Source organism: Orcinus orca, chromosome 11 (genome assembly GCF_937001465.1).
Source record: "Orcinus orca chromosome 11, mOrcOrc1.1, whole genome shotgun sequence".
NCBI lineage: Eukaryota > Metazoa > Chordata > Mammalia > Artiodactyla > Delphinidae > Orcinus > Orcinus orca.
The window spans coordinates 41,849,097-41,918,276 of NC_064569.1; the positions used below are offsets into that span (position 1 = coordinate 41,849,097).

Here is a 69,180-nt window from a genome sequence, read left to right on the forward strand (position 1 = left end):
TGCAGTCTAAGTTGCAATCTCTCCCTTCTTATTAAAGCAACAAAACGCAGCAAACACTTCTTTGACCTTGTATGTCCTCTGGAAATCCCCTTTTCTCTCTTTCTCTTCTCTAGTCTAGAAATCTGTATTTTTAATTTGGATTATTTAGCCCATTCATATTTATTGTAATCACAGATGTATTTGAATTTACTTTCACCATGTTATTTTGTGCTTTCTATTTATGTCACCTTAATACTATCCTTTTTTTCCTCCCGTTTCTTGCCTCCTTTTGGATTGCTTATATTTTCTTTCTTCCCACCTTTATTTATTTATTTATTTTAAAGAATTTATTTATTTATTATTTATTTTTGGCTGTGTTGGGTATTCGTTGCTGCGCACGGGCTTTCTCTCATTGTGGCAAGTGGGGGCTACTCTTCATTGCGGTGCATGGGCTTCTCATTGCAGTGGCTTCTCTTGTTACAGAGCACAGGATCTAGGTGCGCGGGCTTCGGTAGTTGTGGCACACGGGACTCAGTAGTTGTGGCTCGGGGGCTCTAGAGTGCAGGCTCAGTAGTTGTGGCGCATGGGCTTAGTTGCTCCGCAGCATGTGGGATCTTCCTGGACCAGGGCTCGAACCTATGTCCCCTGCATTGGCAGATGGATTCTTAACCACTACACCACTAGGGAAGCCCAGGATTGCTTATATTTTCTTATTCTATTTTTTTCCTTCTCTTAACCTGGAAGTTATATAGTCTGTTTCCCTTCTAATAGGGAATATCTAACAATTAGTAAAGTAAAGTAGGCATGAATTCATACATAACTTATATATATATATATATATATATATATATATATATATATATATATATATATATACATTTTTTTTTTCTTTTTTGTGGTACGCGGGCCTCTCACTGTTGTGGCCTCTCCCGTTGCGGAGCACAAGCTCCGGACGTGCAGGCTCAGCGGCCACGGCTCACGGGCCTAGCTGCTCCACGGCATGTGGGATCTTCCCGGACCGGGGCATGAACCCGTGTCCCCTGCATCGGCAGGCAGACTCTCAACCACTGTGCCACCAGGGAAGCCCACTTATATATATTTTTAAAGACATTTTCTACGAGTATATAATTCTAGGTTGACCGTTATTTTTCTCTCAGCCCTACTTAATTGTTTTTGGATTTTTGACTACATAGATTATATTTCTTGGAATTTTGTCTGTGAGAATTCCTTGTAGCCTGAGTTGAAGGTGGGTCCTCTAGAGATTATTTGCTCTTCTTTCTTCCAGGTACTACCAGGGGGTACTACCAGCCCAGGCCCACTTGAATCTAAATAGTGTATAGTTTTTCAGACCACCCAGGTAGGGTTAATTTGGAATTAAATTAAATGATGCAGGCCAACTTGTAGTTCGGAATTCTCAGGGAAGATGTTCCCCTTTTCTCACTCAGGACCAAGGTTCAAGTCAGGCAATTTTCCTGGCAGCCTCCTGGAGGAGTGAATTATTTCTAGTTCATCCTTTGACCGAGTGTCGTCTTATCTCTTGTGGGTCTCAGATTTGAGCAGAGGAAGATTTATTAGACTCCCACACCTTGGGCAGTCCTGGACTTTCTCTTCTGTCCTCTGCATCCTGCTCACCTTTAGAACACCAAAGTTCAAGTTCACCTGGTATACAAATGCTCTCAAGGTGAAAGCCAGCTTTGGTTCTCTGCTTTCCTCTCTTTGTTCCTTAGTTTCTGACTTGAGTATTCTTCACTTTCTGGCTAGTTTGCCAAGCATTTTGGGTTGTTTCTTTAGCAGAAATTTTGCTCAGGGAACCTGGTCTGTCATTCTGAAGGAAATTCAAATCTCCCCCTCCCATCACAGCCAAGTTCTTTTAAAGAACAGATGACACTCAGTCTTTTTTTTTTTAATTCATTCTTTCTTTTTCTTTCTTCCTTCCTTCCTTCCTTCCTTCCTTCCTTCCTTCCTTCCTCCCTTTCTTTCTTTCTTTCTTTCTTTCTTTCTTTCTTTCTTATTTTTGGCTGTGTTGGGTCTTCGTTGCTGCATGCAGGCTTTCTCTAGTTGAGGCAAGCGGTGGCTACTCTTTTGTTGCGGTGCACGGGCTTCTCATGGTGGTGGCTTCTCTTGTTTCGAAGCACGGGCTCTAGGTACGCGGGCTTCAGTAGTTGTGGCACGCGGGCTCAGTAGCTGTGGCTCGTGGGCTCTAGAGCACAGGCTCAGTAGTTGTGGCCCATGGGCTTAGTTGCTCCGCGGCATGTGGGATCTTCCTGGACCAGGGCTCGAACCCGTGTCCCCTGCATTGGCAGGTGGATTCTTAACCACTGCGCCACCAGGGAAGTCTGACACTCAGTCTTTCTAAGCTTTCAGCTCTCGTTCACTTGTAGCCCCCTGAAGTTAGGCCTCTACTCCACCTTCCACTGAACCTGCTCAAGTAAAAGTCACCGCTGGGTTTCAAGTTATCAAATCCTAGACTTTCTTTGTTTCCCATTTTACTTGACTCCTTCCTTCTCAACATTAGAAACTACTGATCTCTTGAAACGCTCTCCTGCCTTGGTTTCCATGATTCTGTTTTTTTCCAGGTTCTTTTCCTATTTCTCTGAGTGTTCCTTCTCTGTCTCCTCTTTCCTGTCTGTGTTGCTGTACTTCCAGAACTACTGCACACCCTGAGCTGTCTGCGTAACTATGATATGCTGCTGATTTCCAATCCATAGCTCCATGGCTCCAGGTTCCTACAAGAGGCCCTTCAAACTCAGTATGTCCAACGGGGAGCTCATTTTCTTTTTCCCAAACTTGCTCTTGCTAATCTGCTGAATTAGCCACCAAGCAGACAGTCACCCACATCAGATTATACTGGAAACATAATGGGCTTCTCTGTTTCCTCCTCACTTTTCACATCCAATCAATCTTGTAGCTTCTACCTCTTTAAAATCTCTTGAACCTATTTTTCTTTCCCATCTCCATTGCTGCTGCCTAGGGTCAGGTCCTCCTCCTATTTTGTCTGAGCTACTAGCTCTTAGGTTTCCTCACCACCAAACCATCTGCACAAAGTTCAAGTTCATTTGGTTCAACAAAGTGGTCTTTCTAAAATACAAATATGATCACTTTACCCCCCTGCTTAGAACCCGTCCAGGAATACTGGAGAAAAGGACACTTCCGTGTGGACTTCCACATCTGTCTCTCTCTCCCACATTACTTTTCAGCTCCACCACCAGCCCCCTTCACCCTCCACTCTCCGCGTGTACTGCCATGCCTAAACATCGGGCAATTTTACCTTGGTATCTTTTTTTTTTTTTTGCGTTACGCGGGCCTCTCACTGCCGTGGAGTGTCTTGGTGTGTTGTAAACAAGATGGCAGCTGTGACACTGGGTGGTCTAGTTAGTGGAGCCTGAGGAGTAAGACTTTTTCCCGGAGAAGTAAATCCTGGTAGCTCTGGGGAATCCCATGACAAAGGGACAGAGCAAGGCGGATGAGTAGTTCGTAGATGTGATGTGGGTCCAGTCCTAAGATTCAGGAGGCTTACAGAAGTGGATGCTTTGCTGGGGTCTTCAGGGATGGGAGGAGAGCCAGGCTGTGGGAGGGAGCGCAGGGAGATTGGGCGGTCTGTCTCCGTACTGCTTGGGCGGTCTGTCTCCGTACTGCTTGGGACCTAAAAGGGAAGGTAGATGCATCATCTGGTAAAACTCTGACTTGAGGAGTTGCTGCAAACTCTCAGGAATAGGGTATGAGGAATATAACGCACCCCTCCCCAACCCCATCAAGTCTAATTTCCCACCTTCAGCTGGCTCTTGAAAACCAGTCTCTGGAAAAGCATGAGATGCTGTGATGTTGAAGAAGCACAGGACCAGGAGGCTGTGGCTTCAACACTAAATTAGACATGAGCTTGGGCGAGTGGCTTACCTTCCTTAGGTCTCAGTTGCCTCACCTGTAAATTGAGCACACCCTGACATGCCTCAACCACTTCATAGGATTATAGTAAAGATTAAATCATCATCATCACAATAGCTTTTCTTTTAATATCACTTCCTAGGTGTCAGAGACCGTACCAAATGCTTTAAAGACAGTATCTTCATCCATCCCCACAATATCTCTATGAGGTAGAACTAACATCAGTTCCAATTTACAGATGAGGGAATTGAGGTTTAGGGAGGTAAAATATCTTGTCCACAGTCAAAGGCTAGCAGGTGAGCTGGTATTTGGTCTGTGGACCCAGCGTTCTGATTCCCTGGGCTGTACCTTCAGCTATGTGACTGCCCTTGTCATTTAGGAGTAAAGCAACCACAGGTCCCCTCTGCGACTTTTGGTCTTGCAGCCACAGTGGCAGCACTTAGCAAGGTATAAGGAAGGACAGTTCCTCTCCCTTGGTCTCAGTAATGTGCTCCTGAGGGGTCAGCCTTCCCTTCCCAACTGCGTGTGTTGGTGAATGTCCTGTGTTGAATAGTGTGCCCCCAGTATTCATGTCTACTCAGAACCTGTGCATGTGATTTCATTTGGAAATAGGATCTTCACAGATGCAATCAAGTTAAAATGATTTTAACTCGTACTGGATTAGGGTGGGCTCTAATCTGATGACTGGTGTCTTCATAAGAAGAGAGAAATTTCGACACAGAGATACAGACACAGAGGGAAGACAGCCATGGGAAGACGGAGGCAGAGATTGAAGTTATGCTTCCACAAGCCAAGGAACACTAAGAATTCTGGGAACCACCAGAAACTAGAGACAAGAAAGGATTCTTCCCTAGAGCCTTCAGAGAGAGGATGGGGCTTCTGACACCTTAGTTTCAGATTTCTAGCCTCCAGAATTGGGACAATAAATTTCTGTTCTTTTAAGCCACCCAGTTTGTGGTACTCTGTTAAGGCAGCCCTAGGAAACTAACACAGTAAACTTACACTGTGCCCACCACAGCTGGGAGCCCTTGAGGGTGGGTGGAACAGAGTTTGGGAGACCAGTTAGATAAAATGGAGGGGGGAATGCCCATTTTGGGGGCCTGAGGCAGAACAGTATAAAAATAAGGTGTTTGCTCATCCAGCTACTGACCCTTGTGTACATGGTGCCTCTGCAAGACTTTGCACATGTGTGTGTGTGTGAGTTGTGTCTGGGGAGTGTGTCTACAGTCCAGTTTTTTTCTTTATATGAGGAGGGGTGTTCTTCAGGTTTGTGACAACTTCAAAGGTGGGGATTCCATTTGAGAAGCTCCCCCGTACCCCAACTCCCACCTTTGGTCATCCTCTCCACCCTTACATCTCAGATGATGAAATTGTGCTTAGAGAGGTTAAAAAGCTTGCCTACATTTTCATGCCAGTTAGTAAGAAAAGGAGGTTTCAGATCCAGAACTCTGGGTCCAAAACCCTGTCCTTTTTGTGATCTCAAGCGCTTTTTCAAGCTAAGGAAAGTGAACTCTTTTCAGAAAGATATGGGTGGTTCAGTTTACCTTTTATAAGCATTTTTTTCTAAATTTGAAAGTAACACTAGCTTATTTGTAAAATATTTAGAAAATACTGAAATGTTTACAGAAAAAGTAAAAAATTATTCTGGTGATAATATTGGCAATTTCTTTTCAGTCCTTTTTCCATGCAGATATATAGTGTCAACAAAATTAGAACAGTACCGTAAATAGTTTTGCATTTTGCTTTTAACATCTCATGGACATTTTCTCACGTCATTATTTTTACAAACATAATTTTTAATTACTAAATAATGCTCCATCATATGGATGGGCCATAATTTGTCTTCTATTATTGAGTACTGTTTCCAGCTTTTTTACAATGATGAACATGCAACAGTTAACATTTCTCACAAATATTTGTCCTCATCTCTGTTATTTCTTGAAGACAGGGGATAGGGATATGAATATTCTAAGACATTTTATACGTAATGCCAAATTGTTTACCAAAAGGGTTCTACCTACAGCAGAGTGGGAGTGCTTCACACGGCACCCTCACCAAGACTGAGTACTGTCATTAAAAAGCCCGGTATATTCTGAAAAGGGGCATCCCATGATTCGATCACACAGGTGGCTGTGCGTCCCGCGGATCGCAGGGGAGGCCACTTGGGGCTGGGAGACTAGTTAGGAGACGGTTGCGACGATCGCGATGGGACGTGACGGGAGCCTGAGGCTAAGCAGTAGGGATGAAGGGAACGGGAACACGCACGGCACTCGTAGAACATTCGATGCGGGGGATGGGGGTCTGTGCCGGTAAGATCACGCTGCGCTGCGGGGAGCGCAGGACAGAGCAGAAGTCGCGTGTCCGGCTCGGCCTCCTCCGCGCCGCGCTCTGCACCCACGGGTGAGGTTGGCCGAGGCGCGAACCCCTCCCACCCCTTTAACTGGGACACTCCCCTTTAAGGCGGGCGCCCGCGCGCACCCGGCCCCGCCCTTCGGGGGCGCGCGCGGCGGCCGCGGCGCCGGCTCCGCCGGGAGTGCACGTGCCGGCGCCGGGCGGAGAAGAGGGAGGCGGGAGCCGGGCCGCGGGAGGAGGGGAGGCGCCGGGGGCGCGCGCGCGCGCGCTGGGCGCTGCTGGGCTGCGGCGGCGGCGGCGGCGGCGGCGGCGGCGGCGGCGGCGGTTACTATGGCGGAGTCGGCCGGAGCCTCCTCCTTCTTCCTCCTTGTTGTTCTCCTGCTGGCCGGCAGCGGCGGGTCCGGGCCGCGGGGGATCCAGGGTGAGTCCCGGGGCGGGGGCCAGGATGGAGAGGGCCGGGCGAGGGCGAGGCCTCACGCAGCGGCCCCTGGCTACAGCGCGCCCCCTCCCCACGCACTCAATATGGCCGGGCGGGGGGCGCGGGGGAGTCGCGGTGACCCCCAGTCGGCTTTCCCCTACCCCCGAGGCGCGGCCGTCCAGCCGGGACCGAGCTCACGCCGGGCCCCTGGGGACCCGATCCCTCTTCCCGGCGAAACTGGATTCGGGGAGCTCTCGGGGGTCGCGCTCCCAGCACCCCCATGTTCCATAGAGGGGAGTGCGGGCTTCCTTCCCCAGTATTTGGAGGTCCACGTTTCTGCCCCTCAGCATGTCCAGGGGCGGTGGTCTTCATTCCCTCTCTCCAGATGCTCCTTGGGGGGCGCCTTTTCTCCCGCCAAGATCGTGGGGCTCGGGCGATGGGGTCTTTGCCTCTCCGAGGTATCCTCATGTTGAGAGTCCTTGCGCACCTCAGATGAAAGGGGAAGGGGTCTCAAACCTTTCCTTGAGCTCCTGCGCTCGGGGTGCCTCTTCCTCTCCTTATCCTTCCTCTCTAATGTTCTGGGAAAGCGAGTCACATTTCCCCTTCGCGCAGTCCCTTGAGTTCAGTGGGGCCAGCCCCCCCACCCCTCCAATACACATGCCCCGCGGAAGCTCTGTGGAGGCAATGGGACCAACAGGGCCCTAAACGTTTCGGGAGCTTGGCTTTGGAATCTCTCGAACCCTAGGAAACCTAGTTCCAGAACAGTTAATCTGCATCTAGGTGTATTTGCTTTTCACCTCGCCTCTCCCACCCTACCCCAGGGGGCCCATTCACTTCGTCACTTTGTGGATGCCTTTCAGGTGACATCCTAGAACCTGCCTCCCACCCCCAAGATCATTTAAAGACCCCTGCACTGGAGCGGCTCCCGGCCCTTGGGCAGGATTTATTTACCTTCCAGCACAGCCCCTTCCCTACACACTCCCCCACCTCACACACCCCTTACCTTCCAAACCCCACGGCTTCTGCTCCCTGGTAGCACCCGCACCCTTCCCGCTGCAGAGGTAGCCCCTTTCTGTGGGACACTCAGCTGGGTGTCTTGTTTGTGAGGCTTGGGGGGCTTGAGGAGAGCAGATGAAACCCTAAAATATTTAACTTAAGGGTGTCGTCTCAAATGCGTGTTGGCATTGGGGTAGCAGATGAAGGTTATACTTGGCAGTTATATTGAACTGATTATTGACCCACAGATAGATCTGGGAGAGCTGATCCAGGTCTGTATCGGCTCCCGATGTACAAAGCCTGCTGCTTTGACTTCTCAGCAGCCCCTAACCTTCCAGCAGTGGGAGATCAAATGTATGTCCTGTGGCTCTCTTCTCTCCACTAAAAAGAATGGTTCTTAGGTGGGTTCTGGCTTCCTTCGTAAACCAGACAATCAACAAAAGACCTCATCCCACTTTGGAGTCTCAAAAACAAGTTCATTACCTCCAGCCTTGATATTTGTTCCCAGTGGTGCAGCCTGTGCGGTGGGGTCTTTGTTCACAGGCTAATGCTTCTGCTAAGGCGCCTCATGCGTGTTCCTGGGTCTTCGCCGCTCTGTGGCATAGGTAATGTGTCGTGGGGTCTGATAGACATGGTGAAGGTGTATGTACACAGTCTGACATTGGTGGTAAATTAATGGTTTTCATGAATGTTGTTTACTGGGCCTTATTATGGGCCATGTTCTTGGAGTGTGTAACACGATGTTGTTTCTCTAGTAGGGTAGTAAGTAAGGAGACTCAGCCTTCAGGTTTGTTATTTTACATGTGATGAATAAATCTTTAAATTCCTTCCATAGGAATTTTTATCCTGTTCCTAATATATCCAAGATTTTTAACAGCCGTGTCCCTGTTGGTTTGGTGTAGTGTCTGGTGGGATATTTCTTGTTGTGAGCCTTGAATGTTTAATTGATAATCCAGCTGGTTCTGAATGGGGCAGAGTTCATTTTCTGTAACCTTCCTGAAATGGATGTTGTTGGCGTGAGGATGGGTGGGCATAATAGGAAGTTGCTTTCTTTTTTTGGTAAATTGGAAATTAGGTTGTGTGTCCAGCAAGCATTCTCGAAGGCCTTTAAATTTGGCCAGACACTACAGTTTTTTCCGGGACGCATCTAGTTGCCAATAGTGCATGCTACAGAGACCACGGTTGCAAAAGGCTTCAAGTAAGACATCAGTTCTGGGAAAATAGAGGCTGTGGGATAACAAGAAGTTGATTGCTGTCCTCCCCTGCACTTCCTCTGTTGTGATCCTCGAGGCGGGCTGGAGGAATGGCAGAACCAGCCAGCCCTGATGCCTGGTACTTGGACAGGACATGAGGGCAGCAAGGGGTCGGTGTCTGCGTTAAGTAGTGAACTAATGTCGACTTAGTAAAAGGCCAGTGATAAGAAGCATGAGTTCCAGGTTATAAACAGCATCATTTGATAGGTGGGCCATGTTTTAAGGCCTGCCTTTGGAATTTTCACATTAGTACTTGAAAACGTAAAATTGAATTAGTAGCCGGGGAGCGTGATATTTCTTTCTTAAGACAAAAGCAACAAGGGAGACATTTGAGGTTCTGATAGGAATATTTTTAATTTCTGTGAGTAAACTAAAAATTTAATTTCAGGCCAAGTCTTGTAATTTTGTTGAGTGGACATGAATTCGAACTACGGTGAAAGTGAACTCGCATAGAGAAAAAGAATCTCAGATTCGTTTTGTTAAGAGCTCCGGGAACAGATGTGATTAAAACAATAAAATGGCTACTCTGGTTAAAGGTTAGAGCCAGATGGAGGGAGGAGGCTGGTTTCCAGCCCCTGAACTTTGCTCCCTTACAGGTTGTCCTGAGTGAGGCACTTAACCTTTCTGTGACTGCCTCAGTTTTGCCTCTGTAAAGTAAGGAACTAGTCTGTGCCGCTCTTATTGGGACATTTGCGAGACTGACTTACTGATAGCCAGTTGGCTGGGAGGTATTTTTAGACACAGTTTCTGACTTCAGAGACCAGGCAATGTTGGGTTACTTTTTATCTTATGGGGCAGAGTAATTCTTGGGATTGATAGAAGCATCATATGTCACAGTGTGGTGAATTTCTTCTTCTTTGTGCATTTCTGTGGACCCGTTTCAGATTTCCTCAAGTTAATTTCTGTCTCTTGACAGGCCCTTACATCTTAGGCCGGGCAGCATACCTTTGCTAATCAAAGGCAGTCTGGAGGGAGTGACCTGCTTTAGGCTTTATTGGTTTGGCAACGTTTTAATTCTTACGCAACTCCGGGTATGTTTATGGCACTATGTAAATGTTACATAAGAACATGGAGGCTGAGAGGTGGCCAGAATGGTGCCTGTGAACACAGGAAGGTTAGACTGAGGACTTCATCTGAAAGGACCTTGGGAATCTGCAGTCAGTACAGGAAGAAGCTGCGCTTCATTTTTGTCTAAAAACCTTTTTAGATGATTGTGTCTTTCAGGTGGACTACTGTGTTATAAATAGGTGTATTCTCCACCGGTGAGCTAATTGTAACCTTGCTACCAGAATATGAATCAGGAGGTGATGATGAGGCGCTGCCTCTTCCAGCATGGCCTGCTGAAGCTGCTTGTTGCATTTCGGAGCACGAGTTGAATTGCCTCGCAGTCTGTTCTCATAATAACTCAGGAGTGCGGGGTGTTGAGGTGGAATGGAATTCTCAGTCCACGGTGCTTGAGATCTTCTTTATTTTTGAAGGTTAAATTAGAATACTGGAGTGGCTCTTTTGTTTTAATTTTGAAATCCTTATTGTTTACTGTTCAGTTTTTGCTCAGAGCAGCCGTGAACATTAATTCTGGAATCCCGCCTCTTTGTCTCGAGTTCTTGTGCTATTTGTCTGTTACAGTAGGGTTGATGTAAGAGGGTCTTACCTCATTTTCCTCTCTGTATTCACAAGAAGAAAATCCTGGAGTCCTTTTGCTCATCAGTTCCCCCCGATGCTGGAAGTGCTGCGGGCCTCCGGAGCCCATCAGTTCCGCCTGGCCTAGGAGTGTCCAAACCTTTGAAGGGAATCGGCTCCGGAGCCGCCAGTCCCCGGCAGTCTCGGCTACGTTTCTGTCACTCTGCAGGGGCGGCATCACGGCCAGGTTCGAGTCCAGCTCTCGGGTTTTGCTCTCCTCAGCTTCTCTCACACGTGGTCCAACCTGCGGCTGGGCCTGGAGGCAGCATCTCTGCTCTTGCCTGTTCTCTCTGCTTTGCTGGCTTTTCCGTCGCGGATAAATACCGTTCCAGAGCGTAGCTTTCTTCTTCCTCTGTAGGTCTCGGGAGCTTGGTGCAGCTGTGCAGCTGCCACCCCCAGCAGTCGTACCTGCCCACGGGTGTCTGAGACAGCGCCACTTCAGGCAGCTCTGGTGTTCTTTTCGGGTTTTCTTCCCTCTCCACTTAGTCTGAAGCCTGCATTTGTCTCGCTAAATATTTTGAATTTAACACAATGAAAGTAACTGCCTTTCCCTTTAAAGTATCAATCCCCCTAATATTTACACAATTACATATAGGAGGTTTCTTTATTCATTCGGTTGGGTATGTGCCTGGAATGGTTCTTGGCATGAGGAGGTAACAGGGAACAAGGTGGACAAGAATCCCGAACTCTCATGGAACTGACTATTGCAGTGGCTCAGACCGAAAATAAATGAGTAAACACAGTTATCAGTCATGAGGGCTGTGAAGGAAATAAAGCAGGATGGTGTGCTGGAGTGCGTGGGGTGGGGGGGCTGCCACGTCACATCCCTGTCCGCTTCACTGTTTCATCTGTAAAATGGGGCTAATCCAGTCAGGTCGTGTTATTTGCCGTAACTGTGTTCTGTGAGGCCCACTTGAACACAGGATTCGCAAATACTGGACCACTGCTCCTGGGGGAGACACAGGGTTAGTTCCCTGCAGCTGCTGGTCACACGTTTTCATCAGCTGATTGGTACATAACCTCGTGTTGTTCGTGTTTCTGTTTAAAGGCACCTCATTTAATTTACATTGTTGACTCAATAACATTGAACTCAGGGCCAAGAGCACTGTAATGCGTGCCTGAATGAAGCTTAGTCAGTATATGTATTTTCTTTCTCGTAAGGTACGTCACTGTCTTCTCGAGCTTCAGAACACTAAGCTACTGCTCTTGGGGGCTGTTTTAAACAGTGAAATCACCAAGAAAAAACACAAAAAGCCTGGCACTGAACATACCATGAGAAGGACACATGTTAACAGTATGAGCTGAAACAAGAAGCCAGAGCATTGCCTTGTTCAGCCTCAGTGGGAACGTGTGCATTGGGTGACTCAAAGTTTTCACCACTCTGCGCATGTCTGCAAATGACCATGAAAGCACTGAGAGTATTGATTTGGGGGTTCTAAATAAATTTTAGCAAGTGGGCAGATTCACAGATACGAATCCATGAATAACGAGAATCAACTGTATCTTGTTAAAAGCCATACAATGATTGTGGCAGAGAGAAAATTATATCATGTGGAATTCCCAGGATTCCTGAATGGTTTCACTGAACCAAAAGTTTAATGTATACAGTTAGGAGTCCCGTTTCCAGCCTGTGAATAAACTAAACAGGTATATATATACGTATATCGAATACTGCTATGGTGATCTAAGGGTTCCTGTAACCCTTGAGCACCTACCATATACCTGGCACTGCTGTAGGTGCAGGGATACAACAGTAAACAAAAGGAGACAAATACTTTCCTTGGTGAAGTGTACCTTCTGTGGTGAAATAGACAATAAAGAAATAAAACACAAGGTGATTCTGTCTACCACAGTCCCCCCGCTGCTCTCCTCTCCTCAAGTTTCCTAGCCTTAGGTATATACACACCTTTTCCCAGTTACTCAGTCACACATGAATGCAGGTAGTACAGCTGACCCTTGAGCAACGTGGGTGTGAACTGCATGGGTCTACCTATACTTGGATTTCTTTCAGTAAATACAGACTAGAGTAGTGTACGGTCCAAGGTTGGTTGAATCCGTGGGTGCGGAACCACAGATCCAGAGGGATGATTGTTATGTTATACTTGGGTTTTTGACTCCATGGTGGTCAGTGCCCCTAACCCCTGAGTTGTTCAAGGGTCAACTGTGTTGTGACGGGATTAAAGCAGTGCGCCTCCAGATAGGCAGGCTGTCGTGGTGGGCCTGACCTAATCAAGCTAGCCCTTTGAAAGCAGAGCATTTTCTCAGCTGATTGCAGAAGAGGAAGGCAGAGATGCTCCAGCTGGCTTGGAAGAAAGTAAACATCCATGTATGAACTGCCCATGGGAGCCACGTGAGCAGGAACTGCAGGCTGACTTCAGGAGCTGAGTGGTCCCCGGCCATCAGCGAGGAGGGAAACGGGGGCTTCAGTCCTTCTTCCACAGGGCATTAGAGTTTGGCAGCAACGAGTGAGTTTGGGAGAGGTCCCAGCCCCAGATGAGAAAGCAGGCCCAGCTGACATCAGTCGTGCTGTGCCTGGACTTCTGACCTACAGAAACTGGGAAATAGTAAATAGGTGTTGTTTTTAAAAATCTGTGTGTGGTGAGTCAGATGGTGATGTGAGGAGAAGGAAAACAGGAGAGGGAAACAACAGGACTCTCCCAAGATAGGCTTGAGGCGCCTTGAGACCTGGTACCCTGTCATCCCGTGGATGGACCTTGCGGAAAGAAGTGTGGAAAGAAGTCCTTTGACCACCTGTGGCTTTCACCTACTGCCTGTTACCTTTTCCTAGATATCTGTGAGTGTTTGGAGGAGAGAGGAGATTGTGGGTGCTTTGGAGATAAACTTTTTAGATGGTTTTGATGTTTTGAGTTGAGGAATCTGTGAATTGAAGGATGTTTTTTTTAAATAAGTATTTGTGTTGAACCTGCCTTACCCCAAATCTCTGCATATTGTCTTAGTGTATGTTTGTAGACATTACATTCTACGCTTGTAGTAGAGAAGCTTGAATCACATTCAGTCAACGTTCATTCCTAACATGCAGGGCCAAGCTTAATGTTGAGAGGGATACTGAGGAACGACTCTGTCCTTGCCATTGAGGCGTTTACACACAAATTGACTTCTGCTTGTTAGAAGAACCATAAAACCACAAAGAGCTCTGACCCTTCTCATTCACTAGGATGACAGTAGTGATAAAAGCATCTGATCTCCTGAATGTATACCATCTACTCGAGTGTTACACGGAGCCTTTGTGCTACATCGTGTACTCTGTACAACTGTTCTCTGAGGCACTCTCATCCCCATTTTACAGATGAGAAAACTGGGACATAGGTTAAGCAGTGGGCCTAAAGTCTGTCTGACTCCAAAGCACATGCTCTAAATCCTGTACTCTACTATGTACTGTAATGACTATTAAAGTAGCTTTCTAACCAGTCCCTGCCTCCTGTCTCTCCCTTGTCATCCTTCCTACCACTGGATTTAACTTTGGAAAGTGCACCTTCCGTGTCACTTTTATGTGGCCTCCAGGATCAACTCCAGACCCCTTAGCCTGGCATCACAGTCCACGCAGTCTGGCCTAGTCTCCCTTACTGCCCTTGTCTCTGACTGGAACCATGGCATTGTTGTCACATCTGTTTACTTTGGACCTAACATGCCTTGTGCTTTTCTTGGTCTTGGCCTTCTCTTCTTAGCCTAGTCCAAATCCAGCCATCCTCCAGTGTGGGACCCACTTTGTCTTCCTCCTATCCCCCAGCCAGTGACTCCATCCTCTCTGCTTTTCTCTTTGGTCCGTATCAGTGGTATAGAGGTTCACACTGGTTTATAGTTTTCTGCTTCTCCCACTCTCGCTTCTCTACCCCCTAAAAATTGATGCTAGGAGCTACCTTATTTTTCTTTATATGTCTTCGTCCTATCACAGAGCCTTGCGTATTTTAAGTACTTAATAATTTAATTGAATTCATTCATCTCTTTTCCATCCTCTCAGCAAAATCCTAGGTAAATAATTCTAGTTCTGTCCTGCTGTAATTTTATTGTCTCCTGTATGTACAGTTTTTATCCCAGTCTCTCAGAATGCTGCAAACATTTGTGAGTTACTTGGAACATCCTAATCACACTTCCTACCTCACCTCTTGCATCTCTGTTTATTCTACTCTGTTTATTCTACCACCTGCCCATTTTATTCCAGCCAGATGAACTTGATCTCAGCCTCTTTAGTTTATTCTCCGTCCTGGCTGATTTTGTTTTCTCCTTCATTGTCCCAGTTGCCTGAAACAGTCATTCCTATCCCTCTTCTCCCTCAAAACTGTGATGTACACTGTGGCCTCTCCACACATCCATAGTATAGTAAGTAGGTCAGGAAGCAAAGAGGACTGCCACTGATAAATACCCTCCCCTGCTCTAACGAGCCACGAGCGTGTCTGCTTAAGTACAGCAAAGAAAGAAAACAGAATGGTTGTACCTGTCAATATAAACGTGTCAGTAAAGGAGAAATACCAAGTTACTAGTAGGCAGCCTGAATGTGACAGCTGAGTCTGTACATTTAGGTCCCAGGAACACTGGACGTGCTCTGTCATAGTGATGCCACTCCTTCCAGCTTTACCTTGACGCTCTCCTGGGCAGCAGGTGGGCCCTTGCTAGGTGTTCAGGCATTTACAGTCAGCCATAAGTTAAGTCGCAGTGACAGGTCTCCTTAGCATAAACATCAAACGTCTTTTTTGAGTGAGAACAAAGCTTTCATTCTCTAGACCTGAGGCTTAAGGGTGACTTGTTTAAACAGCTCTCTGGGGTTGGGTTTGTCTCCAAGTAGAATGTCAGAAAGGCAGTTTGTAGAATAGATATAGTGTGGAGCTGGCTTTTCAAACACCTTTCTCTTATGCAAAACCCACTCTGAGACCTTTTCCCAGATTGAAATTAAACACCAAGCTTATCAAATGTCTTATTGTTAAATCTGTGCGTTTTTCCCCCTCGTCATACAAATAGCTTCCTTTATTAAGTCAGTTACATTTTTTTCATAAGTGCTTTTTACCAGTATACTTTTTGGATGTTTTAGATACCACCAACTACACATGTAAAATTTGACTTTATCATGGCTCTTGGGTGCTTAAGAGTTTTTGTTTTGTTTTATTTTAGTGTAGTTTTACAATCTAATTCTGATGATTGTGAAGGCTGGAAATGCAACTTGATTCTTTGTTAGCAATAGCATCTGATTGCTGTATTTTAATGCAGCAGGACTTTTCTGCCTGGTACTGTGTCAGTTCTGCAGCCTCACCCGCTGTCTTCTCCCCAACCCCCCACCCCCTGGAGAAACAAACATTACCTCTACTTTGATAGTTTAGTGCCAGACACCTCCATTTTTAAACCCGATTCAAGATTTTCATAAACATTTTGGCAGTTGTCTAAATCAGTAGTTACTGAACAACTTTTTTCTTTCTTTTTTTAAAAAAATTTATTTATTTTTATATTTAGCCGCGTTGGGTCTTCGTTGCTGCACGCAGGCTTTCTCTGTTTGCAACGAACGGGGGCTACTCTTCGTTGCGGTGCGCGGGCTTCTCATCGCGGTGGCTTCTCTTGTTGCGGAGCACGGGCTCTAGGCTCGCGGGCTTCAGTAGCTGTGGCTCGCGGGCTCTAGAGCGCAGGCTCAGTAGTTGTGGAGCATGGGCTTCGTTGCTCCGCAGCATGTGGGAACTTCCCGGACCAGGGCTTGAACCCGTGTCCCCTGCATTGGCAGGCGGATTCTTAAGCACTGCGCCACCAGGGAAGCCCTTTCTTTTTTCTTTCTGTCTTCTTAAAGCAGTAAAAGTCTTTCAAAAATGAAAATGTAGACAGGTATATAAAACGGATAAAAGCATGTCCACTCTGGCAGAGCCCCTTCCCTCTCAGATTGCTAGGCTGAGATCTGTTGAATGAGACTTATTAATCATGGCGCTATTTGCTGATCACTGTGCTGGATACCAGTGAGAAAATGAAGCAGAGAAGGACACTGGTTCCCTCCTTTAGGAGTTTACAGGTTCCTGGGACATCGGAAGGACACTGTACCTCCATTTTTTTTGGTATGCTCGTGTTAGGTTTTTGTTGTTATTGTTTTGTAATTGAGATTATATTATACATACTATCTTACAGAGATTTATGGTATTTTAAAAATTGCGGTAGAACACATATAACCATTTTTAACCATTTTAAAGTGTATAATTCAGTGGTGTTAAGTACCTTCATAATGGTACACAGACCATCACCACTCTCTAGTTCCAGAACTTTTTCTTTACCCTGAAGGAAACCCAGTAACCCATTAAGCCAGCATTCCCCATCTTCTCCCCCAAGCCCCTAACAACCACTAATAATGCTTTCTGGATATTTAATATAAATGGACCCATACAGCATGTGACTTCTTTCAGTTAACATCATGTTTCAGAGTTCATCCACAGTGTAGTGACTATCAGTAGTTTATTGCCCTTTATAGCTGAGTAATACTCCATCATATGAATATACCACATTTTGTTTATCCTTTCTCTGTTTGGTGGACATTTGGGTTTCCACCTTTTGACGGTTGTGAATAGTGCTGTTATGAACATTCGAGTACAAGTTTTTGTTTAAACACTTGTTTTCAATCTTCTGGATATACACCTGGGAGTGGAATTGCTGGGTTACATGGTAATTCAACGTTTAACTTACTGAGGAACCATCAAACTGTTTTCTATAGTGGCTGCACCGGTTTCTGATCCTACTGTCAGTGTATAGGGTCCCAGTTTCCTCTGAGTCTGCACCAACACTTTCTTATGGCCTTCCTAGTGGGTGTGAAGTGGTTTCGATTTACATTTGAATTTGCAATTCATTTGCATTTGAGATGATGTTGAACATCTTTTCATGTACTTTTTGGTCATTTGTATATCTTTGGAGAAATGTCTGTTCAGGTCCTTTGCCTGTTTTAAAATTATTTTTTGTCATTGTTGAGGTTTTTTTAAATATAAATTTATTTATTTATTTTTGGCTGCATTGGGTCTTTGTTGCTGCATGCGGGCTTTCTCTAGTTGTGGCGAGCGGGGGCTACTCTTCCTTGCGGTGCACGAGCTTCTCATTGTGGTGGCTTCTCTTGTTGCGGAGCACAGGCTCTAGGTGCGTGGGCTTCAGTAGTTGTGGCACGAGGGCTCAGTAGTTGTGGCACGAGGGCTCAGTAGTTGTGGCTCGCCGGCTCTAGAGTGCAGGCTTAGTAGTTGTGGTGCACAGGCTTAGTTGCTCTGCCGCATGTGGGATCTTCCCGGACCAGGGCTCAAACGCATGTCCCCTGCATTGGCAGGCAGATTCTTAACCACTGCGCCATGAGGGAAGCCCTGTTGTTTAGTTTTAAGAGTTCTTTACATATTCAGGGTGCAAGACCATTACTAGATACATGATTTGCAAATATTTTCTCCCATTCTGTAAGTTCTCTTTTCTTCACTCTTTTGATATTGTCCTTTGAGGCACAAAAATTTTTTAATTTGGTGAAGGCCAATTCATCTATTTTTCTTTTGTTGCTTGCGTTTTGGGTGTGATATCTAGGAGACTGTTGCCAAATCCAAGGTCATGAAGATATACCCCTATTTTCATTTTAAAAGTTTTAGAAGTTTTCAAATATAAGTTTTAGCTCTTACATTTAGGTCTTCGACTTACTTTGAGTTAATTTTTGTATATGGTGTGACGTAACGGTCCCACTTTATTCTTATGCATGTGGATTTCTGGTTGTCCAGCACCGTTTGTTGAAGACTAGTCTTGCCACCCCCAAAATGTTGTAGACACTCTTGTGGAAAATCAGTTGATGATAGATGTATAGATTTGTTTCTGGACTCTCAATTCTATTCCATTGATTTATAGTCTGTACTTCGGGGAGTAGCATACTGTTTTGATAACTGTAGCTTTGTAGTAAGTTTTAAATCAGGATGTGTGAGCCCTCCAACTTTGTTCTCTTTCTCTTTTTTTTTCCTCCCAAGATCATCTTGGCTATTCAGGATCACAGAGTTGTGTAGAATTGTAGTCTTTGTTCTATCCCAAGTAAGCTGTAGGGAGTTTGGATAGGGTCCATGGAAGAATAATTAAAATAATCATGGGTTGTAATAGGCTGTTCTTATCAGTTTGGCCTGCCTGATAGATGCTGTCATCTGGTAAGATGAGGGCTCAGAGGCAGCTTATGATCAAGTTGTAAAATCATGAAGAGGAAGGGTGGCACGGGCTATTTGGGCACCACATTTTAGCTCCTGTAGAACTAGAAGGTTGCCCAGTGAAGCTTGGAAGAGGCAGGTTTAGTGTCCCTAAATGGGACCCTGTTCCACGCTAAATTGATGAAACTTACCATCCCCAAGGAGCATATACATAAGCTAAAAATCATAGAAACTGTAGCTTTAAAACATTCGTGGACCTTCATCTACCAGCACAAAGGTGGGTGTTTTGCAGCATGCCTCTTACCTTTTGAGGTCGGTGCCCCCACCCTGCTCCTCCCACATCCTGTCCCCCGGTGATGTGGATTGAGTGGCTGTGAGTTTAGTCCTAGATGGTGGTTCTTGGGAATTTCCAGTGAGCAACAGCCTTACTGTATCCTCCTAGAGTATGCCGTGGGCAGGAGAGAGGGGCCTGCGGTGGGGGTGCCTTTGCTCAGGCCCCGTGTGTTAGTGCCTACATAACATGCAGTGAGACAGAGTCTGCCCAGGTCAGGACTTGTCAGCCTTCCTCCAAACACATCCTGTCTCACAAATCAAATTTGCTTTGACATCCTACCACAGACCGCCTTCTAATCATACTTTGGCACCATGTTCAAATCCTGCCAAAATGTCTTTAGTTCAGGTTTGACTCGCTTGTTAGTAACAAAATGCTGTGCTAGTGAGAATTTCACTCTGACCACTTTTTAATTGCTTTTCTGTAGATTGATTTTGTTACTCTTCTGCCATCGGCTTTCCTAATTGTGTTGTTTCTACTACGTAACTCTTTGGTGATGGAACACTGGGAGTTTTAGGTATGGGTTGTTTATGTACACATGTGTAGTAGGCGGATTTCACTTGATGAGTCACTATGAAACAGATTATAAAGGGCTGTTATCATTAGTCCAGATTTAACTTTTCAAAGAAATCACAATTAGGTTTGTGATGTAGTGTACTAGTGGAGTTTTAGTAAATTCAGATGTTTTGTAATCTTATTGTCACTTACTTTGTTTCAATGAAAAATGAATATTAACAGAAGACAGTTTAAAGACTAGTCTGTCTTTATAAAGTTCAGGAAAAGGTATATGGAATTAAAGCAGAACTTCCCAGTGTTGAATCAGTGATCCAGACAATGTGAATTTAAAAACAAGCTAGATTCAGATTTCAAGTGGAGGATTTTAGAGGTCATCTGGTTCAACCCCTTCTTTCTGGTTAATGGTGAGGAAAATGAGGTTCAGGAAGGTTAAATGAATTGCCCAAAACCACGCGACCAGTTACTGGCAGAGCTGAGACTCAAACAGCAGTTCCTTGCTGTGGTCTTGCTGTCACTTCCTAATTAGTGGTTAGAGAGACACATTGTACATGGATGTGTTTACTTGAGTTTTACATTGAAGGGAGGGATTAAAATTCATTGAGCATCTATTTGCTGAGCACTTTTTAAATCTCTTATTTCATGTAATTCTTACATAGTCCTGTGAACTAATTAACAGTCCCACTTTACAGATTAGGCAGCTGGGGTGCAGGAAGGTTACTAACTTGCTCAAGGCCATGTGACTAACACTAGAGCTGGTATTTGAGCACTGGGTCTGTGTGGCCTGTTCCTGCCATGATGCTCTGCTGTGGCTCTAGTGAGAGTAACTGAAACCTCTGCAGGGGTGTGGGCAGTAGTGATGGTTATTGCAAAAATAGCTTTTTCAGACTTCTCACTCTGTAAAAGCAGAGATGTACACAGATGTGAGCAGTCTTCTCAGCGTACCCACGGCACTTAGCAGATGTGGGCTGATCTTCATACCATCTCTGTAACATAAATGGTATTTTCTGGCTGGGCGGCCGAAGCCCAGATAGAGTCAGGGGCTTATTGCCCAATCCCTTATCACAAAGCCGCATGGCCCTGCTCCCAGTTCCGTCCTTCGTCCCGTCTAGCATAGATTTCACCACTTTTGTTCTTTCCTGTCTTACACCAAGATTGTTTAAGTACTTCCCAAAAATAATGAGCCACGTGTGGGTGTGCTCGTTCTCCAGAATGAATCACTGTGAAAGAGGCCACGAACCAAGGAAAGGAGAGTGCGTGTCTGGGAGCAGAGGCTCTGGTTCCCTGCCTGCTAATTGACGGACTCTGAAGTGAGCTGCTTTTCCAAAGGCGGCTGCGGGTCTGGCCCGCGTGTCCCACTGTGCTCAGAATAGCCCTCTGGGAGTTGTTCGCTTTCCCTTCTTGCTTCCCAAAATAGACCTGAGGCTGTTCTCATCGCCGGACGTCGGGGCGCGTGTACTGAGAGGTGTGCGCGCCACGGGGACCCCTTTTGTGCCTGAATGTCCCCATTGACACCAAGAGGAATGGGCGTTTGCGCTCGTGGATGAGTAGTCAGGACTCCAGGGTGAGTCAAAGAGGTTTGGGCTGAGTGTTCTCAGAGTCGCAGAAGTAAACTTCAGTTAGCAAGAAGAAGGAAATTTAGGAGGAGTTTACTTTTAAAATTCCTTTTATGTTTGGGATCCTAGTCTAAAGGGTACCTGCTTTAAACTTCCTGCCTTTAAAATAGAACACTACCCGAGCCCTTCAGCAGGTAGCTGCGTGTTTTGGAATTTCTCCCAGAAGAAAGGGTTCTGATCAGACGCGGTGAGAAAAATCCCACAGGCGGTGCAGTGGAGATCCACACTGTCCACTTACCTGTCTGTGCTCGCCCTGCTTTGTTTCCTCGCTGGGGATGGCAAGGATCGTGTCACTTACAGAAAGCCTGGGGAAGGAGGGGGCTGGACCCTGAGATATTTGGAATCTGTCTTTGGACTTGAAAAGCCAGGAGATGCCTTCCAGTGTTTTAGAGGAAGAGACAAAGATAGACTGTTTACAGCCGAAAGGGGTGAGTTACGACAGGCTGGTTTTTCACGGGACTGGTCATAAATGTCTCTTCTCCAGGGGCCATAGTTTGAATATGTTCCCTCTTGGGATCCAGATAGTGTTGGCTTAGTGTCCAGTCGGGGCCTCGGGTGGGCCCTGCCACCTGCATCCCCGCTGGGTGAATGCTTTGTTCAGCACTGTGAGTCCCAACCTCAGTATCCTAGTGGCCCAAGCCACCCTCCTGCCCATCCCAAGGGGTCAGGGCTGGGTTAGGCTCATGGGAGACAGTGCTGGGGAGAACCAACGGCTGCTGTCTGCGCTATTCTTGTTAGACGGATAAATAAAGGATTTCAGATTCCAGGGCTGCCGAGCTGGCTTTCAGAGGCACCAAATTCATTTACAGTAATTTCCTGTCAACAGTGCACACTTACGGATAATACACACCCAGCCAAACTCACTAGTTCCAGAGATGATTGTGTGCACTACCTATTTGAAAGAAAAAAAAATTTATACATACATATATATATATATATATATATATATATATATATATATATATAGTGCTTTTAAAAGAGATATCCAGGGCTTCCCTGGTGGCACAGTGGTTAAGAATCCACCTGCCAATGCAGGGGACACGGGTTCAAGCCGTGGTGTGGGAAGATCCCACATGCTGCAGAGCAACTAGACCCGTGCACCACAACTACTGAGCCTGCACTCTAGAGCCCGCGAACCACAACTACTGAGCCTGCGCTCTAGAGCCCGTGCTCCTCAACAAGAGAAGCCACCGCAATGAGAAGCCTGCACACCGCAACAAAGAGTAGCCCCCGCTTGCCACAACTAGAGAAAGCCCACGCACAGCAACGAAGACCCAATGCAGCCAAAAATAAATAAATAAAATTTTAAAAAAATAATAAATAAAAAAATAAAGTGATATCAGTTGTCTTTCCGAATGGGTTAGATTTATTGAGCACTTTCTGTACGTTAGCTCATTTAATCCTCACAGTGACTGTATGAGGTAGGCACTAATATTATCTTCTTTGGAGGGTGTTCTTTTTGCCCCCTCTTGAGAGGGGCACCTGCTGGGGACTAAAGGATGGAGGAGGTTGTTGGACTAGTCGGGAAGCTTTTCAAAGGAAGTGACGTTTAAGCTGAATCTTAAAGAACTTGTAAGCATTAGCTAGGAAAAGAAGCATTGCAGCAAAAGCATGTGTGAGAGCACGCACACTGCATTCAGGAAACTGTGGGCGTTCCTGGTGCAGAGAAAGGAGATGGGGTTGATGATGACTCCAGGGAGCCCGGGTGGTGTCAGCTGGAGTGCGTGGGGAGAGGGGTCCTCTAGTCTCCCAAGGGAAGGTGCCTTCCTCCCATCCTCAGGCTTTCCTAGCCACAAAACAATTTTTTTAAATAAGTCAAAGTCTAAAAGTTAAAAAGGCAGTTTCTCTGTTTCTTGTAGGCATAAACTAGAGCACTTAGAGGACAATGGTGGGACCCAGAAAGCCTTGTTGTGAGCAGAATAAACAGGTGCAAAGGTTGGGCCCCCACTGACGATGTCATCTTTCTGGCCCCATCTCTATAAAAGCGCCTTATTTTGGAACATCAAGTATGCTGGGGGATTGTATTCTAAGTCTGGAAAAGGACCTGGGATAAGACCTCGCCATTGATGTCAGTGTCCGCTCCCAAATGTCCCGCAGCTCTGCTCTGTGCGTGCACCAGCTGCTTACAGGCCAACTACACGTGTGAGACAGATGGGGCCTGCATGGTTTCCATTTTCAACCTGGACGGGATGGAGCACCATGTGCGCACCTGCATCCCCAAAGTGGAGCTGGTCCCCGCCGGGAAGCCCTTCTACTGCCTGAGCTCCGAGGACCTGCGCAACACGCACTGCTGCTACACTGACTTCTGCAACAAGATCGACCTGAGGGTGCCCAGCGGTGAGTGGACACCCTTGTTGGACTATTGGCTCATCGTGGAGGTAGGGCACCCCTGTCATTTTCATCCTTCTCTACTGTGCCCCCACCCCTTTGTTGGAGGATAGGTAAAGGTGCCTTTTTGATGCTCCCGGAGGTGACATGGGATGGCATTCCTCCCAGGTCCGGTCTGTAGCTCCGAGGATGGGGGAAACAGATTGTCGAGTGAGCCGCAGAGGTGAAAGCTGCGACTTGGGTCGTGGCTGAGCAGCCATGGGCGGCTGGTGAGATGTGGAAGGGCCAGGCAGGGGTCCCCACAGGAGGGCCTGGGGCTGATCTCGAAGGAGGCGGCCCCTAAGCCATCTGAAGGAAGCTTCTGGCGTGATGGTGATGGCAAAATGGGAAGAGGAGCTAGAGCTGGAAAGGACGGCCATCAAGGCTGAGGAGTGTTAGACACCAGCCTTCGCAGGTCCGCCACTTAGGAGGTATGACTGGGGAGGCGAGAGGAGGAAGAGAGAGACCAGGCCGAGCTTCAGGAGGCCGTCACAAGTGGGGGAGCAGAACATGGCACGTGCCTGGGGCGTGGAGGTGGGAAGAGCACCATGACATGCTGTGAAATTACAGAGCGGGTTGTGGGTTTGACTGTTGCAAAGGGTACCTTAACTAGAGTGGTTTGTATCTGAGAGCATCCAGGCAGATACGGAGCCCAGTAAGACCAGAGAGATCAAGGGCACCTTGAACACAGGGAGAGGAAAAGGGCGTTTCCACCTGGAGGGAGGAGCCGGGGAAAAATGAGGCCATGGCGTTCCCTCATTTTTACTCTGTTCTTTCCCTCTCCTCTCTCACCTGACCCAGGTCACCTCAAGGAGCCTGAGCACCCCTCCATGTGGGGCCCTGTGGAGCTGGTGGGCATTATTGCCGGCCCAGTGTTCCTCCTGTTTCTCATCATCATCATTGTTTTCCTTGTCATTAACTATCATCAGCGCGTCTATCACAACCGCCAGAGGCTGGACGTGGAGGACCCCTCGTGTGAGATGTGTCTCTCCAAGGACAAGACGCTCCAGGATCTCGTCTACGACCTCTCCACGTCGGGGTCTGGCTCAGGTACCGCTTCTTCAGGCCTCGTGTCTGCTGTTGGCCTCCATCACTGCCTCCCAGCAGGATGGAGTGTTCAGGAAGAAGGCTGGCCATTTGCGTTCATAATTCCCCTTCTTTGGGAGTCTGACACGTAATAAGATAAGATGATGGGGTTCACAGAAAATCTTTCATTCTCTGGAATTCCAAAGGTCAGGTGCAAAGCTCTCCATTCCAGGATCCCTGCCTCTCCAAGTCTTGTAACCGTACAGCTATTAAAATTCACCTGGTTCCACCTGAGCAGTGGAGTACTCAGTTTCAGGGCCCCTTTTGAGAAACAGGAGTGTGCCGGGTTCCTGTGAGGTGGTGGCAGCTAATCATTGATCTGCGCGCGACCGCAGGGGGAGTTTAAGGACACCGAGTAGAGCCGAGAGCCCGGCTTGGGTGAGTCGTTGACTTGTGCCAGTTGCCCAAGGGTTTTTGGTGGCGGTTGAAATAAAGGCAGCTGGGGCCTCCAGCATGGCGTCAGCACCACTTCCAGAGCTGCCTGTGAGTGACCAAGCCTTTCTTAGGTGGACCTTGACTTGAGACTAGAATTTAGGGTAAAGAGAGTTGGGTTGTCTCAGTCGCAGGGTAGAGCTCAGCTAGCTAGTAGATGTGGCTATGACTGCAAAAGAGTCTTTTTGTGAAGACAGACGATTATTTTAGTGACGGTGGTATTCTTTTCCTATAGAAAAAAATCATCCACAAAGGTCACTGTTGCCATTCTAACTAAGACAGACAGGATCATATCTGTGAGAGCTTTGTGCGTGTTTATGTATGTTTTCTCGCCATGTGACAAGGCTCTTCTGTAGGGAAATTATGCTGCCATCAGTCATGGCCAGACATCCCTTCTTGAGCACAGGAATACTTTGAGCTCTGACATCTCCTGAGTTTCTGTGGTTTTGCCTTTATTAAGCTCTGCAGTAGAGAGTGCCAAGATGATGGATATATTTAAAGCTGCATATTTTTGGAAGAGAGAAAATATATGGCTTGTTCTTTGCTGAAGGAGGGTAGGGCAGTGGTTAGAACTGACTGACTCTGTGACCTGACTTGCTGTTGGAGGAGGGTTGCTCGGGGTTTCTGGAGTCTTTTGTAAGATCAGGATTAGCTGAGGTTAGGGCAGGTCCAGGGCAGTTGCCCAGTCATCTGGAGTAAAATAGTTAATAACTGTTCCTCTCTGGATGGTTTAGTCCATTCTTAATTCAGAATATGCAAAGCTTCCAAGGTGCTGGGGTTTTAATTCTGTGGACTTAAAGTACTAAGTCCTTGCTGTTTTTTTTTTTTTTTTTTTTTTTTGGCGGTACGCGGGCCTCTCACTGTTGAGGCCTCTCCTGTTGCGGAGCACAGGCTCCGGACGCGCAGGCTCAGCGGCCATGGCTCACGGGCCCAGCCGCTCCGCGGCATGTGGGATCTTCCCGGACCGGGGCACGAACCCGCGTCCCCTGCATCGGCAGGCGGACTCCCAACCACTGCGCCACCAGGGAAGCCCAGTCATTGCTGTTTGTGTGACGTTCAGTTCACACTAACAAGTATGCGTTGAATACCCTCTGGGTGATACAGGGCGAACAAAATGAGAAAGAGGCCGAGCCAGGATGGGAGAGAAGAGATTGTGGAGAAGGGTCTCACAGAGGAGGTCGTGTCTAAAGGGGTCACGAGTCGGACGTTTTGAGAGTGGTAAGAGGGCAGGGAACATTCCAGGACAAGGGAAAACCCTTGAGCAAAAGGACAGAAAGGCATGAACGCTCACTGGGTGTTTAGGGAATGGTCAAGAGGCCAGCACGCCGTCCCCAGGCCAGGGTGGGAAAGCCTCGGGCTGCTGTGCTTTACGCCCCCTGTTGGGGAGGGCAGGGCAAGGCGGGTGAGCTGGGAGGCGCAGAGGCCCACTGGAAATCTTTCAAAGGAGGGCTGGGACAAGGGCCAGCGAGGGGGGACCTGGAGAGGAGCGGGCTGCATTGGGAAGCATTTGGTGGCTCTGTACTGTGGGAGTTAAAAGCATAAACCTTAGAGTCGGTCTTAGATGCTTTGCCATTTACAGCTTGTAGGAATTCGAATGAGTTACTTAACCTTCCCTTTTGATGCTTAGTTTTCTCATTTGTAAAATGGGCATAATAACACCACCTACCGTATAGGTGGTTGTGAGGAAATGAGATCATTTATGCAGGTGCCTCCTGCATAGTATTAAACATACAGTACACAACTTAGGGGTTAACGACACGTTATTTGTTTGGTCAGGGAGAGGGAGAGAGTTAAGGGTCACGATGGTGGGGGTGATTGGAGAGACAGGGAGACACTTACTGCATGGGTCAAATGAGGCGATAAACGAGTCCTATAAAGGCAGTAAATGTAATCTTAGAATAAGCCTGGGTAGCCACCCCCCCCCCCACCCCCACCCCACCCCCCCACCCCCACCCCCGTCCTGCATGTGGAGCTCCCAGTGAGCAGAACTTTGATCTCCCTGGAGAGAGGTGGGAACCTGGTGGGCCCTGACCACACGTCGGCTCTCATGGGCCACGCAGCACTGCCCTCCAGTGGCCAATGAGTGGAGCAGCAGAGGCGGCCCCCAGCACTCAAAGCTCCGCTTTCCTCTTCCACATAAAGCAGCTGTAGGTGGATTGGCCCCCCGGAGGCTGGCTGAAGAGTTAGTAAATCCGGTCAGACATTTACATTCAGATCTGTCGTCCGTCCGTACTAACTGGGAGGAGAAATCGCTTAGAAGAGGAGGAGCTAATCGTATACATTGCCCCGTCCTCGCTCACTCACTGTCAGCGCTGCACAGCTTAGACTTCCGGAGGATTACCTGGACGGTTGTAGGGGCAGCCGAGCTCCGTGGTCATTGGACCAGTGTAGAACGGAGGCACTGTGATAAGGGCTTTTCCAGTGTGGCAGTGAGAGTGGGCGTTGCAAAGTTCAGCAAATGCACAAATGTCTGCTTTCTTTCCATTCTTTGGTCCGTAGGGTTACCCCTTTTTGTCCAGCGCACAGTGGCCCGAACCATCGTTTTACAGGAGATTATTGGCAAGGGCCGGTTTGGAGAAGTGTGGCGCGGCCGCTGGAGGGGTGGTGACGTGGCTGTGAAAATATTCTCTTCTCGTGAAGAGCGGTCTTGGTTCCGGGAAGCAGAGATATACCAGACAGTCATGCTGCGCCATGAAAACATCCTTGGGTTTATTGCTGCTGACAATAAAGGTAAAGGGCTGGGTTTGGATACGGGGTGTCCCAAAGCCAACAGTAGTCCCAGATGGAGGAGTGACTGTGGAAACTGAACGGTTGTGGGACAGCACAGCTTTGTTTGCCTTTATAGTTATTACCCATAGCAAGGGGATCTGAGTAAGGCGATGGTTTTCAAACTTCTCTTCTATGAAAAGCTTGTACAGAAATCCAGGTTATTAAGCAAGTAAATAAGCAGTTATTAAGCAGATAAGTAAACCCTCATCCTACCTGCTCACTTTCCCTTCTGTGATACTCCCAAACCCACCCCTAGGGTAGTCCCTGCAGGGGCTTCAGTAAATTTACCTTCATTCCGGTTGGAACGAAGAAGGGTGGCTTCAACCCCTGCCAGGAAAGGCTGGCCCTGGAAAGGCATGCGATCCACACTGAGTGACAGACCAGCATCATACACACTATTGCAGTGGAGCGGGTGCAGCAGAGACACGGCCTGCCTCCCCCCGGGTGCTCCCCGTGGCCTTCAAGCTCAGCTTTGGGTCCGCTTGTACCTGAGGTTCCTTATTTCCTCCTCCCTCTCTCTGCTGATTTCGCTGTAGTTTTTGAGTCTCTCTCGTGTGCCCAGGCATGTGCTCATTTTTAAGGACCTCGCTGACTAGCAAAGAGACAAACTAATGATTGTTTATAGGAAGTAATCAAACAACAGCTGTTCTGGTGAGCGCAAATTGGGGGTGAGATGGGGATCACAGATATCACACCTGAGCTTGATTGAGGCGAAGGTGGCAGGGAGTTGGTCAGAAAGAAAAACGAATGAAAAGAGCACTCCAGGCACATGTGCAAAGGGGAAGTGTCTTTGGGAACCTGCAGGTAACTTGGGATGTTCCAGCCAAAGACATGGGTGGAGAGGTGGCAGAGGCCAGATTAGGAAGGGCCTTTTTGAGAGGATTGTATTTTATTATAGAGAGTGGGTAGTAATCGAAATTGCATTCATTTATTCGGTAATATTCACTGGCTGCTGTCTGGTCCTGGAATCATCACATATAAGAACAAGACACAGTCCCTGACCTTACAGTGCCCAGGAAGAGGGGACAGCCGACACCTGGGCAGGTAGCGCACTTGAAGTCAGAAAGACCGTGGGTGAAGGCATTTGCATTTTAGAAGAGTGTCTCCGGCGGTCAGGACACAGTTTGCTCCGTGGTCCAGTAATTTTTAGAAGTTGGTGCTGGCAGAGGCTACGGAAGATGCTAAGTGTTTGTTTTTCCTTCCTAAAACAACAGCAGGGCGCTCATTCCTCACGTTGCCGTGGCGGTTTGTAGTGGCCTCAGCTGCCCCCAGGCTGAAGAGACTTGACCTCTCACGCAAGGGAGGAAGGGGAAGAGAGAATTCCTTACTCCCTCTGAGTAAGCTGTGCCTTTGTAAAACAGCATTACCTTTTGATTATTCATTTAAATCCGACATATATTTTAGAGGGTCAGAAGATGTCTTCCCTTCTAACTCATGGGCAGGGTCCTCAAGATGTCAGGGCTAGTTGAGTGTAAAGGGGTGTGTTCGGTGGACCGCTCGTTCGTAATCAGGGAAACAGGCTGGTGCTCTTCCAGGAGCCACTGCCTGTATTGATTCTGGCAGCTTGTGTGAGTAGGATCTGGCTGTTGAAACCCACGCGAGGGCCAGGGGAGGAGGAAGTTCGGATTCCTTTGTTGTTGCCTGTTTAACATGATACGGATAGTATAGCGTCCTGGAGCTGCGGCCAGCTTGGAATTTGCGCGATCTCGATCCCATTTCCCAGTCTTCTTACTGACAGCAGCACAAGCTAATTAGACTACCAGCTTTTGGTTTTTCTTTTTCTCCCTCCCTTCCTCCCACTCCTCCTTCCCGCTGTACACTGCATACCCCTCTCCCCTAGTAGGAAAGTGTGTGCTCGCCACCTCCCATTGCTCTTCTGAGGATGAGATGATAAGATTCCTCTCTGGAATACTTGTAAGTGTGCTCTTCATGCGTTGAAAAGCATTTTTGGCCTGGAACACAATAATACGCAAAGGAGCTCTTTCCTCCTCTCACAGAGAGCTCATGGCCTGGTAAGAGCAGTGGACTTCAAGGACCCGCTGCAGATGAGCCTGGTGCTCGAGCTGGGCTGTGCTCGCAGGGTCTTGGAGCACAGAGGAGGGCCTGTGAAGCCTTCCTCCTTGGCGGGGGTGGGTGCGGCCAGTCATGGTTTTGATGAGCGGGTCTCGTCAGGATCAGAAGCAGTGTTGCAGAAGAAACAGATGATCCTGTTACTTTGCCTAAGCATGTGCTTCCTCCTCGGGGTGCCTCGCATTTCAAATTTGGGTGTAATCAGGGTGCGTGCGGTTCAGAATCCTGCCTACGAGAAGTAAGGGAGCGGGTCTAAGAAAGAAAGACTGTTCTGTCCTTCCTGGAGCCTAAAGCTGTGGACGGTGGTGGATGAGACGGGCACAGAGGGGCCTCAGGAGGTGTAGGGGCGGGGAGCGGGGAGTACAGGGGTCTAACTGGGGCTTGCACACAGACTCTTCCTTTCCTACCTTGACCTTTTTGCTGGTAGTTGTGCCTTTTCTGGACCTGCTCTGTGGCTCTCTGCAGATAACGGCACCTGGACACAGCTGTGGCTCGTCTCCGACTATCACGAGCACGGCTCCCTGTTTGACTATCTAAACCGGTACACGGTGACCATCGAGGGGATGATCAAGCTGGCCTTGTCTGCCGCGAGCGGTCTGGCACACCTGCACATGGAGATTGTGGGCACCCAAGGTGAGTGGGCCTGTCCCATCCCCACCGAGCTCCCAGAACCCCTTCTCCCTGAGGATGCGGGATCTGGGCCTCAGGGCCTGGGGTCTGGTCTAAGCGAGAGGAGCTTGGCCTCACTCCAGCGAGAACAAGAGGTGCCTCTGCCTTCAGAGCTCCTCGGGGGACTCCTGACGGAAGTGTGGGTGGTTTGTCCCCGATGGACTGGCGTGGCTGTCGGTTGGGAGGCTGCCGTTGACTGAGTGGTCATCTCAGATGCCCGCGGATCACTGGTAGAGGAGGGGACTGAGAAAATCGAAGGAGCTGCTGTGCCGAGCGTCAGTTTAGCAGGTTCACACCCTCATCGGTGGGTCAGCTTGATGGGTTCGACACTGGGCTCTGCTAAACTAGGAGGGCCCTCCTGGAGGAAGGCGACCGCGGGCACCCCTGCTTGTGGCCTGACATCAGCTCTTTGGGAGCTCCTGGGCTTGGCAGGCGGCACATTGCTCCTTCGTGCCTGGTCGACCGGGCAGCAGCTCTTGCTGCCCGTGACAGAAAACCAGCCACGAAAGTTTGACCCTGTTGCTGGGCTCTTCAGGGAAAGTAGCAGTCCTTACCTCCCCCGTTTGGATCTCAGAACGTAGCTAGCGCAGCAGCTTCTCTCTGAAGTCCTCAGCAGTTCTGTACAGGAGCTTATTAGTTCGGGGAAGGCGAGCAGGAGTAGTATTAATATAGCAATATTAGCTCATACGCATGCCCTTCTAAGCTCTTGACTTACCTAAGTTAATACAGTACATTTAATCCTTACAACATTCCCCTGGAGTCAGTACTGGGGTTTAGTCTCATTTTATGGATGAGAAGACCAATGCATAGACAGGTGAAGTTGCATTTCCAGGGTTACTGGGTTAGTGGGGAGCAAAACGAGGACTCGAACCCATACGTCTGGCTGCAGAGACTATGCTTTTAACACTTGTACTGTCTGTCTTTAAAGATCCCTGGTTTGTTTGTTTGTTTTTTCTCTGCTAGGGAAGCCTGGAATTGCTCATCGAGACTTAAAGTCAAAGAACATCTTGGTGAAGAAAAATGGCATGTGTGCCATTGCAGACCTGGGCCTGGCTGTCCGTCACGATGCAGTCACGGACACCATTGACATTGCCCCCAACCAGAGGGTGGGAACCAAACGGTAGGAAGGCCCTGGGCCTTCGCGCTTGCCCGACACTGGTACTGAGTAGCCCTTGCCCAACTGCGTGGGAGAAGGCAGTGTGGTCCTTACTCTGACAGCTGGCGGTTGAATTGAACACCCGCTCCCCACACTGGAAAGCCACACAGGTTGCATCGCACAGATACAAGTGCGAGCGGCACAGCTCCGGAGGACCCTATACCCATAGGTGCTGGTGCATTGGGCAGGGGAGGCCATGGAGAAAGAGAACCTGGAGCAAGATTTAGAAGGGAGACAGGCACCAGGCTTGGCTGGGGGAGAGGGAAAATGTTGCAGTCTGAAGGGGTGGTCTGGGCAGGACCCCACAGGAGGCAGGGAGCATGCTTTGCTTAGGGTGTAGAGAGCAGGTTTGCCAAGCTAGAGCAGAGGTAGTCCAGGGTGGAGATGAGGGCCCCGCGTAAGGACTGTGGGCCTCCTCCCCGCGTCACAGAGAAGTGACATAAGAAATAAGGAACGTGGCGTACCCTGGCCTAATGGTTAAGACTCCGAGCACTCACTGCCGAGGGCCTGGGTTCAATCCCTGGATGGGGAACTAAGATCCCACAGGCCGCATGGCATGGCCAAAAACAAAGGAAATAAGGAACAGATTGACTGTGACTCCAGGTCGACTTCACGAGCTGGAAATGCAACTTTTCATAGGATGGAAGAGGAGGGCTGTTTCTCTGCTGAGTATCAGTGAATTTCACTAATTGTGCTGCTGCTTTTTTTCCCCTTCCTTTTGACCTGAATGATTGCAGCCACCCAGGCCCCAAAGTGTGAGGCCTGAGGTGAGCTGATTGGCCTTCTGTGGGCAGTGGGGAGTGGCTCAAGCAGTACTCATGAACTAACTGAGTGGGACTCTGATGACTACCTAGAACTAATTCTCACTTACCTGCACGGGTAAGATAACAAAAGAAGTTCAGACTGAAATTTAAGCTCAACCCATTATTGGCTGCACTGAATAAAGTCCAAGCCCCCAGTAGCAACCAGATATTATGTACTGTTCCTGCTCTGTGGCCTACAGTACACATACCTCTGCCAAGAAATCAAAACACGCTTAAAATAAATCTTGGCGGTTAAAAAATAGAGGTAGAAATAAGAGTAGGCTAGTATTACCAAACCTTGCTAAGGTGTTTAGATTCGAATCCAAAGCATGGGAGTTTGCAATAATAAGAATCCATCACTTCCTCCTCCCCAAGGGGCTGTCTTGGGGTGATTCTGTCCCACATTCAGGGGGCCCTTGAATCAGTACTTTGAGTCGAGAAAGAAGTCATCATTTTCTATGCGTGATCACGTTTCCTTTGCTCTTGCAGATACATGGCCCCCGAAGTACTTGATGAAACCATCAACATGAAGCACTTCGACTCCTTTAAGTGTGCTGATATCTACGCCCTTGGGCTCGTGTACTGGGAGATTGCTCGAAGATGCAACTCTGGAGGTACCTTTCTTCCTGCCTTCTCTGGCTCCTCCCTCGCAGTCCAGAGTCCTGAGGGGCTAGAGTTGTCCTGCCTTCTTTCTCCTAACGGCCTGTCAGATGCCTGGCGCCAGCACCCATCATACTTAGGGTTCTCATCCAAGAGGAGGGAGGGGACCGGGGAGCCGCAGGGACAAGAGTGTGTTTACTCTTTGGACCAGCTTGTTGAATAGTGTTTTATGTAGTGGTGACCGTTCCAGGGACTCATTTGGGCTTTTGGGGGGTTTTTTTGGTAACACATTGTCTTTCTTGGTCTTTCGAGGTTGGGAAAGCCCTGGGTAGGAATAGCACAGGACTAATGCAGGGGTCTCTTTTATACAGGAGGCAGGGTATTCTAACACACTGGCTCTCAAGCCACGTTCCTGGGGAATGTGGGGTTTCACTGATAAAATAATAGTGGTGATTTCTCAATTTGTGGGAGAAAGCTTACTAATGTGTAGAATTTTCTCACAATGAGTCTTTTCTTATGCAATTTTCTCCTAAGTCTTTGGCATTTGCAAGTGTTCAACCACGTCAGAACTCAATGAAAGGTAGTATCAGATTTAGCAGAAGACTTTTTTTTTTTTTTTTTTTGCGGTACTCCGCTCACTGTTGTGGCCTCTCCCGTTGCGGAGCACAGGCTCCGGACGCGCAGGCTCAGCGGCCATGGCTCACGGGCCCAGCCGCTCCGCGGCATGTGGGATCTTCCCGGACCAGGGCACGAACCCACGTCCCCTGCATCAGCAGGCGGACTCTCAACCGCTGCGCCACCAGGGAAGCCCAGCAGAAAACATTTTTTATCATCGGCTTAGTATATCAGAATTTTATGGTGACTTCTAAGTATTCTGCCACATGATCAAGTTCAAGAACCACTAGAACCCTGCCCTTAGCCATTTATCTTTGATGTAAGAGATTCCAGGTCAGTGGAAGTGAATTAAATTAATTAAAAAGAACTGATGAGTGTTCCAGCAGAGCCCTTTTCTGTATTTTACTGCCTTTTTCCATCTGTGATACATTTGGTAAAATCCAAATTATGGAGGAGGCACCCAGGTATTGTACATCTTAAATTTTGATCGTGATATACAGATAAAACAGATCAAGCTAAATCTGGTCGCAGGGGTCTGTGTGGGTACTATTATTGTCACCGTTTTGCAGATGAAGAAGGTGAGTCACAGATTAGGTGATTTGTCCGAGGTCACACCACTGATAAACTAGGATTCAGACTCTGGCAGACTGAGGCCAGAGTTTAAGCTAATTGCTCCTTAGATGATTAACCAAGTCAGACTCTATTTAAAAATCTGTCCCGGGACTTCCCTGGTAGTGCAGTGGGGGACTTCCCTGGTAGTGCAGTGGATAAGACTCTGTGCACCCAATGCAGGGGGGCCCAGGTTCGATCCCTGGTCAGGGAACTAGATCCCACGTGCATGCCGCAACTAAGAGTTCGCATGCCACAACTAAGGAGCCTGCCTGCCGCAACTAAGGAGCCCACGTGCCACAACTAAGGAGCCAGCGAGCTGCAACTAAGGAGCCCGCCAGCTGCAACTAAGACCCAGCGCAACCAAATAAATGAATAAATATTTTTTAGAAATAATAAAATAAATGCTAATCTCAAAAAAATAAATAAATAAAAATAAAAATCTGTCCCATCAGCTCAGAACAGCAGAATTTTTTTCTGGAAAAAGGCATGAGAAAGTTACATTGGATTTTTTTAAATTAACTTTTTATTACGGAAAATATTTCAGTTTGTAGCTCTAGAAGATAAGGACTTCAAAAATATAGTACTATTATCACACTTTAAAAAACAGACAGTAATTCTGTTTTCTTAATATCTTAATTCTTAATATCATATAACATTAGCCAGTGTTGAGATTTCCCCAATTATCTGTGAATTTTTTATAAAAAACAGCTTGTTAAATCAGGGTTTAATTTAAATGTCCATCCACTGCAGTTGATTGATATAACTCCCAAGTCTCATAATCTACAGGTTACCCCTCAATTTTTTTCTTCTGCAGTTTTTTGGGTTTTTTTTTTAAGATTTATTATTTATTTATTTTTATTTTATTTTTGGCTGCGTCGGGTCTTAGTTGCAGCATGCGGGATCTTCGTTGAGGCACACGGGATCTTTTTGTTGCGGCGCGCAGGCTTCTCTCTAGTTGCGGCGTGCAGGTTTTCTCTTTCTAGTTGTGGCGTGCGGGTTCTTTCTCTCTCTGGTTGTGGCACGCAGGCTCCAGGGCGCGTGGGCTCTGTAGTTGAGGCGCAAGAGCTCAGTAGTTGTGGCGCATGGGCTTAGTTGCCCCATGGCATGTGCGATCTTAGTTCCCCGACCAGGAATCGAACCCTCATCCCCTGCATTGTAAGGTGGATTCTTTACCACTGGAACACCAAGTAAGTCCCCTCTCCTGCAGTTTTCAAAATTGGAGAATCCAGGTCCTTTATCCTGTAGGGTTTTCCTGTCTAGATTTTCCAGGTAACCTCTTATGCAGTTCACACGTTCTACTGTTTCTGTGAATTTCCTATGAGAGTTCCATCTAAAGACTAGAATCATTTTTTCCCCCAAAATCCTTCTGTTAAAAGACACAGATAATGGTGGTTACCTCTCTTTTTGTGATGTTAACAGCTGTTGTTGATTATTGTCCAAATCCAAATGTATTAGAGGTTGAAAAATGCCAGTATTCCGATCCTGTCAAACTTCACGTATTAGCTAGATTTTTTTCTTTAAAGAGAAACTTCCCCTGTTGTCTGTTTGGTTACCAAGATGTTTAATCTGAAGAGGAAAGGCAGGATAAATACTTGATTCTTTCCATTTATTTGACGTTTTTCAAAATAATGAGTTTATTCCCTCTCATTCTACAAAGGCGACTGAGGTTTTGGTTTATTTGTTTGTTTTTAGTGTCATCACGAACTGGTGATTTAAAATATTTGTTTCCATTGAAGTCATAGGTCTTACTGTTGCTTAAATGTTCTCATCTTTGGCCCGTTGGGAGCTTTTCAGGTCGGTACCTTTTGACATGGCCTCAGTAGTCTTTGATAGTTTCCTTGCTTTTTGTTACGAAAAAGATATTCCTGGCTAATCCTGTGTGTCTCTTGTCCCATAACTAGCACTGACCAGGCTCTCCAAGGAGCCCTAGTTCCTCTTAGTGGGAAGTGGTATTTACAGATCGCAACATGGGTGTTGTCATTGGCTTTTGAGTAATCTCTTCCTTCTTTTGATAACTCCGGTGGACGTTTTCTTTTCTCCCAGGAGTCCATGAGGAATATCAGCTACCATATTATGACCTAGTGCCCTCTGACCCTTCCATTGAGGAGATGCGGAAGGTCGTATGCGACCAGAAGCTCCGCCCCAACATCCCCAACTGGTGGCAGAGTTACGAGGTGGGAAGCTCCCCTCTCTCCCGTGGCCTTTCTATCTGCCCGATTTCTCTCCCTTAGAAGAGGGTTTGCCAAAAGTGGGGCCAACCCCAGGGCTACCCCCTGAGCGTGTCGGCCATTGCAAACTGTTATGTGCTGTTGTATTATATACTGAGCCCTTGTCCTGGGCACTGGAGGGTCCCCTTTGGAATTGACAGCCTAGAGGAAGAAAAAGGCTTGGTCCCAGGACACAGATAAGAGACAGAACAAAGACTGAGTGGGAGCCGTTAGACCTGCCCAACTAGAAAAATGGCTCTGGAGCCAAGGGGTGAGCTGAGCTTCGTGGAAGAGTTAAGAAGAGGCGTCCACGAAGGGTGTAGAAGAATGAGGGGGTGGGACTCAGTGAGAAGACATGTCTGCGAGGGAAGTGGCCTTTCTAAAAACTCAGAAGCGAGGAGGGTGTAGAGAATTTGGGTTGGGGAGTGATGGCGGATGAAGCGGGGAGGGGGTGGCATTCGATGGCAATAACAGAAACGAGGACAAATGTATGATCTAGATTCCTAAGAAGCATGGAGTTGCGGGGTCTTGGAGTCTTTGGCGGCACAGGGTTTGCTTCGCTAGTGCTCTTGGGCCCCCTTTTCTCTCGTGGCTCTGCTTTAAGGAGTGTGTCCACTGGAGGGCAGGCCTGCGTTGAAGAGCAGAATTACTGCGCTCACACTTTGGTGACGCCTCCGCTTTGCCTGACAGAGCAGCCTTTTCCAAAATGGTCCTTGGAACCCTCAGGGTTTATTCACTTCAGAGGGTGAGGGAAGCAGAAAGAGCTGGTCTTCAGCTGCCCGCACCCCACTCCCTCTTCAGTCGGGGCTGTTTGTGTGTTGGGACTCCGCTGGGGAAAACGGGTCCCACTGCTAAAAGGAACCTGGAAAACAGGCCTGAGGCAGCAGTCTGGGGACTCCGTAGCCCTCCACAGGTGACCTTCCAGGTCCGCCCCTTGGCTGCCCCTGGCCTGTGCCGTCCGGGCCCTGGCCGTGAGCTTCTGCCTCTGACGAGGCTGCCCCTCAGGGGCTGCTGCCTCCTCCTCCGCCACCCTGTCTCTGCACGTGAACGTGGGGTCACAGCCGCGTGCGTGCTCGTGCTGGGGGATGTCCCTGCTGTGCCTGGCTCGAGCGCTGCTTTACAAAAAGCAGTCAGTAAACAGTCATAAACACGGATACTCAAACCTTCCAGAAGTGATTTTCAGATCACAGGCCGTTGCAGGTATTTCTCTCAGGATCACCCAGACACCGGGGAGTGGCTGACCAACCATGCTTGCCGAGAAGGTCCCCCTCCCCAGGCTGTCCCTTAAGGAAGGGGGAGCCCAGGGCAGGGGGTGGGGGGCGGGCAGAGCACGGGTGGGGGAGACGGCAGCCTGGGGACCAGGAAGGCTTCAGTGGGGGCGGGGGCAGGCTCGAGTGACGCCGGGTCTCTGTGCAGGCGCTGCGGGTGATGGGGAAGATGATGCGGGAGTGCTGGTACGCCAACGGCGCGGCCCGCCTGACCGCGCTGCGCATCAAGAAGACCCTCTCCCAGCTCAGCGTGCAGGAGGACGTGAAGATCTAGCTGCCCCTCCCCACACGCTGCTGGGCAGCGGGACCTACAGCCGAGCTGCCGTGTTGAGCGTCCGATGGAGGCCTACCTCTCGTTTCTGCCCAGCCCTCTGTGGCCAGGAGCCTGGCCCGCAAGAGGGACAGAGCCCGGGAGGCTCGCTCGCTCCCACATTGGGTTTGAGACACAGACACCTTTTATATTTACCTCCTAGTGGCACGGAGCCTCTGAGAGCAAACGGTGTGGAGAACTCAGTGCCACAGCCTGGACCAGCTGGAGTGGGAAGTTCTGCAAAGCCCGGCGCACCTGGCGAGAAGCCTGGCATGGTGACGGGCGGCCTGGGAGGGCCCGGGAGGAGCGAGCGTGGCCCCTGCTGAGCGGCACCGAGGGCTTTCCTCTGGGACCAACCCCAGCGCAGCGAGGCAGCCCGGGGAACCAGAAGGATGGCCCCTCTCGGCAGCGCCGGGCCTCGTGCTCCCCTCCGCCCCGTCGGGACACCTGGAGGGACTGCCAGTGCCCGTCTGTCCAGCCGTGTATGCATGTGCCGAGGTGCGTCCCCTGTTGTGCCTGGTCTGTGCCGCGCCCTTACACGTGTGTGTGCGCGTGCGCGTGTGTGCGTGTGTGTGTGCGCGCGCGCACGTGTGTCTGTAGGTGCGCACTTACCTGCTCGAGCTTTCCGTGCATGTGCAGGTCAGGCGTGTGGTCGTCACGCCGGCTCTGCGCGCTGGGGCCTCTGTTCAGTAGTGAGCAGCGTCTGGTTTCCCTGGTGCCCCTCCCGGAGGTCTCCCTCCCCTCCCTTCCAGAAGCCCCCCTCCACGGTGGGTCTCCCTGCCCTGTGTCGCCTGGCCCTCCTCCATTTCAGACTGTGGAACCAAAGCTGGCCCGGTTGTCTTGGCAGGCAAGGCTCTTGGGCCCAGACGTAAGGGAGGCGGGGTGGGATGGGCAGGGAGAGAATCTCGGTGGCAGTCTGGGTGTTGTGGTCAGCGGCCACCGTGGGAAATGAGCCAGCCTAAGGGCAGCGTCCTCGGCAGCGTCGAGGAAGGGCCGAGGAATCTGAAGCCCAGATCTTGGGACTCAGATCGGAATGTCACATCTGTCTTTCATATCCCACATTCTGGAAACAGCAGTGTATATTTTTGGTGGTAGTGGATTTAGGGTGGGGAAGGGAAGGGGGGGCAAGGAGTGGGGAGGGAGTCTGGGGCGGGAGGGAGGCATCTGCATGGGTCTTTTACTGGATTATCTGATCACGGTGGAGGGAAGATGTGAGACTTGCATCCACTTCAGGGGCTTTACTAAAGGGAACAGCCCGAGCTGAACCTGTTGTTTAACCTGAGTGTAGTATTTAACGACGTCTGGAAGCGCGGTTGTGGGTGGTGATTCCGTCAGCATATCTTAGGTATATATTAACTTCGAAGCCATAACTTAACTGGAGTGGTTTGGTTTTCTTTTCTTTCTCTTTTTTTTTTTTTTTTAATTTAATTGGGAGGGTCTGGATTTTAACTTTTTTTAAATATTGTTAAGTTTTTATAAAAGGAAAACCATCTCTATGTGATGATTACCTCTCAATCTATTTGTTTTTAAGGAAATCCCTATAAAAACAACCACACAAAAAATGCTTCAATCAAACGCACACAGCTCAATCACACTGGAAATGTCTGTCCTTGTACCTGAGCCTGCTCCCCCCACCCAGCAGCAAGAGTTCCTCTGCCCTGGGGGTTGGTCTCGCTTGCGTTCTGCCCCCCCTCCCAGTTCCACAAGTGGGTTTTGCACTGGGGCCCTGGCCTTCCGTGTGTTGTCCAGCAGGTTGCAGCTTCTCCTGCAGGCATTCACGCTACAGACATCGCTGAGTGCCTGCTGGATGCCAAGCAGTGCGCCGGGCGCTGGGAAATACAGCTGTGAACAAGACAGGCTTGGGTCCTACTCTTGGAGCGCCGACCATGGGACCCATTCAAGTTAGTGGGTGACTGTTTTGAAACCAGAAGTTTTCGTAGTTGCTTCTGAGCCTTTTGAGCCTGGAGTGATTGCTCTTATATAAGACCACTAAGGAGTGAGGATGCCCACCTGTCCCCCACCAAAGAGGCCGGTGGTGGGCAGTGAGACCCCCCCAGTCGCTGCGTTCATCCGGAGCCCCCTTCCTGCCCCCAGGGGAGGCACAGACTGTGTGCAGCCTCAGAGCATCCCTGCCTCCAGCCCAGCGATTCTCTGCCAAAGCTTGTGGAGGAGGGGAGAGCCCTCCCCACACTTCCATTGGTCTCCCCCGTGCCCTGGCCTTCCTATTTATTTTCCTGCTGTATCGCTTCTTTCCTTGCGTTAAAGGAGATCTTCCCCTAACCCTCTGAGCCAATTTACTGGCTCCTGACTAATTTCCCTCGAATACCAATTGTGTCATTAGGGGGACCTTCTTCCCCACCCCTGCCGATGCCCCATCTGTCCGCCCTGCGGCAGAACTTAGCGGTTTAGAGGAGATGACGGAACTCAGACTCCTCTCCCCCCCGCCGCAGCCAGCCTCTGGGATCTGCCAACACTCCTTGACCCAGGGACTCCCAAGCCACTAGCCCACTCCCCCGGTGGCCCTGCTGTCCTCACCACACACTCCTCCTTCTCCACCTCTGGGGAAGACTGAGCAGTTTTGGGGGGAAGCTCCCAATCGCACCGCCACCACTCTTAACCCGAGAGTTAGGAGTGAGAGAGTTGGGAAGAAACTAAAGCTGTGGTTTTGGCCCCCTGAGGCTAACCCCGATCCATAGGGCTACCTGCACCTCTGGATTCTGGATTCACAGACCAAGTCCAAGCCCGTTCTTAGGTCGCCGTCAAGGCCCCCGAACGGCATTCTCGGTACTTCTGTTTGTTTTTGTACATTTTATTAGAATGGACTGTAAGATAGCCACTTAGACACTTTACCTCTTCAGTATGCAAATGTAAATAAGTTGTAATATAGGAAATCTTTTGTTTTAATATAAGAATGAGCCTGTCCAGTTTCTGCTGTACATTATTAAAGTTTTATTCACAGAGCTTTTCTGGTGCCATCTGTTTTACATCTGTGGACTGGCTGCCCAGCCTTTATCAGAGGAGCTGGGCAGGTGCTTCAGGTAGCGTCCCTCCCGCCACTGGCTGGGGTACGACGTTAACAGCAGCTGCAGCAGGTCATGTCAGAAGAGGACCCTGTCGGAACATCCGGGGTCTTCCTGAGGCTGTTGCCCTGTGTTTCATAGAAGGAGGGCCTGGCGTGTGAGAGGGAGCGGAGGACGAACTCAGCACCTTTTCTTGGGCTTTGCCTGTATTTGTCTTTGTCTTTTAGCATTTTTCTCTTTATATAAAAGAGGGTCTTGATCCTGGTAAGTCACAAACCACCCAGTCTCGAAGGCAGCCTGGGCCCTCCTCAGTTTTAGCTTTCCCCCTCCTGACTTGGAGTATAAATGTGAATTTGGGGTTGGCTAAGCGACTTTGAGATGGGAGTCTTCAGTGGTGACTCCGGGGTTTTCAGCGTGCGGGTGGCTGTGAGGAACAGCCCTAACCCAACATCTCCAGGCTGAGGAACCAAGAGAGCAAGTCTTAGAATCATAGACTCTCAAGTTTAGATGGGACTCCAGAGGTCCAGCACCCATCAGGCATTTGACCTCCCCCACAGCATCCCTGCCGAGTGGCGTGGGCCTCGTGCTGTAACGCTCAGGACCACAACCTCCACCTGCCGGCCATCTGCTCAGTGAACAGCCCTTCCTTACCTAGAACTGGGAAACCTCCCTGCAACTTCTCTCCAGGATGGTTCAGAGCACTTACTCTGTCTTCCATGTAAGGTCCCTTAACATATTTGAAGGCAGCTGTTACGTTACTATGAATCTGGCAAAGCTCAGGGCTTTTTCAGTTAATATTAGCAGATACTTATTAAAAAGTTACTGTGTGGGACTTCCCTGGCGGTCCGGTGGTTAAGACTCCGCGCTTTCACTGCAGGGGGCATGGGTTTGATCCCTGGTTGGGGAACTAAGATTCCGCATGCTGTGCGGCGGAAAAAAAAAAAAAAAAGTTATTCTGTGCTACGCAGTGTGCCAAAATTGGCTTTACGTACATGAACTGCTTTCATCCTCAAAACAATGTATGAGATTGGATTAGGAAACTGAGGGTTAGGGAAAACAAATAAATTGCCCACATAGCTCACAAGGGTGGAGAAGACCTTGGGTCCAGGGTGTCTGGCCAGAGACTGCAGCCTCTCAGCCTCTGCACATCCTGCCTCCATGGCGCCATGCCCTTCCCCCACGCCGGCTGCTCTCCGAGAACCTGGCTCAAGCCTGGGGCCACGGAGAGCACATGACATTCCACCCAGGCATTCACTGGCAGCACAGACTAGAAGGAGAATCCCAGACTCTGCTTGACACCTTCAGGTCACATCCCAGGACTGCATCTTATGTTTGTGTTGAGTAAAATCCAGCCCCCTTCCTCTTTCCTGTATATGAGAAGTTGGTATTTTGAACTCAAGTGCAGGACCTTATATGCCTTACAGGTTTACCCTGTTAAATTTCACCACAGAACCTGTCCATGGCTGCAGCCTGGCAATATTTTAGAATTCTGCTTGTTGCCCAGAGTTTTCCATTTGTCCTCCCATCTGAGACTGTTGGGCCGGAGAAAATCAAGTAACTTACCTCTAGAAGTTGGCTCGAAGTTTGGCATATATCCTAGTAACCCAGAGTGGCTGCTAATTAAACTGTCCTTGCACCCTGGCCCTAATTCTTTTTGGACAAAGATAACAGCAGAATCCCAGGTACCTTGTTGAAGTGGCAGGTATTCCTGTGGCTGCTGCATCTCTGATCTGTCTGTCGGAAGGAAAGGTGAAGTGGCTTGCAGTGGATCTCAGCCTAGTTCAAAAGCCAATCAATGATCAGTCATCTTGCCAAGCATGGACCTAAAGTTCACTAGGCTGTGGATTGCAGGTTCACCCTTACCGTTTTGAAAATCAGAAAGGCAGCAATTCTGGGACCTCTTCACGTGCCCTTGAAGGTTACTAACGTTTCACCTTTGTAAGGCCCACGACCCAGGAGACCTGCGTTCATTTAATGGTGTATCACTAGGGGTTTTGTTTCACACGTTTTAAATTTCTGTCCCCACCCCCTACCCCCGGCCATGTCTTCTGATCTATAGTCTGGAGAACATGCTTGCTAAATACAACCAAAACAAAATGAGGGGTAGAGTAGTAAAGTTCAAGAGACATGCAGGGACATGTGAGGGGTGCATAATGAAGGGAGGGAGAGGGAGGGAGAGCTGTAGATCAAGACAGGAATGGTTTCTTAGGGTTCACCAGAGAAATGAAAACTAATAGGGCTGGATAGATTAGATAGATGATAGATCAATCGATCGATAGATAGATATTTAAAGGAATTGACTCACACAATTGTGGGGCTGTTAAGTCTGAAAGCTACAGGGCAGGCTGACAGGCTAGAGACCCAGGGAAGAATTGATGTTGCAGTCTTGAGTCTGAAGGCAGTCTGGAGGCAAACTTTCTTCTTCCTTAGGGGACCTCAGTCTTTTAAGCCCTTCAACTGATTGGATGAGGCCCGTCCACACTGTGGAGGGTAACCTAACCTGCTTTACTCCAAGTCTACTGATTTAAATGTTGATCACATCTCAATCAGACCTTCACAGGAACATCCAGACTGGTCTGACCAAACCCCTGGCGTCACACCCTGAAAAGTGTTAGGCATCCCATGGCCAGACAGGGTGGGATTTAAGGAATAAGGCAGACAGCTCTGGATCCACCTGGGAATGCTCCTTGGAGGCCAAGGATGGAGGATAATGGGATATGAAGGTTTAAGGAACAATAGGATGGACTGGGCTCTAAATACATTCAACAAGCATGAGTTCAGCAACCTTAGTGTGTAAAGCAGTAGGCAGAATACAAGGACGAACAAGCTGTGGCCACTGCCCTTCGAGACCGAGAGGATTTGTATAGAGAATCGAGAGTAGAGCAGGTTTCAGCAAGTCCCATTACAGAGCCGTATGTAATGCGTCGTGGAAGCTCAGGTGAGGTGCCTAGGGAAAGCCAGCCCTTCAGGGGCTCCCTACCTGGTGGAATGGACTAGTTAATAGGTAATTACAATGGACTGAGGTAAGTGCTATGGTGGGGTAGACACACAATCCTCTGGAGACACAGAACAGACAGGAAGATGGGGTCAAGAGAGGTGACATCTATTTAGGGATAGGCACTGGCCTGCTGACTGGGGAGGAGGGAGATTTGGTCAAAAAGAGTGTGTCGGGACTTCCCTGGTGGCACGGTGGTTAAGAATCCGCCTGCCAATGCAGGGGACACAGGTTCAAACCCTGGTCCTGGAAGATCCCACAGGCCGCGGGTCAAATAAGCCCGTGCACCACAACTACTGAGCCTGTGTGCCACAACTACTGAAGCCCGCGCACCTAGAGCCCGTGCTCCCCAATAAGAGAAGCCACTGCAATGAGAAGCCCTCGCACCGCAATGAAGAGTAGCCCCCGCTCGCTGCAACTAGAGAAAGCCTGCGCATAGCAACGAAGACCCAACGCAGCCAGAAATTAATTAATTAATTATTTTTTTAAAGTGCGTTGCTCAAGAACAACAGGTTCAGTATGGCTAGAGCAAGAGAGCCAGGGGCGCACACAGGAAATCTCTTAGAGCCATGCTGTGCTAAGCCGTCAAGACTGTATCCCGAGAGCCACCAGTGCCATCGCTTCCCCTGTGACCACTGCCTCAGACTGCTGATCTCAGTAGTTTTTCCTCCTGGGTCTCGACCTGGTCTCCAAATTCTTCTCAACAGCTCGCTTATGTGGAGTTGTCCCATGAATGAACACCTCTTTTTTCATTCCTGCTGTAGGAATGACAGGCCATTGATGGGTTTTGAGCAGGGGAGTGATGTGATCTTACCTGTACTGGGAGGGAGAACACAGTGCTGACTTGAGAAGGTAATTGCCGAGGTGGTAGAGCAGGAACAGCTGGAGGACGGGGAGAGACGGTGGAAAGGACGCAGAGTTTGGGGGCGCGATCAGATGTGGACAGTGAGGAGAAGCCGACTTCAGTGTGGAGTCCACGGGAGGATCTCAGCCTTGTGTACAATGCTGTCCCTGGGGAGAAGGAACCAGGGCTGGACCACCAGAGCAGCTGTGTTTGCCAAGAGAGACGAGATCTGGGGAGTCTGGGGCCCTAAAAGCTGTCATTTTCTGTCCTAGCCGTCTGTACCTGTCTGAAATGAGGTGGGGTACGATAATACATGCCCTCTGTCCTAGAAGTGGTTTGTGGATACTGTAAGGAAAACTAGAGAGATGACCCTTTCTCCCTCCTGCCAGTCTAACCTGTTCAAGCCCGAGATACCTTGCCATCCCACCTAGGAGGCAAGATGGTCCCTGGCCTCTGGCTGGGACTAGACTCAGAAGCTACAGTATCCAAAACAAATAAACGGCCAGATCCGCCTGGCTCCGGCTCTCAGACCCCCTAGAATTAGCTCTTTGGGCTGTGACGGATCCGCCTCCCCGCTCGCCCCTGCTGCTGAGCTCCCCTGGACCCCAGTGCCACACACAGACACGAGCCCGTGGAAACAGTTGGGCAATATGAGCCATTAAGGAAAACAACCGCTCCCTGCCCAGTCAGCTGCCTACCAGCTGCCCAGGCCTCCCTCAGCATCCGAGAGCCAGGGCCCAGCCCCTCATTCCTGCCCACACAGCCGGCTCCGTCCCAGGCCCTCACCCTCCCACCTTCCACTCAGAAGCAGTGGCAGTACCCAGAGAGGAGCCCCGGCGGACCGGTGAGCCCCCCAGTCCTGGGATGAAACGACTGTGCGAGAGCCCTGGCATTAACTCAGGTGCCAGAGGAGCCTGGGCTTCTGAAGCTCTTGCCTTGAGTGCCCCGACCTCCTGATGGGAGCCTAGAGCTGGAGCAGGTGGGCGAGGACGGGACTCAGGGGACCGTTGACTCTTAGGTACCTGGGCAAGGGCTTGTCCCAAAGAGAAGGGATCTCACCTAGGCCTTGTCCATTAGCCAAGCCCCCGCTCTCTGTGCCCCTACCACAGGCCAAGCCCTGCCTACCCTGAGAGCCAGGGGCCAGGACAGCTGGATCCAAAGGAAGCAAAGCCTGGAGAGTTCACTCTGAAAGCCCGGGACACGCTCAGGAATAAGGTACAGATTGAGTGCAGATGTCTGCGGGAGCCAGAGCCATGGGGCTTTTGCAAAGAGGCTTCCGGGGGGAGGAGAACAGAGGGGGAGGTGTCCTAATATGAGGCCCCAGGTGGCGTGCAGCATGCTTCCCTCCCCCCCCCACCCCCCGCCACCACCAGCCTTAAGAGAGCTGCAGAAGATGGGATGAGGAGAGCAGATGCTAGACCAGAGACTCGGGCTCAGGAGGAAGTCGTGGAGGGTCGGAAAAAGCAAAGCTTTAGGCCTGGTGTACCGTCTGACGTGTGCAGGTTCCTGCATGGAGGAAGCCCACCAGCTGTCTGCCCTCTCACTGAGCAGTGTCACCTGCTGCTGGGTGACAAACACACAACTTCCTAACAGGTGTAAAACTCCAGAACGCAGTGACCGAAGCGGGGCTTGGTGTCTCAGCTGAACACAGACCATCTCAGGCCAGAGAGGAGCTCTGGGGACTCCTTAAACCTGGCTGGGATTCCAGGAGGGGGCCTAGCACCAGCCAGACAGCCCTTCGGAGTCTGATTTGAAGATTTTCTGAGACTCATGGCCACCAGAGGGCACCACCACCCCACAGTGTGGCATCCTGGGCTCTCCATCACCTCCCTGGAGAAACTGGGAAGATTGGGAGGAGGAAGCAGGCGCGGGTCTCTGAGCTCTCAGCGGGAGCTACCAGCAGCTGAGTTAAATGGTCTCCAGAGTCAGGAGACCTGGGCTCTAGTGGGTTCTAGTGCCTGTTCTGCCACCGTCTTTCCCTCCCTGGTCGGCTTCAGTTCGCCTCCTCCGTTGAATAAGGACTTGGACCGCTTGGTGTCCTTTCCGGCCCACGGGGCCCTTCCCAGCTCTGAAGTTCTAGGGTTTGAGGAAATCATGCAATGAACGTGACAGAAATTGCATCTCCTGGGCCCACCTTTACTCTGGGGTTCTCTAGGGTGCCCTGCCTGGCAGGAGGCGGAAACTGGTGTAAGCTTCACTTCTCTGGTGCTGTTCTCTGACTTGGAGGTCGGGAGGCAGACTGGCCTGGATACTGATGGGCAGTCTCTGTCTCCACGTCAGTCTGAAGGAGGAATGTCTCAACAGGGCTGGCAGACACAGGTGCTGTGACACCTGTGGTGTCTGCTCCTCCAGGTTTCAGGCGAGGAGGTGTCCCTTAGGTAAGCCTCTGGGATAGGTGGGGTGGCGGTACGGAAGAGCTTACAAGATGCCCTTTTGAGGGTCCCTGCATGAGTAAGCACAGAGTGAGGAGGATAGAAACCATTGGCTCTGCTGCCTTTGCCCGCCTCCCCATCCCCACCCCCGCTGCAGATGCCGTCTGTCAGGAGCAGGCAGCAGACGGTCCAGGGGTCCATCTGTGCTAATGCTTCACAATAGAGTCCCGTGTTTCCCCACCAACGCCCCCTCGGCCCCTCAGCTGATGGCCACTTGGTGATGCCAAGGGGGAAGGTGGGAGGAGGGAGAGGAAGGCACTAAGGGAGCTAGCACTTGGTTCGTGGCAGTCCCCAGTCCACCCCCTGCCCCCCACCCAACGAGCATCCTGCCATCTGGACTTGTGTAATCACTGCAGGGTGAAGAAGCACCCCCCCACACACACCTCCTGTAGGGGCTGGGGCCCCAGGGGCCTGGGGGTGGGGAAGACACAGACGGAGTCAAGGGGACTAGGAAGCAAGAAGACGGAGACAGACCCATGGACTGAGAGAGACAGGAGACAGAAAGCCTTTCCTGGCCTCCCCAGGCTGATGGGCCACTAGCCCCTCTGTACTCCGCAGGCCATGCATCTAACACAGCACCGGTGCGTGTATCACTCCCTACCTGACCAAGAGCCTCTGTAACCTGGCCCGGAGCAGGGCTTCAACATAGGGTGAATGAAGAACAGCGGAAGACAGCATCACACGGTGGTTAGATTGCAAGCTCTGCAACCAGACTGCCCAGGTTCGAATCAGCTCTGCCACTGAGTGACCTAAAGCAAGTTACTTAACCTCTCTGGGCCTCAGTTTCCTCCTCTGTAAGGGATGATAATGGTATCTGTTTTCATAGAGTTGTTATAAAGACCAAATGAATTCATTCATGGATGTAGAAGATGTAAAAGATTACACAGAACAGTGTGCACCGCACAATAAATGTCAGCTGTAAAGGCATAACGGATTTGGGAACACTGGAGGAGGGGACAATGTGGACATTCCTGGCTTCTGTTCAGTGGCAGACGTCGGGATGTGGAGCCCCCAGCTTGTGATGCTGACGCCCTGCGGTGGCTGGCCACTCTTTAGATGCCAGACCTGGCCTTCCACTTCCTCCTCTCACTTCTTATTCGGGTACCACTGACGACAGCTGGGCCATTCCCACCTCTCCCATGGCCTGGCAGCCACCAGCAACACAGCCGGGGGTGGGGGGAAGATGCTCCCCAAAAAAGGTCAGATAATGGCTGAGCACCATCCCCCAACCCTGAGCACCCACTCAGCGCGGTCACATCCCCTGCCGCGAGTCAACCCCCACAGTAAGGATGTATCGGCTGGGAAAAGGATACCTGAGCTCCAACATCAGGAGGTGAGGAAAGGTTTATCCAGGAGGAACAACTCCTGACCTTCTGAGGGGACAGGCCAGAATTAAGCCTACTACTTTTTGGGTTACCCCCTCTTCCCTTTCCCCATGACATGGGAAGGAGAGGCAGCCTCTTTGAACTCTTCTGGGACAGCTGGGTAAGGGGGAAATCCTGGACCCTTTCACTCCCTAGCGGCTTCTGCACAGTTAGTTCAGGGCCATCTCTTCCCTCCCATCAGGGACCTCACCCCTCCCCCTGCCTCCCTCTCCTTGCCTAAAGTCTCCTGCAGCCTCTTGGGTCTCCTAGAATCTTACTCTGGGCGGCCTCCAAACCTCCTCCTAAGGACTCCTACGGTCGCTCCACGGCCAGACTGCTTGAATCTCCAAAGATATCCATCCCTAAATTTTCAAATCTCGTGCACAAGCCCCTTCACAGGCTCCCCGTCCCTCAGGTATCACGGAGACCTATGCTCCGCCCCCCGATGGCCTGGACCCCCCTCCCCTCTGAGGCTAGCTTTCCCCCCTATTGAGCACTCCGGTCCCCAAGAGTTTCCCCAGCCTGGCATGCCTCGAGAGCTGTGGGCGGGGCTCCGGGACAGCTGCCCCCCCCGGGGGGGCGGAGCCGGCCGTGCGGGGGGCGAGGCCCCGCGAGGCCGCTCCCCGCCCGCCCCGATCCCCCGAGCCTATAAAGGGAGGCGACACACCACCCTCCCGGCTGGCATCCCCGAGTCGCCGCCTGCCCCGCCGCGCGGAGCGAGCGCCGCCTCCGAGGGGCGCCGGAGCCATGACCCTCCGCCGACTCAGGAAGCTGCAGCAGAAAGAGGAGGCGGCGGCCACCCCAGACCCCGCTGCCCCGGCCCCGGACTCGGAAGCTGCTCCAGCCCCTCCGACCCCGACCCCGGCCTCGGGCCCCCCTGCCGCAGCCGCCTGCCCTGGGACCCCCGGGGACGAGCTGTACGCGGCGCTGGAGGACTATCACCCGGCCGAGCTGTATCGCGCGCTCGCCGTGTCCGGGGGTACCCTGCCCCGCCGAAAGGTGCGTATCCCCCCCAACTCCCGCGGCCCCCCGCCCGGCTCTCGGTACCCTCCGGGGTCCCTTCCTCAGGACCCGCGCAACCCGCAGCAGCCCCCATTCGCGCCTGCCGACCCCCACACCATTCTCCTGGGGTCCCCGAGTTCCCCCATTCCTCTCCAGCCCGCTGATCCCCCACGGACACGTTCAGATCCTGCTGGGTCCCCTCGATCCTCTGCTCAGAAGGAGCAATCCCCCATACCCGCGACCCCGGCTCCACGCCGCCCCCGACCTGGCGGCTCTCCACTCCCCATGCGCCCCCGCCCCGTCTCGCTGCTCTCCTTCCTGCCGCCTCCCCAGGTCCCCTTCCCCTCGCCCTAGATGGTCTTCGGCCACCCCCGAGCCCCGCCTCCCCGCGTCCAGACGTCTCGAGGTCCCCAGGACGCCTCGCCCGGGCTTCTCCCGTGAGAGCGGGGAGGCCTCGGGCTGGGGTCCCGCCGCTCGCCCAGTCAAGTTGAGAGTCTGCGGGTTCCAGGTGGGGAGGGCGGCGGACGCGCCGCGTGCCTTCTAGCGGGGGAAGTGCGTGCGGCGCCGCCGACCCTTCCGAGGGGACGCCCGGATTCCTGGACTCGGGGCCTGCCGCCTTGCCCTGCGTCTGAGGTGCGGGGCTCGAGGCCACCGCTCCCTGGAAGTCAGCCGCGACCGGACGCGGTGGGAGGGGTCGCAGGGCGCCTGCGGGGCAGGAAGGATGCGGGCCGCGCCCGCCCTTTGAGTCTCCCCCTGCGCCGGGCTCTTCCTCTGGCCTGAGGGGGACCCGAGCACTCAGAAAGGGGAACTCAAGACCCAGGTTAAGGAGAGGGGGCTGGTGGCCTTTCCCAGCTCAGCTCCCCTCCTCTCCCCCTGGCCCCTGGCTCCCCCCAACACAATGAACAGCTTGTTGAGAATTTGCATTTTATGAAAATCGGGTGGAAAGACAAAGGGGTCTCTCTCTGCGGCCCAGTCCTTCCTCCCTGGCCCATTTGGGAACTGTCCCCACCCCTGAGGCCAATCTTTGGTTCTGGAGAAGGAGGGCTTCCTTCTCTTCCTGGCCTTGGGGCAGCCTGGGGGGAGGGTTAACAAGGGCACCGACCAGGAAGGCCCTGGGCTGTTTGGGGCACACAGGACAAGGGCTGGTCTGACACTGGGCTTCTTCCAAGGATCAATAATTTAGGGAGGGAGAGAGACTGCTTTAGTTTCTCAAGGACCCAAAAGAGGTAGGGACCCTCAGCTCTGTCATCCGCCATGCCAAAAAAAAAAAAAAAAAAACCTCCCAATGTCTCTCCTTAAGTATAGTGAGACTTATGGACAAGTTTGAGATCCAAGGTTTTGTTTTTTTGTTCGTTTTTGTCCCAGAAAGCAACAAAATATATGGCAATGTTGAGAGACCCAGGTGGAGCTGGGCACAGTTGGCCACCTGCAGCTGGAATCCATAGTTGGTCCCTGAAACAGTCTACTTTGAGGGAGGAGGCTGGGCCCCTCTGTCCCCTGCCTTTCCATGTTCAGGCTGAGAGTCCAGCCCTCCAGACCTGGGCCTCTGACCCCGGCTCCCCCGAGCCACTCTGTGTGAATGAGAAATTAGGAGAGACCTGACCGGCCCAGGGGCCTCTGGAGTGTTTTCATAGGCAAGCCCAGGGGCCCCCTGATCTTCCTTGAATAACAGCTGGGAAGAGCCCCTGCTTCAGCTTGTGGGGTCTAGGGGGCCTGAGCCGCCGCAGACGTGCACCCTGGGGGTGGAGACTGTTCTATCTAGAGTAATGAAACCCCCTACCCTCCAGGTTGGGAACCAGCACAGGGCTTAGAGGTTCATGCATCTGGAACCCGGGAGACTGTTGTGCCCCCACAGTCCTCCGGCTGTGGGGATAGAGCTTAGGGAGAAAGCTGTGGAATGGTGCTGGTGGTGGCACTCTGCAGATAGCTACGCCAGCACCAGAGTAAGTGTGGAGCTGGGGCCGGACACACAGGCAACAGAAAGTGGGGTGCTGGGTCTAGGGCCAGAGCCCAGGTGAGAAACCCCCAAAGGAGGGCTCTCACCATCTGCTCCAGGGTAGCTCCCTCTCACCTGCTCCTTCCTGACTCTCCTTCCCACCCAGGGCTCGGGACTGCGCTGGAAGAACCTCAGCCAGAGTCCCGAACAGCAGCGGTGAGTCACCATTACCGCAGCCCCTGCCCTGGTCCAAAAGGGTGAGGCGCTGGGTTGGGGGCAGCACGACACAGCATCTCAGCCCAGCCAGGGGGGAGTCACTCTCCCACCCTCTCAGCACAGCACCCTTGCTAGGAATGAGGGGCAGGTGGAGGTGTGGGCTGTGTGAAGGGGGTGGCAGAGGAAGGAGATAGGGACTTTTGAGTCATCAGGTGCTCCTCAACCCACCCCCAGTCCCTGCCAGTTACCCCTCCCCGGAGAGATCTGGATCTGGGAGGAGGGAAGCAGGAAGTCTTCGGGGCTACCCTGAGCCCTCCCAGCCCAGCAAACTCCGAGGGCCCAAACCATGGCCAGGCTACGTCCAGCTGCTCCAGTCTGTCTGCCCCTGCACCCAAAATCTCAGTCCTCTGCTGGTCCTGTCCTGTGGTGGCCTCTTAGGCAGGGTCTGAGGTGAGGGCAGAAGTAGGTGCTGACTCAGGCCCCACTCTGCCCCAGGTCCCATCCTGATTTGGGCGTGGCTTCTTCCAAAATGATCGGCAGACTGTGGCCCGCCGGCCAGACTGGCCTTCAGCCAAGAGTTGTTTTTATGTTTCGAAAGGGTCGTACAAATAAAAACAAAGAACAATATAGGACGGAGGCTGTCAAATAATTTAGGTCTCGAAAAGAAAGGCTAAAATATTTACTGTCTGACCCTTTGCAGAAAAAGTTTGCCAACCCTCCCAGAAAACCAGAGAGCACTGGAGTAGACACAGAAGTCACCCTGATTCCCGCCCCAATACGTGTAGAGGGGGAAAGCCCTGCGTTCAAAGTAGGGAGGAGCTCAGGCTGGGGCGGGGAGTTGCCGCTCAGCGTTTGGGGGGTATGTGGGTCAGGTTGGGCACTGAGAGGCCTGGGTCTCCAGGGCCTTTCTGAGGCCCTGAGGCTTGAAGGGGCCTTTGCAGGCTGCTTTAACTCTGCCTCTGGCTGGGCGGGAAGGAAGGGGGTGTGGGGGTGGGCAGAGGAAACTCTGGGCTCCCCCAGCAGACGAGAATCTGGAGCTACTCCAGACCATTGTGTCCAGTGGGCAGGCCTGCAGTGCGGGAAGGGGCGGCCTCGAGGCTCCCCTCCCCCCAGCCCTCACATCTGGTGGGCTGGCCTCACCGCAGCTGGGAGGAGCAGCTGTGGTCTGGGCTCAGCCTCGTGACTGGCCTCTGGGGGTGGGGCCAGCCCTCTCCCCAGGGCTCTGCAGCGGACGGTGCTCCAGGCTGTGGCCGAATTTGGGGCCTCAGCTAAGTCAGTAAGTAGTATTCTGGGGCTCACTAGAAAGCTGGGAGTGTGGCTGAAAAACTCAGCTAGTCCACCGGCTCTGGGGGTCAGCTGTCCCCGTGCCTCCCCCACCAGGGGCTGGGTTGATGCTGTGTGGCTCAATGAAGCTGATTTCAGCTGCGAATGGGAGAAGGACATTCCGACAACCTGTGATGAGTGTGACTTGTCACTGGAGACAGTGAACCCTGCCTGGATGTACCAGAGCAGACTCCCAGCTCTAGCGGGGGGCCATGCTATGGGACTGGCAAGCTCCTTTTAGTCCTGACAGTCTTGATGAGATGGCCCCTGTGTCTCCTGCAGGAAAGTGCTGACTTTGGAGAAGGAGGAGAACCAGACCTTCGGCTTTGAGATCCAGGTGGGAGAAGCTGAGTGCAGAGGGAGGGACGGCTTGGGAGGCTGGTCAGAGGGCTGGATGGATCTCGCCCCACCGCTGGGCTGAGGGTCCCCTTGTTTATTACAGACTTATGGCCTTCACCACCGGGAGGAGCAGCGCGTGGAGATGGTGACCTTTGTCTGCCGGGTTCATGAGTCCAGCCCTGCCCAGCTGGCTGGGCTCACACCAGGTGGGGCGTGAACCCGGGACACAGGGCTCTGGGAAGAGGGGTATGACCTTACTCCCAAGCAGAGGGGGTAAGAAATCTCTTCTGAAAACAATTTCCCTTCCTCCTCCTATTTTGAGAAGGCCAGAAAGAAGCATGGATTGGACTTAGGCAAATTTGCCATTTACTGTGTGATGCTGAGCAGTGCCATCTGCAAATTGGGGGCAATACCATGTCCTCACGTCAGCGTGGTGAGGGAATCCCCTGGGCACAGAGCCAGGGCCTGGTAAATGGCAGGTGTTGGTGCCGCTGTTTTTCCTCCCCCTGGCGATCTGGCAGTCCAGCGTGGGCAGGAGGTGGGGTGGAACCACTCCATTAGATCTGCTTGATATCGAGAATCAGGGTCTGTCTTGCTCCCAACCTGGCCCCACACTGGGGTACCTGTGATACTTCCTCTAACAAGGAAATGGTGCCACTGGTAGGAGACCCTTCGAATTGGCCAAATCTAGAGTCCCAAGTCCCAGGAAGGGACAGCCAACTGACCCCCACCCAGTCCTGTCACCATTTCCTTCCCTAAGCCCTTACCTCCCTGCCTATTTACCAGCAGCCCCTGGTAGCTAAGTGGTATATTGCAACTTTGCAAAGTAGTTTCACATCCACCCTCCCTCCTAATCGCCATGGTAGCCTCCGCAGGGGTCCACACCCCCTTTTCCAGATGGGAAATGGGCCCTCGGAGATGGTGCCCTGCTCTGCCTGAGGTCAGGGGGCTCTGCAGTGGCCCAGGGTATCAGAGCTGAGGCTTCTTATGCCTGGGGCCGGTGTTAGTTCCCAGCTTGGTGCTTCTCACCCTGCCCCCTTCCTGTCTCGGCTGGGTGTCATGACAGCCTGTGGGCTGGACCAAAATAACCAGCTCTGGGGGCAGCCCAGGCTTGCCTGGAGGGCTCAGCCTTTGAGGACAGAGCTTCCTGAGAGTGAGGTGAGAATGTGGGTGTCTGAGGGCCTTGGCCCCTCTGCTGGGGTGCCGGGCCTGGACATGATCTCCCCAGAACCATGACTGGGGGTAGGGAGTTCAGGAGAATTTTGTGGGGTCATTACCCCTACCCTTTCTGGCGAAGGTGGCTGGAATTCTTCCACATGCCCCGTGGAGCAGATTCTGATCCCCTCTCTGCCTGGCAGGGGACACCATCGCTAGTGTCAACGGCCTGAACGTGGAAGGCATCCGGCATCGGGAAATTGTTGACATCATTAAGGCGTCTGGCAACGTTCTCAGGTACGTCCAAGTGCCGCGGTCCCTGAGGGATTCCTGAGCTCAGCTTCTCTCAGTGTTTCCCCACCCTGTGGGCCCACTCAACCTTTGATTCCCCAACCTCCTCAGACTGGAAACTCTGTACGGGACATCAATTCGGAAGGCGGAACTGGAGGCTCGTCTGCAGTACCTGAAGGTAAAGCAGCCCAGATAACATCCAGTCGCCACCCTCCTCTTCCCAAGCCCCTGCCCCTACCGGCCGCACTCTTTTTTAGGGGTCGTTTATCTGCTTGAACCTCCTTTTATTTTATTTATTTATTTTTTTGGCTGCGTTGGGTCTTCGTTGCTGCGCGCGGCCTTTCTCTAGTTGCAGCAAGCGGGGGCTGCTCTTCATTGCTGTGCGCGGGCTTCTCATTGCGTTGGCTTCTCTTGTTGCGGGGCACGGGCTCTAGGCGTGCAGGCTTCAGTAGTTGTGGCACGCGGGCTCAGTAGTTGTGGCTCGCAGGCTCTAGAGCACAGGCTCAGTAGTTGTGAGGCACGGGCTTAGCTGCTCGGCGGCATGTGGGATCTTCACAGACCAGGGCTGGAATCCGCATCCCCTGCACCGGCAGGCGGATTGTTAACCACTGCGCCACCAGGGAAGTCCTGAACCTCCTTTTAACCTTAGGGTTTCTTCTGTGTACTCCCTGATCCCTCAGTCTGTACCCACCTCCTGCTAGTTTCTTGCTAGCTCCTGACAGTGAGGCGGGGCGTGTCTCTTACAGCAAACCCTGTATGAGAAGTGGGGAGAATACAGGTCCCTAATGGTGCAGGAGCAGCGGCTGGTGCACGGTGAGTAGATGAGGGGTGTGTGAAGGGCCACTTGCACCCCTACTGATACCCCCATTCCTGCTTCCCCCGCAGAACTAGTGGGTTACTTCCCCCTCCAAAGTGAAGAAAGGTTTGTTGAGCTACTACTTTGGGTACAGTGCTGCCCCAGGCTGGTGCACACACATTTTTAGTTCATTCTCACAGTTGTTCCCTGAAGGAAAGTACGAGATAGCACCATCTCCATTTCACAGATGGGAACAGGAAGGCTCCACGAGTTTGTTTCAGACCCCTTCCGTGGCTCTTGTGTCATAAGTGACCCTCCTAAGCATCTGAGTGTATAATTCCTGTTTTACAGACAAGCGAAGTGAGGTTCAAGGTTGTGACTTGCCCAAGGGCCACACAGATGGTCAACAGGAAGGAGCTGAGGTCTCCTACCCGTGCCCTCTGACGGCCCTCCCTCGTGTCTTCTGCCCCGGCAGGCCTCGTGGTGAAGGACCCGAGCATCTATGACACGCTGGAGTCCGTGCGCTCCAGCCTGTACGGTGCGGGCCTGCTCCCGGGCTCACTGCCCTTCGGGCCTCTGCTGGCCGCCCCCGGGGGCTCCCGCGGCGGCGCGCGGCGGGCCGGGGGCGACGCGGACGACGCCGTCTACCACACGTGCTTCTTCGGGGGCGCTGAACCGCCTGAGCCCCCGCCGCCCCCGCCCCCCGCGCGCGCGCCCGGCCTGGGCCCCGCCGACGCTCCGACCCCAGGGCCCCGGGCGGTGCTGAGCCGCAGCGCCAGCGTGCGGTGCGCGGGCCCCGGGGGCGGCGGCGGCGGCGGCGTGGGCGCGCCGAGCGCTCTCTGGACTGAGGCCCGCGAGCAGGCCCTGTGCGGCCCCGGCCTGCGCAAAACCAAGTACCGCAGCTTCCGCCGGCGGCTGCTCAAGTTCATCCCCGGACTCAACCGCTCCCTGGAGGAGGAGGAGAGCCAGCTGTAGGGGCGGGGGCGGGCGGGGGAAGGTATTTATTTATTTATTCTTTCCAGCCAGTGCAAAAAGGGGGCGGGGGCGGGCGCCTGGCCGCGGAGACTCCGGGAGCCCAAGGCGGCGGGAGAGGGTCCTCGCCAGCCCCAGCTGGCCTGCCTTCCTGGCTTGTGCAGAGTGGTGAATGAACCCGAGCCCCAGGCCCCTTTACTCCTCCCCAGAACCACAGCGGGAGGTGGGCACGGAGAGCTAGGCGAGCTCGGGGTTGGGAGAGGTTCCGGGGCCAAAGATGGGGCGTGCCATCCTACATCTGGGTCAGTAGTGCCTTGTGGGGTGTCCAAGAAAACCCCTTCTCCGGGTGAGAGGACCCTGCCCCACGAAGCCCTCTCCTCAGCTTTACTTGCTCCCCACCCTTGGCCTTGGGGAGAAATGGCCTATGCCCAGTCGCTTCCCCATCCCCCCACAGACATAGTTCCAGTTAACCAGCGCTGGTCCCTCTCCCTCCCAGCCTTGACCCCTAAGGGCTTGGCCCCTCCCAGGAGCCTGTAACTAAGTGGGGTCTTGCCCGGCAGGGGTCCTGGGTCCTCTGCCCCTTGGGGGACAGGAATGGGCCTGTTTTGGGGGGATGGGGGCAGCACAGACTGTTCCACCGTTTTGCATATTGTTGCTTCTGAACCACAGACTGTATAAAATTGACGGTTTTTTGCATCTGTGTCAGTGTGGTGACTGCCCGAGGGGGAGGGTTGGGCTCGGGCAAGCTCTGACTCCACCACCCCGACCCCCAGCATGCGTGCGCACGCACAGACACACACACACACACACACACACACACAATATTTTACATCTAATTTACTCGGAGCTTGCAGCCAGGGAAACAGACTGGGAGAGTTTAACTTACATGTATGGGCCTGAACTAGAGGCCCCACACCCCTTCAGAACTTGGGTCTCATGTTTAATGTATCTAGAACTTCCCTCCCCAAATACCACAACTGGTGGGGTCAAGGCTCCTCTATACTTCTGAACTATCCTTGTGTAAACAACTGCTTGGCATCCTTTCTCCCAGGGGTCTGGGGTCTCCTGCTTAGGAGACCTTAGCCATCACCCACCCAACCTGTGACAGGCCCAATCACTGGTCACTCATTGCTCTAGAACTCCTCAAAGCTTCCCATCACTCCTAGTATAAGATTCCAGCTCTTACGCAGGGATATCTGACTCCTGCCTGCCTCGTTTGCTTGCCTCCCCTCTCGCTCCCTGCTCTGGCCACTTTGCCCACGGTACACTTCAGATGCCCTGCCCTTGGGGTCTCTGCACTTGCTCTGTCCATAGCTGACTCCTTTGGTACTCAGTGTGGCCTCCCCAAGGCCGTCCCATCTGGTCTAAAATACTGTCGCACCCTCTGCTTTGATAGAGCCTTGTTTTATTTCCATCATACTACTCACCCCCTTCTGAAACTGTCTCGACCGGATGGGTTTTGGGTTTTGCCTGGCTCCCTTCCCCGTTAGGATATACACTCCATACAGCAGGACTCAGGGACCTCTCCTGTCTTACTCACTGCTTTATTTCTTGCCCAACGCTAGCGCATAATAGAGCCTCGATAAATACAGTGTGTGCTCAAAGCATCTTCAAGAGGTGGTCACCACCTTCTTTGAGGTGACCCGGGGCAAGTGACCTGTCCAGGGTCACACAGAAAGTAGGTGGCAGAGTTGGGCCTGAGTTTTGAGCCTCCTGAGTGCTTCTCCCTGGCAGTAATCAGCACCCAAGGGGTGGTTTTGAGAGGTCTAAGTGGCAGCAGGCAGGCCTCTCCCTCCTGCACTACTGCACTTGCCTCCTGAATGACTCCCTGCTTCGTCTCTCACCGCTGGACCACCCCTTCACACAGCAGTTAGGGTGATCTTTCCAAAAAGGAAATTGGGTCACAACCCTCCTCCGCTTAAAACCCATTATGGTTTCCCCTGGAATAAAAAAATCAAATCCAAACTCTTTATCGTGGCCTAGCCATAATGTGTTGTCCCTCTGGGCAGACAAATTACAAAAACGCATCCCTTCCTGTGGGTTGACGGCAGCCACGCGGGCCCGACGATTTGGCAGCTGCGAGCCTCTGTGCAGTGCACAACCTCTGCGACCGTACTGGGATGCCCTGCACGAGGCTCTGCAGGATCTGGGCCCTGCCGTTCTCTTCAAGCGCAAATCGTTTCTCCTTCTGTGTCACTCATCATACTTAAGCCACACTATTCTTTCTAGTCCTATTCTCTTCAAGCGCAAATCGTTTCTCCTTCTGTGTCACTCATCATATTTAAGCCACACTATTCTTTCTAGTCCTAGTCTCAAATATGCCAAGCTCTTTCCTGCCTCTGGCCTTTGCCCATACTGTTCCCTGTGCCTGGAACAGTCTTCTTTGCAAGACTGGTTCCTCCAGCCTCAGATCTCATCTTAAACATCACCTCCTTAAAGAGATGTGCGTGATCTGATCAGAAGTTCCCTGTCCCCATTATGCTTTACCTTGAGCCCTCTATTTTTCTTTCCTTATAGCACTTACTCTCAGTTGGTAATTTTACTGACTTCTTTTGTATCTGCCTTTTGCCTTTCTAAGGCAGGAAACTCAGCTGTGTTACCAACACTGCTCCAGGGACTCACGCAACCTAGTGCGTGGCAGGTGCTCAATATATGGGAATGCCTCCTTGGGGCCAGCCCTGCACAGGGGTGACCGCGACCTACCCACCTCTCAGCCCTGGAGGGTGGGGTGGGGAGGCCCCTGCCCTGCGCCATCTGTAGCTGGCATCTGTGGGTCCTTCTCACCAAATCCCTTCGGGGCTGGCTGTTGGCTCCAGCCAGGGCACACGCACCTGGCTGCCCTGCCCTCCCTGGTCCTGGGGAGGGAGGACATTTGATTAAGAAAACGGAGCTTCCCCAAGCTCCCTGTTTGAACAGCTGCTCTGCAGTGATGACAGACAGCGGCTCCCAGGGGCTCAGGTCCAGGGGAGGGGCCCTCTTGCACCTTTGTTCCCAGAGCCCCTGGCTGCCAGGAGACCAGCTGCCTGGGCATAGCCTAGCACCTTCCTGGGGGTGGGGGGCTGCCAGGGCCTCCCTGGCTTTCTCCTCCTAGAATAGATTCCCAGCCCTTCTCTTACCAGCCTGCTCCTCCCCTCCCCCACCAAGCAGCTAGCGTTGGCAGTGATGTCAGCACCGCTTACCCAGGCTGAAGGGGGGCTCCTGGCTGGCCGTATGCACCCCGAGGAGAGTGAGGGGGTGCCCAGGGTGGGGCTGGATCCCACCTCTCAGCTGACGGAATGACGGCACCAGCACAGCAGCCTCCTGCCGTGTAGGTGGGGTGACAGGGAGTGACTAATGTGAGAGCTGTGATGCTAAAAATTAACCCAGGGATCGTGTTTGGTGGAGGGGTGGGGGTGGATGGGAAAGGAGCAGGGACTGGGAATATTGTGTGGTCGGTATCCCCCCTGCCCTGCCTCCCCTCCCACCAGCGTTCTGGTTCTCTCAAAGCCTCAGGGGACTCTGTGGGAGCCCTTCCCCCTCCCCAGGCCATAAGGGGCCCCTAGTAATTACAGGAAGGAGGAGAGTGGACGCCACCCCAGGTCTCATGCATGGTAGACTGAGGACACAGCCCTGCAGATGGAGTTCAGATATGAGGTCCCCACAGAGCCCTGCATCTGCCCCATCCCCTCAATCATGGTGGCTGCATGGCCCTGAGTCCTCTGGTTCGTCCCCCTCTGCCCAGGTCAGAGCTCTGCCCATGGGCGGTGGGGGAAGCAGAAGCAGCCAGTGCACAGAGACAAAGGCAGCTTCCTGACAGCAGGCTGGAGTTGGGGGACAGTGGGGATGGCAGCTGTCCTGAAGGAAAGGACAGGAGACTGGCTCCCAGAGCATCCCCTAGGTACCAGCACTGTGCTAAGACGTCCACATCCATCACCTCACTTAGGCCTCACAGCATATCTGACAGCCCATTCTACAGATGAAGAAACTGAGGATCAGAGAGGGTAAGGTAGCACAGCTGGTACCTGCTTCAGCCAGCATTCTCTCAGATCTGTCTGTCTCTAGAGCCTAGACTGGGGAGAGGGAAGTCTTCCTCGAGGAAGGAGTGTGAGGACAGGGTCAAGGCGGTAAGGAATCATTTCGAGGAATTGAACCTCCAAAGCTGTAAGACTCACTCGTGGGGAACAAGGTGGGAGCACGGAGGGTAAATGAATGGTGGGACCTGAGGGAGCAGGGTCTGAGGTGTAGCAGACAGCAAAAGGAGGAGGAGATCAGGGCCACAGGGATCAAGGCTCCTGGATGTGGGTGCTGTCCTGGAGTGAGGTGGGGAGGGGCTCTTGGCACTGGGTTCTGGGGGGTCACAAAAGAACTTGGGTTTAGAGAAGTGCTTTGTGGACACACATAAGAAAACCTGTTAGAAGGAGGGAACCTATAAACGCTCCTGTTTTGCCTGGAAACAAAACCAGAGAACGTGAGCTGAACGGCAGCAGGAGGGGAAACAGTGAGACAGTAGAAGACACTTTCTGCTCACCAGTCCGTCACTCATGAAGCTGGGGAAGTGAGAAGGGCTGTGGGACTCTCCAAGTGTCAGAAGAAACGTCAGCCTGTCGAGTTGGGAGCCTGCCTGGTCCTGCATTGATGGCTGGATGGGATGACCTAAAGGAGGGAGTGATAGGCCGAGAGAAGTGAGAGAGAAAGGGCAAGGGACCAAGGAAGATTCCTCGGAGAATAAGATAGCCAAGAGATGAGACAGACGCTGGTGAACAGAGCAGGTGCGCCTGACCCCTGGTGGTAACCTCAGGACACTGCACCTCTCAGCCCTGAGCTCGGGAAACAGGGTGGGGCAGAAGTAGGGTCCTCCCCTCCGCCAACAAGCTGTGAAGGCAGCTCCCCGCCTTCGAGCCCACCTCTTCAGCCATGCTCCCACGCCCTTACAAGGCGGGGCCTCCTTGGAACCACACAACCCATTTGAAGCTCTCGGACACCATTCCTGGGCCTGGTAATGAGTGGGCATTCAAAAAACACCGAAGGCAGGTATGCCTGAAGGGAGTGACGAATGAATTCAGAACTTTTAAGTCATCCAACTCCAATGATTTCAACCAGCTTACCTTCTCTGCAGGGAACTCCGCATGGTCTGGAGGCTCCAGGACTGGGGTGGGAGGGGGGAGAGGGGAGGAAGCACAGCTGCTAAACTGCGACACAAAGAATTGCTGCTATAAGGGACACCTCCTAAATGGCAGCGAATTTTCTGTTCCTGGAGTTTAGCCTTTCAGTAGAGAACACACAAATCTGCGAAAAGTAAAGATTATGCAAATACTGTCCCTGTTTCCCCACTGCCTCCCCAAAGAGTCACTAACAGGGCCCCTCCAACACACACAGCTGGCCAGTCCATTCAGCAACTCCCTTCCCCCACCAGAGTGACTGGCCACCCAGGTCCCACTTTCAGCTTTCCCCAAATTTCACCCTGATTGAAAGCCCAGATCAAGCCCCACTAGTGCTGAGGAACACGGTCTCTGGTTAAGTGAATGCAAGACCAGTGGTTACCAACTATAGCAACAAATCGCCTGGGGGACATTTAACCAAAGATAGGACCCTACCCCTCCCCATAAGATTCTTTTTTCTTTCTTTCTTTCTTTTTTTTTTTTTTTTGGCTGCATTGGGTCTTCGTTGCTGCACGCGGGCTTTCTCTAGTTGCAGCGAGCGGGGGCTACTCTTCGTTGCGGTGCGCGGCCTTCTCATTGCCGTGGCTTCTCCTGTTGTGGAGCACGGGCTCTAGGCGCAGGGGCTTAAGTAGCTGTGGCTCGCGGGCTCTAGAGCGCAGGCTCAGTAGTTGTGGCTCACGGGCTTGCTTGCTCTGCGCATGTGGGATCTTCCCCGACCGGGGATCAAACCCGTGTCTCTTGCATTCGCAGGCAGATTCTTAACCACTGCGCCACCAGGGAAGTCCCCCCATAAGATTCTGATTTGGGAGTTCTGGGTCAGGGCTGGAGCATCAGGATTTTTAAAAACACCCCAGACCCTCAGTAAGGATTTATTGATTGGATGTTGAATGAAGATGATTCTGGAGGCCTCTGAACTCCCTCCCACCTAGAACCTTGGCACTCCAAATACTGACTGAACTCAGGCACCCCCTGAGGTCCTGTCATCCGTGTCATCCTCAGGGAGCTGAGGACCTGAGCCTCCCACTGGCACAGAAACACTTTCTGCTTCACGGTGTAAGTGTTGGGATGTGTGGTGGCCACTCCCCTGCCTCCGCCCTCTCCCCCCCCAAACTGGGAGCTCTTGGGGAGCAAGGAGAGCCCACTGGACACATCTATGTCCCTGCCTTGGTTGGAATGGGGCATAGGGACGCGACACAGGTATCCAGGACCTGCTGGCTGACGGGGTGTAGCCAACGGTCGGGGCGGGGGGGGGGGGAGGCGAGAGGAGTCTGGGGCTGAGCTGGGGTTCATGTCTAGACCAGCAGTTGGGGTCAGCAGGGGGAGATGAGACTGGTGGTGGTGCTGGGGGGAGCAGCCCCAAGAGCTGCCGGGGCGCTTCAGGATTGACCTTCAAGTTCTGGACTGGGTTGAAATGGGGGTGGGGGTGCGAGTGCCACTTGGGTGCACAAACTGGAGTCAGCTGGGCAGCACCCACCTTCGCCCACCCTGAGGTCGAGCGGCTGAGGGGCTGAGTTGCGGAGGCAGGTCCCAGCCAAGGGGTGCGGCCGCCATTAGCTGGGTTGGAGGTGGAGAAGGGGACTCCAGGTTTCGTTTCGCTGGGAGGGAAGCAGGTGGCAAAGCCTGAGCGAGTAACCGCCTCCCCGGAGCAGCAAGTCTTGCCTCCTCAGGAAGTCCCACATCCACGCCGCACGCCCTCCCCCCGCCCACGCCGCGACCTTCTCGCTCCACAGCGGCGCGCGGTGCCCCAGCACCCTTGACCCCACTGCGGACGCCCACACCGTCCCGTCCCACCACCCCCGCCCCGCGCCCGGAAGCCTCGCCTGCGGGCCCGCCCTTCATCCCTTGCCCCACGGCCCGCAGACCCTTCAGAATCCGGGGCAAGCTGCCCCTGCGCTCCGCCCGGCTCCCTGGGTCTCGGGAAGGGGCTGTCCCTGCGGGGGGGACGTAGCCCGGGTGGTTTGCAGAGCTTGGGGGAGGTGTCGCCCTCTGCTGGGAAGACCAGGGAATTGCTTCACCTCCGTCGCCGCGTCCTTTCATTGCCCCCTGGGCCACTTATTTTCGGACCTTCCTTGACTTCTCGGCCTTCTCTGTCCTTTCCTTAACCTGACCCTTGCAGGACTCCGACTATGTATATGTCGGTCCTGGTTCCAACTCTGTTACAGGCTGTCTGCGGCAGAGTCGCGGTCTCCCTGAGCCTTGGCTTCTTTCCCTGTGAGATAGCAGTCGTGAAGTCCAAATGCGGGACAGTGAAAGAAGACACTTTGTAAACTGAAAGGGAGCATCTGAGGATGAGGTGTGGTCGTTGTTAAAGCTAAGGGTGTTCTCTCCCGCCTTCTGGAAGGAGGGGCTTAATTCATCCCTTGGGATCACCACATTTTGATGCATTGCTTTTCAGTCTTTTCTTTAAAAAATAATATACATGTAATATATATGGTCACATTTGCATTAAATATATTTATTATATAATTCAAATATAATTATATAATAAACATATATATCGCATATGTGGCCATACTCTGCATGCTGTTTTATGTCCTGTCTTTTTTTTTTTCCAAGAGCACAAATCATCGTAAAAGCCTGCTTCTGGAAGTCAGACAAACCCGGATTCAAGTCCTCGCTCTGTGACTGTATATTTCCGTCCTTGGGCAAACCACATAACGTTTCCTTTTCTCAGCCTCAGTTTCCTCCTCAGCAAAATGGTAATGTCAGGAGTACCCACCTCACAGGCTTGCGGTAAAGCCCTGAGCATAGCCAGCTCAGAACCTGTTAGCTGGTGTTATCGTGCCGCCTGTGTTTTGCGCAGTACTCTTCCCAGCCGCCTGCTTCTCAGAGCACTTACGATGTTCTCCTTGCTCCATGTGCCATAACGGTAAGAAAGGGAGAAGTCTTCATCTCAGAGCTTGCCCCACCCTGACACCATTCTTGGCCACGTGGGTCTCATTATTCCTCCCGCCCATCCAGAAATTCCCCTTCTGGGGCCCTCCAACTCATCCTGGGCCTCCTTAGCTTTTTCTCCAGAAAATGTCTCCGCCTCCCCTCACTTCCCTGGGGTCCCTGCTACCTTGTTGCCTCCTCAGAGAAGTCGCTTTGACTGTTCCTTCATCATTAGCAGCCTCCAGTCATTCTCTAGACCTGCTCTGTTTTTCTTCATAGCACTTCTCATTACATGGCATTATGTTACATATTTTTTTTGGTCGCGCCTCGGGGCATGTGGGATCCTAGTTCCTCCACCAGGGATCGAACCCGTGCCCCCTGCAGTGGAAGCGGAGTCAACCACTGGGCTGACAGGGAAGTCCTACGTATGTGTTTTAAATTTATTTTATTTAAGTGTAGTTGATTTACAGTGTTTTGTTAATTTCTGCTGTACAGCAAAGTAATTCAGTTATACATATATACACATTCTTTTTCATATTCTTTTCCATTATGGTTTATCACAGAATATTGAATATCATTTCCTGTGCTATATAGTAGGATCTTCTTGTGTATCCATTCTATATATAATAGTTTGCATCTGCTAATCCCAAACTCCCACTCCATCCCTCCCCCACACCCCCATCCCCACCTGGGCAACCACAAGTCTGTTCTCTATGTCTGTGAGTCTGTTTTGCAGATAAGTTCATTTGTGTCATATTTAGATTCCACATATAAGTGATATCATATGGTATTTGTCTTTCTCTTTCTAACTTACTTCACTTAGTATGATAATCTCTAGTTGCATCCATGTTGCTGCAAATGGCATTATTTCATTCTTTTTATAGCTGAGTAATATTCCATTATATATATACCACACCTTCTTTACCCATTCATCTGTCAATGGACGTTTAGGTTGTTTCCATGCCTTGGCTATTGTGAATAGTGCTGCTATGAACATAGGAGTACATGTAACTTTTTGAATTGTAGTTTTGTCTGGATATATGCCCAGGAGTGGGATTGCTGGGTCATATGGCAACTCTATTTTTAGTTTTTTGAGGAACCTCCATACTGTTCTCCATAGTGGCTGCACCAACTTACATTCCCACCAACAGTGCAGGAGGGTTCCCTTTTTTCCACACCCTCTCCAGCATTTGTTATTTGTAGACTTTTTAATGCTGGCCATTCTGACCCGTGTGAGGTGGTACGTCATTGTAGTTTTCATTCTCATTTCTCTAATAATTAGTGATGTTGAGCATCTTTTCATGTGCCTCTTGGCCATCTGTATGTCTTCTTTGGAGAAACGTCTATTTAGGTCTTCTGCCCATTTTTCGACTGGGTTGTTTGCTTTTTTGTTATTGAGTTGTATGAGCTGTTTGTATTTTTTGAAACTTAACCCCTTGTTGGTTGCATCATTTGCAAATATTTTCTCCCGTTCTGTAGGTTGTCTTTTTGTTTTGTTTGTGGTTTCCTTTGCTGTACAAAAGCTTATACGTTTGCATATGTTTTTATCTGTATCTCCCCACTAAATGTATCTCCCTGGAAGGGAGGGACTTTTTGAGTTTTTCCTCCACCTCTGTGGCTCCTAGGAGACTGCCTGGCACATAGTAGGCCCTGGACAGATTTTTGTGCAAATATGAATAAATCCACCACTTGCCTTTCTTCCTTCAGAGGCAGCAGCCCAGCCAGCAGCCACTTCTGGCCAGTAGAGGGCACCACCACACAGCATTTTGGGGTCTCCCAGGGCTGGTACTAGAATGGAGATATTTATAAAGCCCACAGGCCTCTCTCCTCCCACTCTGTGGGCGCTCAGTCAGGCTGGGACCGGAAGCAGGAGGGCCCCCTGTGCTAATCTGCACTGGCAGCGGGGGGCTGGCATGGGCTGGCATTGGGCTGGCCGCCTCATCCGGCGTGCTCCGGTGCCCAAGGTCGGAATACCCTGACTGCTGTCCTGGACACACCCCTTAGCAGCTGAGTCTTCTGGACAGATCACACCTTATCCTGAGCTCTGCAAAATGAGGGCAATGACAGGAGTTGCATGGCTGGCTCCTGGGTTTGCTGTGAAGCCCAAACAGGAATGTGTGTGAAATGTTTTGTGAATGTAAACACCTGAGAATATAATTTACACATGCCTTTATTGGTAGTGGCAGCAGATTAGCAACAAAAGAGGAGAGATTAGAGGGCACTTGCAAGGCTAAGTGAAGGTGGGTTTATGAAGGGGATTAAAATAGTGAAGGAGAAAGAAGTTAAAAATAACTACCTTTCACCAAGAGCTTATTAGGAGCCAAGGCTGAGGAAAGTGATCTCCAGACGTTGTCTAATTATAGCCAACACTTAGATGGGGCTGCCCTGTGCCAGGCACTAAGCGCTTTATGTGTAGAAACTCATGGGACCCTTACAATTCAGGGAGATGGGTCGTGTCACTGTCTGCATTCTCCTCAAGGAAACGGAGGCATGGAGAGCTTCAATAAACTGCCCAAGGCCACACAGATTGGTGGGATTCAAACCCGAATAACCTGCCTCTTGCCAGAATGGGTTCCTAAGCCCTCGTGATCACAGGCACATGGAAAAAGAGGTATGATTTTTCATTTCCCATACAGGAAACTGAGGCTCAGCCAGCTGACAGAGCTCGCCCAAAGCTGTGATGTGAACACGTGTATTTGAACCCCGCTTAACCTCCAAGGGATACCTCCCACTCCCCACCGGAGTCAGGAAATGGCGTCGGGGATGGGTAGAGGCATTTGTTAGAGGGGCCAGCAGCAAACACACCTGGCTCTTCCTCTGAGCCTCAGGGGCGGGTGAGAGAACAGAGGCCATGCAGGGCTCAGGGGTGAAGGAGACACTGCTTGGTGGCCTCAGGTCCATGGGAGGGAGGAGACTGGGTCATCTTCCGGGCCAGGTTGGGAGGGAGGAAGTGAAAGTGTGCTGGGGGCCACCAGGCTGTCCCCAGTGATTCCACCCAGGCCTGTGAGCTCCCACCACACACGTCCACATGTGGAACAGGGGCTCTGAGGGGCGGGCCTGACCGTGGGAGGTGGGGGCAGCCCATCCCTTGCCACAAGTGCCCCCAGCTCAGCCCCTGGCTGCCAGCCTGTTACATAAGCTGCTCCGTACCCTGAGGCTGGAAATAGCCGTGGCAGGGCCGGGCTGGGCTGGGGGCATGATGAATGGTCTTCAGGCACATCAGCTGACCTCTCCCGAGGTGACCTGAGGGCCTGCCGGCAGCTCAGGTTACCCGGCCCTCTCTGGAAGGAGGCCCTGCCCGTCCTCTGTGACTCTGTGTCTGGACATTTATGGTGCGAGCATCTGAGGGATCGTCCCACTCTCGAGCCCGAGTGGCTGAGGCAGCTCACAGCTACAACGTGCCCACTGCGGCCACCCTGGGTGCTGGCAGCCAGAGCCTCGCCCAGAGAAAGTGTTTTGGAATCTCTGCAGCCAGCACCAGGGAAGGCTGGGATCTCTGCTCCTTGGCGTCCTCTGCTTAGGGCCCCAAGAGGAGCCAGAGAAATTGGGGGTGGGATGGGGGATGCCAGAGGCTGCAGGCTACGTGCCACTCCCACCCCCATGCCTCTGTGTCACAGCCCGCTGTCACCACACTCCCGGTCCCAAGGAGGTGCCCACATATTCTGATGCCCACTGGCAAGGACACAGCCCTCCAGAGACAAGGCACATACACGCCTACTCCTGAGAGCACCTTGGGCAGACTTTCAAAGACCACCCAGGGTGTGGGAGGGTGTTCTCCCAGTATAGGGTGATCATATGGTAAGAATTATGAGGATGGGTATTCCAATCCTTAGCCTTTAAGATTCCTACCCCTCAAAAAGAAAAAAAAAAACCCTCCCTAAAAGTATAGAAATGATTTAAATTACCTAACAGTTAAATCGCCTAATTATTCTCCCCCAAATCCTTCAGTAGAATGGGCACTCCCAGGGAGTTAGGACCTCTTTACTCCATGACTCCAGAACCCTGTGACAGGTAGGGACCTGCCAAATGGAGAAGGGTGGGAAGTTTTACAAAGGAGCAATGGAAGGCTGGTGAGTCGTTTCTCCTTCTTGATGAGATTCCCTGCTCAATGATCAGATATAGACACACACACACACACACACACACACACACACACACACACACACACACGGCTGCTCTTCCTGGTGCTCAGGTGTGGGGACAGGACCCCCTCCCCAAGCTCCTAAAGCAGCTCTCCCTGGAAGGTCCCACCTGTGCCAAGGCGCTGTGCCTGCTGTGCTACCCTCCTGTGCGCCTGTGCGTCCTGTATTTCTGAGCCCATGGCATGGGGAGACAGGCCCAAAATTCGCCAGAGAGCTAAGGGATACCCCACACGC

The 69,180-nt window shown here is 51.6% G+C and overlaps 2 protein-coding genes across 11 annotated transcripts; both read left to right on the forward strand.

The window, feature by feature from the left end:
• Positions 1–6,424: 6,424 nt before the first annotated feature.
• ACVR1B (activin A receptor type 1B) lies at positions 6,425–41,068 on the forward strand. 8 transcript variants are annotated; one of them, XM_004274299.4, is made up of 10 exons: positions 6,425–6,634; positions 23,241–23,480; positions 24,312–24,560; positions 27,528–27,758; positions 29,012–29,134; positions 30,333–30,500; positions 31,500–31,656; positions 32,985–33,109; positions 36,366–36,496; positions 37,946–38,294. In XM_004274299.4, the coding sequence occupies exons 1-10, from the start codon at positions 6,544–6,546 to the stop codon at positions 38,069–38,071; spliced, it is 1,641 nt and encodes a 546-aa protein (XP_004274347.1). In that variant the 5' UTR covers positions 6,425–6,543; the 3' UTR covers positions 38,072–38,294. The 8 variants fall into 8 exon arrangements, with proteins under 8 accessions (XP_004274347.1, XP_049550069.1, XP_049550067.1 ...); XM_004274300.4 differs by lacking the exon at positions 29,012–29,134 and having other exon boundaries at positions 6,435–6,634; positions 37,946–41,068; XM_049694112.1 differs by lacking the exons at positions 29,012–29,134; positions 36,366–36,496 and having other exon boundaries at positions 6,427–6,634; positions 23,241–23,521; positions 24,440–24,560; positions 37,946–41,068.
• Positions 41,069–48,932: 7,864 nt separating this feature from the next.
• TAMALIN (trafficking regulator and scaffold protein tamalin) lies at positions 48,933–57,488 on the forward strand. 3 transcript variants are annotated; one of them, XM_049694129.1, is made up of 10 exons: positions 49,678–49,761; positions 51,867–51,916; positions 52,617–52,724; positions 53,123–53,192; positions 53,522–53,576; positions 53,682–53,784; positions 54,937–55,030; positions 55,136–55,202; positions 55,771–55,837; positions 56,296–57,488. In XM_049694129.1, exons 6-10 carry the CDS (start codon positions 53,721–53,723, stop codon positions 56,793–56,795), a joined length of 792 nt encoding a protein of 263 aa, XP_049550086.1. In that variant the 5' UTR covers positions 49,678–49,761; positions 51,867–51,916; positions 52,617–52,724; positions 53,123–53,192; positions 53,522–53,576; positions 53,682–53,720; the 3' UTR covers positions 56,796–57,488. The 3 variants fall into 3 exon arrangements, with proteins under 3 accessions (XP_033292145.2, XP_049550087.1, XP_049550086.1); XM_049694130.1 differs by lacking the exon at positions 53,123–53,192 and having other exon boundaries at positions 49,672–49,761; XM_033436254.2 differs by lacking the exons at positions 52,617–52,724; positions 53,123–53,192 and having other exon boundaries at positions 48,933–49,761.
• Positions 57,489–69,180: the final 11,692 nt, after the last annotated feature.

Bases quoted from the DNA above. Each gene is read 5' to 3' on its own strand.
- TAMALIN (XM_033436254.2), top strand. From the start codon at position 49,510: ATGACCCTCCGCCGACTCAGGAAGCTGCAGCAGAAAGAGGAGGCGGCG. The intron at 53,785-54,936 runs GTGGGGCGTGAA...TCTGCCTGGCAG, and splicing joins GCTGGCTGGGCTCACACCAG to GGGACACCATCGCTAGTGTC. The intron at 55,203-55,770 runs GTAAAGCAGCCC...TGTCTCTTACAG, and splicing joins CTCGTCTGCAGTACCTGAAG to CAAACCCTGTATGAGAAGTG.
- ACVR1B (XM_049694110.1), top strand. From the start codon at position 6,544: ATGGCGGAGTCGGCCGGAGCCTCCTCCTTCTTCCTCCTTGTTGTTCTC. The intron at 6,635-23,240 runs GTGAGTCCCGGG...AATGTCCCGCAG, and splicing joins CGGGCCGCGGGGGATCCAGG to CTCTGCTCTGTGCGTGCACC. The intron at 23,481-24,311 runs GTGAGTGGACAC...CACCTGACCCAG, and splicing joins CGACCTGAGGGTGCCCAGCG to GTCACCTCAAGGAGCCTGAG.